General features: G+C 32.6%; 10 protein-coding genes across 10 annotated transcripts in view; 6 read left to right on the top strand and 4 right to left on the bottom strand.

The window, feature by feature from the left end:
* Nucleotides 1-1,277, top strand: part of TRUGW13939_01049 (uncharacterized protein) — a gene marked incomplete at both ends in the record, with an annotated part of 1,932 nt that extends 655 nt beyond the window's left edge. Inside the window, one exon of the mRNA XM_035484255.1 lies at nucleotides 1-1,277. This exon is cut by the window's left edge and continues 655 nt beyond it. Coding sequence (XP_035340148.1) covers nucleotides 1-1,277 — 1,277 coding nt within the window.
* A 1,753-nt stretch (nucleotides 1,278-3,030) lies between these two features.
* TRUGW13939_01048 (uncharacterized protein) lies at nucleotides 3,031-5,313 on the top strand (the record flags this gene model as incomplete). Its single annotated transcript, XM_035484254.1, has 2 exons — nucleotides 3,031-4,850; nucleotides 4,899-5,313. The coding sequence occupies 2 exons, from the start codon at nucleotides 3,031-3,033 to the stop codon at nucleotides 5,311-5,313; spliced, it is 2,235 nt and encodes a 744-aa protein (XP_035340147.1).
* Nucleotides 5,314-9,583: 4,270 nt separating this feature from the next.
* TRUGW13939_01047 (uncharacterized protein) lies at nucleotides 9,584-10,153 on the top strand (the record flags this gene model as incomplete). Its single annotated transcript, XM_035484253.1, has 1 exon — nucleotides 9,584-10,153. One exon carries the CDS (start codon nucleotides 9,584-9,586, stop codon nucleotides 10,151-10,153), a length of 570 nt encoding a protein of 189 aa, XP_035340146.1.
* A 4,243-nt stretch (nucleotides 10,154-14,396) lies between these two features.
* Nucleotides 14,397-15,545, top strand: TRUGW13939_01046 (uncharacterized protein; the record flags this gene model as incomplete). The annotated part of the gene is made up of 2 exons (XM_035484252.1): nucleotides 14,397-14,726; nucleotides 15,300-15,545. The coding sequence occupies 2 exons, from the start codon at nucleotides 14,397-14,399 to the stop codon at nucleotides 15,543-15,545; spliced, it is 576 nt and encodes a 191-aa protein (XP_035340145.1).
* Nucleotides 15,546-27,354: 11,809 nt separating this feature from the next.
* On the bottom strand, nucleotides 27,355-29,067 carry TRUGW13939_01045 (uncharacterized protein; the record flags this gene model as incomplete). Its single annotated transcript, XM_035484251.1, has 1 exon — nucleotides 27,355-29,067. One exon carries the CDS (start codon nucleotides 29,065-29,067, stop codon nucleotides 27,355-27,357), a length of 1,713 nt encoding a protein of 570 aa, XP_035340144.1.
* A 1,590-nt stretch (nucleotides 29,068-30,657) lies between these two features.
* On the bottom strand, nucleotides 30,658-32,204 carry TRUGW13939_01044 (uncharacterized protein; the record flags this gene model as incomplete). The annotated part of the gene is made up of 5 exons (XM_035484250.1): nucleotides 30,658-30,811; nucleotides 30,873-30,970; nucleotides 31,040-31,843; nucleotides 31,896-32,112; nucleotides 32,170-32,204. The coding sequence occupies 5 exons, from the start codon at nucleotides 32,202-32,204 to the stop codon at nucleotides 30,658-30,660; spliced, it is 1,308 nt and encodes a 435-aa protein (XP_035340143.1).
* A 1,699-nt stretch (nucleotides 32,205-33,903) lies between these two features.
* TRUGW13939_01043 (uncharacterized protein) lies at nucleotides 33,904-34,335 on the bottom strand (the record flags this gene model as incomplete). The annotated part of the gene is made up of 1 exon (XM_035484249.1): nucleotides 33,904-34,335. One exon carries the CDS (start codon nucleotides 34,333-34,335, stop codon nucleotides 33,904-33,906), a length of 432 nt encoding a protein of 143 aa, XP_035340142.1.
* Nucleotides 34,336-35,941: 1,606 nt separating this feature from the next.
* On the bottom strand, nucleotides 35,942-38,051 carry TRUGW13939_01042 (uncharacterized protein; the record flags this gene model as incomplete). The annotated part of the gene is made up of 2 exons (XM_035484248.1): nucleotides 35,942-36,455; nucleotides 37,921-38,051. 2 exons carry the CDS (start codon nucleotides 38,049-38,051, stop codon nucleotides 35,942-35,944), a joined length of 645 nt encoding a protein of 214 aa, XP_035340141.1.
* Nucleotides 38,052-44,561: 6,510 nt separating this feature from the next.
* On the top strand, nucleotides 44,562-45,464 carry TRUGW13939_01041 (uncharacterized protein; the record flags this gene model as incomplete). Its single annotated transcript, XM_035484247.1, has 1 exon — nucleotides 44,562-45,464. One exon carries the CDS (start codon nucleotides 44,562-44,564, stop codon nucleotides 45,462-45,464), a length of 903 nt encoding a protein of 300 aa, XP_035340140.1.
* Nucleotides 45,465-48,247: 2,783 nt separating this feature from the next.
* Nucleotides 48,248-50,524, top strand: TRUGW13939_01040 (uncharacterized protein; the record flags this gene model as incomplete). The annotated part of the gene is made up of 1 exon (XM_035484246.1): nucleotides 48,248-50,524. The coding sequence occupies one exon, from the start codon at nucleotides 48,248-48,250 to the stop codon at nucleotides 50,522-50,524; it is 2,277 nt and encodes a 758-aa protein (XP_035340139.1).
* Between the last annotated feature and the right edge of the window lie 21,565 nt (nucleotides 50,525-72,089).

Raw genomic sequence — 72,089 nt, 5'->3', positions numbered from 1 at the left:
CGAATAGGGCCGCTAAGCCCATAGAGCCACGCAGAGCCTCACCCCCGATATCAAAACCACCCCCTGGGGTGAAGCCCGCAGCAGGCCCCCAGTGGGCCGATATAGCGGCCAGCAATGCCCAGGAGTGGCAAATCGTTACAAAAAAACGGGCTTACTCCCCGAACCAGCCCCCAAAAGTCCAAATGGACCCAGGGAGCCTGAAGCCTATTCGCGGAAGCAACAAGGGAGACCGCAGGCTTATATTTAGGCGTGAAAATGGCCGCACCGCCCCTAGAAAGTCTAAAGCCGATGTCATCTTGCAGCTTAACCGCTGCCTAGCCCAGGCAGGCTTCCCGAACTTCGCCAGGGTAATAGACGCCAATTACACCGAATCAGGGGCTATCTCAGCCCTATTGGACCAAGGAAGCACCGTAGGCTCGCTATTACCAGCCTATAAGGACCTATTAGTGGCTGCCTGCCACCGGGTCGACCCCGCAGTCATCTCAGTGGAAGCAGACCAACAGTGGCACAAGATTAAGGTGCATGCGGTGCCGGTAGCCCGCTATAGCGCCTCAGGGCTAGGCCTAGCCAGGGAAGAAATTGAATTAGGGGGCACATGCACCCTAATGAGAAACCCTACCTGGATCAAGCCGATAGCGGCTATCCAGACTAATAAGCAGCGTTTCTCTACTATCGTTATAACAGTAGGAGGCCTAGATGACGCCCGCAGGCTACTCGCCCGGGGCGTACGCTTCGGGGGCAACAGGCACCCTACCAGCCCCTATCACGAAGTGGGTAAAGACACCGTTTGCACCCGATGCTGCGGCATTGGCCACCGAACTTATAGAGGCTGCGGCACCCGACCACCACTCTGCACCGTGTGTGCTGGCGCCCATGAAGCCCAAGAGCACACCTGCAACGTGCTAGACTGCAGGGCCCAAACAGGCCACCCATGCCTGCATGCACCCACTAAATGCGGCAACTGTGGGGGGAAGCACCAGGCTGATTCCCCGGGGTGCCCCAAGCTTCGGGAGGCCCGCCGGCGACTCCATAAGCGCTTCCCTGGCGTAGAGGTCGTTATGCCCCCTCCCCCCCCTGAATGGACCGAATGGGAAGGCGTTGCTGAGGAGGCTTCTCCCCCAACCACTACCCAGGACGCCCCCCAAGCCCCAAAGCTTAGGGAGGTCGATGACGCTATGGAAGATGCCCCAGGGACATCACCCCTACCGTACTCATCCCCGTGTCCAACACCAACGCCTGGAGCTGCAGCCCCTATTAATGTTGATTATTCAACATAATTGCGGCCGTACCTACCCCGCAACCTTAGGGGCTCTAGAAGCGGGGATAGAGCGGCAAATAGGCATTATATGCCTGCAAGAGCCTTATATTGCTTATGACTTCTCCCACCCAGGCTATCTGCTGTACTGGCCAGGGGGGGAGAAGCGGGATCAACGGGTGCTTATGGCCATCCGTAAAGACCTTATAGGGGCGGTTAGGGTCGAGAACCGCACTGATTTAGTAGACCACCCCTATTTACAGGCCCTGGACATATGGGAAGCACCAATAATTAGCGGGCATGCCCCCCGACGCACTAGAATAGTCAACTGCTATGATGTGTGGATTGGGGCCAGTTACCGGTGGCAAGGGGCCTTCCCTAGACGACGCCGGGCCATCGAGGACGCAGACTGGGACCTGCTTATAGTGGGTAGGTGCCTATTAGTGGGTGATTTCAACGCCCATAGCCCTTCGTGGAACCCACTGGCCAAGGGTCGGGTTAACGCTGAGCCCTTGGAACAGCTTATAGAGCGGCACTCACTATATGTTAATAACCCACTGGGGGAGGCCACACGCTATAAGAAGACCGAGGGGGTGTCAATTATTGATTTAGCGTTATCCTCGCCAACCCTAGGGCCTCTGCAAGCCTGGGAGGTGGATAAGGATAAGCCTACAACATCTGACCATGAGCTTATCGTCCTAGCCTGGGAAGCCCTAGAACCCCCCCCAGGAGGAATCTCCGGGGAGATTACTGGGTGGCAGATAGAAGCTCTGCAGGTAAACGAGGAAGCCCTAAAGCTGGCCACAGCAGCTTGGGCCTCAGAGGCTGTAGGCCACCCCCCTCTTAGTGATCAATGCACCGAGGAAGACCTTGCTAGAGAGGCCAATTGGGTGCAGGACACCCTAACCAGCGTACTCGATAGGCATGCCAAAGCAGTACGGCTTTGTGCACGCTCTAAGCGGTGGTGGAAGCCAGAGCTGCGGCAAGCCCGGAGCTTATGGGCTGCAGCCCGCAAGCGGTGGCAGGCCCATGCCTGTACCGACACCGAATTCAAGGCTGCAAGAACCGCTTATTACCATGAAATAAAGGCGGCTAAAAGGACCTGCTGGGAGGTCTTCCTTGCTGAGGGAGGCCCTGGGGGGAAGGAAGAGTGGAAAAAAGATTCGAACCCCACTGGGAACCCTTTTCCCAAAGGCCCTAGGGATGGCCTGGAAAAGCCTTCTCCAGGAGATCCTAATAGGTGTTGGATAGCCCTACAGTACACTAAGCCACGGACTAATCCCACCACCCCAGCACTCCAAGGCCCGGATCTAGGGGCTCCCCCTGCCACTACCATGGCCGATAAAGAAGCCCTAATCAGGGAAATGGCATTTCCTAACGCCCCCCGTAGCTCCCCTCCTGGGGAGCTGCCAGGTGGACAGGCCCACATGCTTATAACGCCAGAGCGGGTGCATCAGGCCCTATTCAGCCAGAGCATTAAGAAAGCTCCGGGGGCCGACAGGCTCAATTTTAAAGCATGCCGGCTACTCTGGGCACTAGACTCACCCCGAATCATAGGGATGGCTAGGCAGTGCTTTCGGCTTGGGGTGCACCCAGGGGCCTGGAAGACCGCTAAAGGCATCCTACTTCGGAAGCCAGGGAAGCCTGATTACACCCAGGTGAAGGCCTGGAGGGTGATAAGCTTGCTTAGCTGCCTGGGCAAGGTTGTTGAGAAGCTGGCTGCAGGCCTTATAGCGGACTGGTGTGAGGCCCAGGGGGCTTTACACCCTGGACAAATGGGGTGCAGGCGGGGCCGTGGGGCTATTGACGCGGTGGCCTGCCTCGTGCAAACAGTGCACGAGGGATGGACTCAAAAGCTTCTCACAGGCACTATCTTTATTGACGTTATGGGGGCCTTCGACCATGTTGACCCCTATAAGCTTAGTGAGGCTATGGAAGCTGCAGGCCTGGATAATGACCTTATAAGGTGGACCTTATCCTTCCTTACAAATAGAAGGGTCAGCCTCGTAATTGACGGTTATAAAGCCCCTGAACAGCCTATTGACTCAGGGCTGCCCCAGGGCTCACCGGTCTCCCCAATCCTCTTTCTTATCTATATCCGGGGTGTGTTTCAGGCTATGGAACAGCAGGTGCCAGGGATCAAGGCCCTGTCCTATGCCGATGACATAGGCCTGGTAGCCCAGGGAAGCTCGGTCTCTGAGATCTGCAGGCAGCTAGAAGCAGCGGCAAAAGCTGCTACTGAGTGGGGACTGGCAAATAGCGTCAAATTCGACCCTAAAAAGACAGAGGCCATCCTATTCTCTAGGGCCACCAGCAGGGAACATAAAAATCAGGTCCAGGAAGCTAGGGTGCAGGTAGGAGACGCTTTAGTGGCATTCTCCCCAACAGCCATCCGGTGGTTAGGGGTCTTACTAGATCCAAAGCTTACCCTCAAAGCCCACTATAAGTACCGCCTGCAAAAAGGTCAAAATACTGAAAGACGAGTGCGGGCACTGTGCAAGGCCCAGGGGCTCCCCCCAGGCCTGGCATGGCGAATCCAAAAGGCCACCGCGCAGTCAGTGGCGCTTTATGGGGCCGAGCTTTGGTGGCATGGGCAAAAGAACTGCCTAGAAGGACTGCAGGGCCTAATTAATAACCAGGCCCGGGCAGTCACAGGCATGCTGAAGTCCACCCCATTAGGACCGCTTATAAGGGAGGCAGCTTTGGAACCAGCAGAGGCCCTATTAGATAGTAAACAGCGGCGGTATGCCCTGAGACTCCTAGGACTTCCCCAGGGGCATCCAGCAGCAGAAATACTCCCCATAACGCTTAGGGAGGGAGACGCCCATGCACAGCCTGGAGAGCAGCCGCTAGAAGACCGAGCTTGGGCAACACCAACCCGCCGAGGCCCCTGGAAGCTGGGCATGGGCCTGGCCCGCAGGCTACGAGAGGCCTTGACCGCCGACCCCTCCCAGGGCTTTGAGCGTACAATAGAGCCTGGTAATAGGTCTATACCACTAGATTTCAGGATAGACTCCCCTGAAACCGCTATGCAATTAGCCTCAGACCCCCTAAGTGGGATAGGGAACACCGACCTTTACTCAGACGGTTCTAGGTTAGACGATCAGCGCGTAGGCGCTGCAGTAGCTTATAAGCCACTTATTGGCCCCTGGAGGTCGCGCCTAGCTCCCCTGGGCGCAGGCTTCGAAGTCTTTGATGCAGAACTAATAGGAGTAGTCGAAGCCCTAGAGTGGGCGCTGGCAGAGAATCTTATAGGGCCAATTAGGGTGTTTTTAGACGCCCAGGCCGCTATAAGCAGGCTCCAGCATACCCGGCCTGGCCCAGGGCAAGCCCTAGCGCTGCGGGCACACGACCTAGCCGGGGAACTACAGGCCACCGGCCGCAGGGTTACCATATGCTGGGTGCCAGGCCATAAAGGGGTCCCAGGCAACGAGGAGGCCGATAAGGCCGCTAAGAAAGCTGCAGGGAGGCCCTGTACAGGCAAGTACTCAGGCATCTCACTGGCCCATGCCCGGCGGGCATGCACCGAGACTTATAGCGCTATCAAGGCCAACTGGCTCACTGCAAAGCTTGCAAGACAAGACGCACCCAACAGGTAGGCCAGGCCTACCAACCCCCCGGGGATGGAAGCTTGACCCAATAGTGGCAAGCACCCCCAAGCACCTGCGGCGTATTACTATTACCAATTCAAGACCGGCCACACCCCAATCGGGGCCTATCTGCACCGAATCAAGGCCCGAGACTCCCCTAATTGCTTGGGGTGCTCTAGGGGGACTGAGACGGTAAGACACCTTCTTACAAACTGTCGACAGTGGTGCCACCAGCGGGAAAAACTATATGCCGGCTTGGCCGAAGCGGGGGTAAAGGCCCCGCAGGATAGCGAGCAGTGCCCCGAAGCACGCCTATTCCAGGACCCAAAGGCCACTACAGCGCTGCTGGCGTTTATAGGGGCCATTAGGGAGCGAGAGGATAACCAACAGGCCTGGGAGCAGGCCTATAAGACTGATAATTGGGGCATTGAGGCCCTGGATGAGGGAGAGCGAGAGGGGGAAGGATAGCGGGCAGGGGCGGCCCGCTATTGTAGGCAACGCCCAAACGTTAGTGGCCATAAGGAGGGGGTAGTGGTTGCCACCCACTATAAGCCCCCGAATCGTCCTGCGCATATAAGCGGCATGGGGTGAGGAAAGTGCAAGATACCTTGAAAGCCTGGATCCAATGGGGGTAGAGGCACCGGCTTATGGGGGGCAACCCCTATAAGCAGGCCTAATCCACACGAATCGCTCTCTGTCATAGCCTAGGGCTCGGTATAGACGTTAAATTTGATTAAATAATAATAATAATAATAACCAATAGATATGACAGCGGACGCTAGTTACATAAGCAAAGGTTATTAGATATTCTTATAGGGTAGAATCTCTGATTGTATCTATAAAGGAGGAAATACCTACACTTATATTCTGTATAAAATAACTCATCAGACAGAAGCCTATATTGTATAAAAAGGCTTTTTATACAAAAAGAGGTTCTATACAAAAGGAGATCCTATACAGAAAGAATCTCCATGCAAAAAGAGTCTCTATATGAAAAGGCCTATCTTATAGAAAACAAAGTATATAACTACATAGTTAATATAGTAAGACTATACTAGAATAGCTATAACTATAATATAGTCAAACAAAGCTTAACTATACTTGCTATATTTAGGACCAGCTATATAAAAACACTTATTTATTATTATATATCTAGCTTATTATGTTTTATTCTCTTAAGTAAATAATATATTACTATTACTCTTTAACATACTTTGCAGTCTATTATTGCGATAGTACTCTACTTATCCTAGAATTGTCTTATACAACCTTCTTATCTTATCTTCTATTAGCAGAATATCTATCCTAATTCATATTTTAGTAACAAATTATTGAACCAGTTGATAATAAAATACCTTTATAATACAAAGTTTTAAGAACTAGATAAGCAATTAAACCTTACTAATAAGCTAATTATAACAGAAAATAACAATACACCAGCAGTAGAACCAGTAACTCTGTATCCACCTATAAGATAAGCAAGACTAATTAATTAAGACAATAATAATGAACCTAATAAACAAACTCAATAAAGATTTACCATATTAGAAAAAGTCATCAATTAAATAAATAAATATATTTAAAAACTGTAAGCTGTAGTCGCTAAAAAAAACAATTATATTAACCAACTTAAGGCTTAAGTCATAACTATATTATCTAATGAAGCTAGAACATTTAATAATAAAGTTAAACTACTAAAACCTATAACCTTTGATGGAACTAGATCTAAGTTAAAGATATTTTTAGTCAATATAGAAATGTATATTGAAGCTAACTAGATCACTAATAATAAAAAGAAAATGATCTTTATAATATTATACTTTATTGATATAGCAGTAGAATAAATATAAATCTATACTAAATAAATTATACACTATTAACAAAAATAGTTAGAGAACTATTATTAAAGAACTATTTTTAAACTATAGCATATTTAAACAGAAACTTAGAAAAGTATTTAGAAATATTAATAAGTTATAGACTATAGAAAGATAACTAAGATATTTATAATAGACTGAATCCGCTCAGCAGTTAGCAACTAAATTCTAATAAATAATAATATTATTATACTATAATAATGCTATTTAAATCATAATCTTTGAGAACATGCTTAAGGAAGAAGTCTAGATAGAATTTATCAAACTTAATCGATCTAATAACATTAACAGATTTATTAAGATAGTGGTCAAGATTAACAATAAACTATTTAAGATCAAACAGAAGCAATAGAAGTTTTAGAGATAGAAGAAAGTTAAAAAATTCCTTTAGTATACCAATATATTAGTAAAGCAAAAAACCTAATATAATAAAAACAGCGATATCAAGATATAGCTTAATAATATAATCAGTAAAGAAGAAATAGCTAAATATAAAGAAAATAAAGCTTGTTATAAGTGCAGATAAAAAAAATACTTTATATAATAGTATTAATTAGGGCAAAATAAACAGAACAGTAACATCAGCCCTTAGAAAATAATAACAGTCTATTAACAAATTATAGCTATACATCAGATAATTATGACCCCCTTAGACAGTGAAGAGAAGAAGTTAGAAAATAAATAGATTAATAAAATCAAGGACTTTTAGGGACTAATATTAGAAAAAGAAATATACAATGCGTTCAAGAATTTTAAGCTAGAAAATAGCCTTAGGTAATCTAAGAGATATCTTAGATAAAGTTTAGAAAAGAAACCACCCTAGAAAAAAGATATTAATCTAGAAGAAGTATAATCTTACCTATAACAAGGTTAAGAGAAAGAACTAATTAGAAAACCTTATAGAGAAGACCAATATAGCAAAACCATTAGATAGTATATTAATAACCTTTTATCAGGAAGTGAAAGCCAATATTTCCTAATATTTTAAGATAGTAGAAAAAACAGAGAAATTAATCACAAAGACTTAGATTAAGAACTAGATACCCTATAATAATCATAGTTAGTAAGAATAACCAATCTTAGAAAATACACTGCAAAAGTGATTAACTAAGTAAATAAAATAATTAAATTATTCTAAAAACGACCACTAATTATAAAAAAGAAATAGAATTTAGTCCTAGGAACCAATACGACAGTTCTAGGAACAAGAATTGAGATTCCAGAAATAAGCAAAGAAGAACTAGAAATAGATAGTGAAGACTCCAAAATAACAAAGGAATTCCTTGAAATTGACTATAAAGAACTAAAACAAGAATATAGTTATAAACCATCTAAACTAGTATATTAAAAAGATTCTATTCAGATATATTAATAATATATCCTTAAATACAAAAAATACCATAAGTAGATATTTTATAAATATAATATACATAGGAAAAAGAACATCGCACTTATAAATAAATTTGAATATATCTTACTCATTAAAGAAATATAGTTATACTATCTAATATTTAGGTATACTAAAAGATATTTATGCATATACTACCTATAATATAGAAAACACTATTATAAGAAAATACACTAAACGTAATGCTATAAATTAAAATATCTGACTTATCTTAAAGAAAAAGAAAAGAATAAATAAAAGCTAATAGCACTAATAATTATCTATTAACCTATCTTAGACTGTCTGAAGAGCTAAAATAAATATTAATGCTATACAGAAGAAATTTAATATCTTTTCTATAATAGTATCAAAACTGACTAATACTATATAAAAAAATGTTTATATTATAAAGAACAAGTCATCTACACTGATAAAGATTAGACTGAAATTGTTTTATTATAGAAATGATATTTTAAAAGATATAGAAAAAAATACTATTTTATTATTACAACTATTAAGATAGAAGAAACTATAATCATTATTAAAAGAATAATTAATAGATATAAAGCTAAACTACTTCTTGACTTAGGAGTATTAATAAATTACATTAGCGAAGCATACATCAGGAAAAACAGGATCTAAATATATAAAATAAATCTATAGTATACTATATAAAATTTTAAAAAATAAATCACTATCAAAGGATTTATATAACAAACTAAAAATATTATAATTAAATTAAGAGAATATAAAGAAGATATCTAACTAGATTTAAGTCTATTCAAATAAAAAGATTTTAATATTATACTTAAAATAACATAGCTACAGAAATATAATCCTATTATTAACTAGAAACACAAGACAGTATCAATAAACCTAAAGATACTACGAATAGAGTAAATAGAGATTAAACTGAATCAACAGTTAAAGATAAAATATGCTAAAGAAATAAACAAAATAAACTAATAAATTGAAATATAAAGAAAATTAAAAGAAATCTATAAAAAAGAACTGAAAGAAGTACTTGATAAGTTATTAAAAAAATATCAAGACTTTACTGAATTATTTATAAAAAAAGAATATCGACTATCACAGTATAAAAAAAAATATAAAGCAGAGATATCTTTTAAAATAAGAGTATAGATATTATAAGTTAAATAATAGTAAATCTTATAAGATGAACTTTAAACTATTAAAGAATTCATTAAGAAATTCTTAGCAGCTGGTTATATTAGAGAATTAAAAGTAAAGGCTTCTATACAGACAATATTTATACTAAAATGTGATAAATTACTATAGATAATCATCGACTACAGAAAACTAAATAATATTATTAAAGATGATATAAATAAAGCACTATATTAAGAATAAAAAAGAGATTTATTGTAAGGTGCAAAAATTATGATAATATTTAACATTAAATAGGGATACTATAACCCGCCGGGAAAATCAAAAATCAACCTTTTGAAATTCAATGCTACTGGAAGGCATCCAGGGCTTCGCTATGGCCCCTGGACTCCCCAATATCGACAACCACCCCCTAGACCCAGGGGGGCAGGCGCTAGGTCTGGTGAACCCCGTAGGGGCCTATATAGGCACCCCAGCGGGGACAGCACCACCAGCGCCCCCCGAGGCAAGTGCAACAGTCCCTCAGAGCGAGGGCTTCTTGCCTAGCCTGGAAATCAACCCTAGGGAGTTGTTTCCCCCCCTAAGCAGCGTGCCAGGCTCCCAGGAAGCACCTAAAACTCTAGGGAAGAGACTACAGGAACACAGCCCTGACGGGGCAGAAAGAGCCCCCATGAAGGCCCTAATCGGCCCAGCCTACAAGGACATAGAACAGGCCTTATTAGGCTACTTTGCAAGCAGCAATAGCGCGCTACACGCGGAGATGGCCACTATAAAGGCCTATATGACCTCTCTGATAGAGGCTATGGAGCAGCGCCTCACAGGCCAATTAGGCGCTCTAGAGCGCCGTTTCTCAACCCTAGAAGCTCAACAGGCCTCCCCGAACGCCCCAAACCACCCCCTAAAGCCCCTATCGTAAGGGGGCGACCGCCAGGGCCCACGACAGCCTCTGCCATCCCAGGGGACGACGTTTGCAGAGGTCGCCCATGGCCCCCAAGCTAACCCGAATAGGGCCGCTAAGCCCATAGAGCCACGCAGAGCCTCACCCCCGATATCAAAACCACCCCCTGGGGTGAAGCCCGCAGCAGGCCCCCAGTAGGCCGATATAGCGGCCAGCAATGCCCAGGAGTGGCAAATCGTTACAAAAAAACGGGCTTACTCCCCGAACCAGCCCCCAAAAGTCCAAATAGACCCAGGGAGCCTGAAGCCTATTCGCGGAAGCAACAAAGGAGACCGCAGACTTATATTTAGGCATGAAAATGGCCGCACCACCTCTAGAAAGTCTAAAGCTGATGTCATCTTACAGCTTAACCGCTGCCTAGCCTAGGCAGGCTTCCCGAACTTCGCCAGGGTAATAGACGCCAATTACACCGAATCAGGGGCTATCTCAGCCCTATTAGACCAAGGAAGCACCATAGACTCGCTATTACCAGCCTATAAGGACCTATTAGTGGCTGCCTGCCACCGGGTCGACCCCACAGTCATCTCAGTGGAAGCAGACCAACAGTGGCACAAAATTAAGGTGCATGCGGTGCCAATAGCCCGCTATAGCGCCTCAGGACTAGGCCTAGCCAGGGAAGAAATTGAATTAGGGGGCACATACACCCTAATGAGAAACCCTACCTGGATCAAGCCGATAGCGGCTATCCAGACTAATAAGCAGCGTTTCTCTACTATCGTTATTACAGTAGGAGGCCTAGATGACGCCCGCAGGCTACTCGCCCGGGGCGTACGCTTCAGGGGCAACAGGCACCCTACCAGCCCCTATCACGAAGTGGGTAAAGACACCGTTTGCACCCAATGCTGCAGCATTGGCCACCGAACTTATAAAGACTGCAGCACCCGACCACCACTCTGCACCGTGTGTGCTGGTGCCCATAAAGCCCAAGAGCACACCTACAACATGCTAGACTGCAGAGCCCAAACAGGCCACCCATGCCTGCATACACCCACTAAATACAGCAACTGTAGGGGGAAGCACCAGGCTGATTCCCCAGGGTGCCCCAAGCTTCAGGAAGCCCACCGGCGACTCCATAAGCGCTTCCCTAGCGTAAAGATCATTATGCCCCCTCCCCCCCCTGAATAGACTGAATGGGAAGGCGTTGCTAAGGAGGCTTCTCCCCCAACCACTACCCAGGACACCCCCCAAGCCCCAAAGCTTAGGGAGGTCGATGACACTATGGAAGATGCCCCAGGGACATCACCCCTACCGTACTCATCCCCATGTCCAACACCAACGCCTGGAGCTGCAGCCCCTATTAATGTTGATTATTCAACATAATTGCGGCCATACCTACCCCACAACCTTAGGGGCTCTAAAAGCAGGGATAGAGCGGCAAATAGGCATTATATACCTGCAAGAGCCTTATATTGCTTATAACTTCTCCCACCCAGGCTATCTGCTGTACTGGCCAGGGAGGGAGAAGCGGGATCAACAGATGCTTATAGCTATCTATAAAGACCTTATAGGGGCGGTTAGGGTTGAGAACTGCACTAATTTAGTAGACCACCCCTATTTACAGGCCCTGGACATATGGGAAGCACTAATAATTAACAGGCATGCCCCCCGACGCACTAGAATAGTCAACTGCTATGATGTGTAGATTAAGGCCAGTTACTGGTGGTAAGGGGCCTTCCCTAGACGACGCCGGGCCATTGAGGACGCAGACTGGGACCTGCTTATAGTGGGTAGATGCCTATTAGTGGGTGATTTCAACGCCCATAGCCCTTCGTGGAACCCACTGGCCAAGGGCCGGGTTAACGCTGAGCCCTTGGAATAGCTTATAGAGCGGCACTCACTATATGTTAATAACCCACTGGGGGAGGCCACACGCTATAAGAAGACCGAGGGGGTGTCAATTATTGATTTAGCGTTATCCTCGCCAACCCTAGGGCCTCTGCAAGCCTGGGAGGTGGATAAGGATAAGCCTACAACATTTGACCATGAGCTTATCGTCCTAGCCTGGGAAGCCCTAGAACCCCCCCCAGGAGGAATCTCCGGGGAGATTACTGGGTGGCAGATAGAAGCTCTGCAGGTAAACGAGGAAGCCCTAAAGCTGGCCACAGCAGCTTGGGCCTCAGAGGCTGTAGGCTACCCTCCTCTTAGTGATTAATGTACCGAGGAAGACCTTGCTAGAGAGGCCAATTGGGTGCAGGACACCCTAACCAGCGTACTCGATAGGTATGCCAAAGCAGTACGGCTTTGTGCACGCTCTAAGCGGTGGTGGAAGCCAGAGCTGCGGCAAGCCTGGAGCTTATGGGCTGTAGCCTGTAAGCGGTGGCAGGCCCATGCCTGTACTGACACCGAATTCAAGGCTGCAAGAACCGCTTATTACTATGAAATAAAGGCGGCTAAAAGGACCTGCTGGGAGGCCTTCCTTGCTGAGGGAGGCCCTGGGGGGAAGGAAGAGTGGAAAAAGGGTTCTAACCCCACTGGGAACCCTTTTCTCAAAGGCCCTAGGGATGATTTGGAAAAGCCTTCTCCAGGAGATTCTAATAGGTGTTGGATAGCTTTATAGTATACTAAGCCATGGACTAATCCCACTACTCCAGCACTCCAAGGCCCGGATCTAGAGGCTTTCCTTACCACTACCATAGCCAATAAAAAAGCTCTAATCAGGGAAACGGCATTTCCTAACGCCCCCCATAGCTCCCCTCCTAGGGAGCTACTAGGTAGACAGGCCCACATATTTATAACGCTAGAGCGGGTGTATCAGGCCCTATTTAGCCAGAACATCAAGAAAGCTCTGGAGACCAATAGGCTCAATTTTAAAGCATGCTGGCTACTCTAGGCACTAGACTCGCCTTGAATCATAGGGATGGCTAGGCAGTGCTTTCGGCTTGGGGTGCACCCAGGGGCCTAGAAGACCGCTAAAGGCATCCTACTTTGGAAGCCAGGGAAGCCCAATTACACCCAGGTGAAGGCCTAGAGGGTGATAAGCTTGCTTAGCTGCCTGGGTAAGGTTATTAAGAAGCTGGCTACAGGCCTTATAACAGACTAGTGTGAGGCCCAGAAGGCTTTACACCCTGGATAAATGGGGTGCAGGCGGGGCTGTAGAGCTATTAACGCGGTGGCCTGCCTTATATAAACAGTGCACGAGGGATGGACTTAAAAGCTTCTCATAGGCACTATCTTTATTGATGTTATAGAGGCCTTCAACCATGTTGACCTCTATAAACTTAATAAGGCTATAGAAGCTGCAGGCCTAGATAATGACCTTATAAGGTAGATCTTATCCTTCCTTACAAATAGAAAGGTCAGCCTCGTAATTGACGGTTATAAAGCCCCTAAACAGCCTATTAACTCAGGGCTGCCCCAGGGCTCACTGGTCTCCCCAATCCTCTTTCTTATCTATATCCAGGGTATGTTTCAGGCTATGGAACAGCAGGTGCCAGGAATCAAGGCCTTGTCCTATGCCGATGACATAGACCTGGTAGCCTAGGGAAGCTCGGTCTCTGAGATCTGTAGGCAGCTAGAAGCAGCGGCAAAAGCTGCTATTAAGTGGGGACTGGCAAATAGCGTCAAATTCGACCCTAAAAAGATAGAGGCCATCCTATTCTCTAGGGCCACCAGCAGGGAACATAAAAATCAGGTCCAGGAAGCTAGGGTGCAGGTAGAAGATGCTTTAGTGACATTCTCCCCAACAGCCATCTGGTGGTTAGGGGTCTTACTAGATCTAAAGCTTACCCTCAAAGCCTACTATAAGTACCGCCTGCAAAAAGGTCAAAATACTGAAAGATGAGTGTGGGCACTGTGTAAGGCCCAGGGGCTTCCTTTAGGCCTGGCATAGTGAATCCAAAAGGCCACCGCGTAGTCAGTGGCGCTTTATGGGGCCGAGTTTTGGTGGCATGGGTAAAAGAACTGTCTAGAAGGACTGCAGGGCCTAATTAATAACTAGGCCTGGGTAGTCACAGGCATGCTAAAGTCTATCCTGTTAGGACCGCTTATAAGGAAGGCAGCTCTGGAACCAGCAGAGGCCTTATTAGATAGTAAATAGCGGCGGTATGCCCTGAGACTCCTAGGACTTTCCTAGGGGCATCCAGCAGTAGAAATACTCCTTATAACGTTTAGGGAGGGAGACGCCCATGCACAGCCTGGAGAGCAGCCACTAGAAGACCGAGCTTGGGTAACACCAACCCGCTGAGGCCCCTGGAAGCTGGGTATGGGCCTGGCCCGCAGGCTACGAGAGGCCTTGACCGCCGACCCCTCCCAGGGCTTTGAGCGTATAATAGAGCCTGGTAATAGGTCTATACCACTAGATTTCAGGATAGACTCCCCTGAAACCGCTATGCAATTAGCCTCAGACCCCCTAAGTGGGATAGGGAATACCGACCTTTACTCAGACGGTTCTAGGTTAGATGATCAGCGCGTAGGCGCTGCAGTAGCTTATAAGCCACTTATTGGTCTCTGGAGGTCGCGCCTAGCTCCCCTGGGCGCAGGCTTCGAAGTCTTTGATGCAGAACTAATAGGAGTAGTCGAAGCCCTAGAGTGGGTGCTGGCAGAGAATTTTATAGGGCCAATTAGGGTGTTTTTAGATGTTTAGGCCGCTATAAGCAGGCTCTAGCATACCTGGCCTGGCCCAGGGCAAGCCCTAGTGCTGTGGGCATATGATCTAGCCGGGGAACTACAGGCCACTGGCCGCAGGGTTACTATATGTTGGGTGCTAGGCCATAAAGGGGTCCTAGGCAATAAGGAGGCCGATAAGGCCGTTAAGAAAGCTGCAGGGAGGCCTTGTACAGGCAAGTACTCAGGCATCTCACTGGCCCATGCCCGGTGGGCATGCACCGAGACTTATAGCGCTATCAAGGCCAACTAGCTCACTGCAAAGCTTACAAGACGCACCCAACAGGTAGGCCAGGCCTACCAACCCCTCTAGGGATGGAAGCTTGACCTAATAGTGGCAAGCACCCCCAAGCACCTAATGCGGCGGTATTACCAATTCAAGACTGGCCACACCCCAATCAGGGCCTATCTGCACCGAATCAAGGCCTGAGACTCCCCTAATTGTTTAGGGTGCTCTAGGGGGACTAAGACGGTAAGACACCTTCTTATAAACTGTCGACAGTGGTGCCACCAGCGGGAAAAACTATATGCCGGCTTGGCCGAAGCGGGGGTAAAGGCCCCGCAGGATAGCGAGCAGTGCCCCGAAGCACGCCTATTCCAGGACCCAAAGGCCACTACAGCGCTGCTGGCGTTTATAGGGGCCATTAGGGAGCGAGAGGATAACCAACAGGCCTGGGAGCAGGCCTATAAGACTGATAATTGGGGCATTGAGGCCCTGGATGAGGGAGAGCGAGAGGGGGAAGGATAGCGGGCAGGGGCGGCCCGCTATTGTAGGCAACGCCCAAACGTTAGTGGCCATAAGGAGGGGGTAGTGGTTGCCACCCACTATAAGCCCCCGAATCGTCCTGCGCATATAAGCGGCATGGGGTGAGGAAAGTGCAAGATACCTTGAAAGCCTGGATCCAATGGGGGTAGAGGCACCGGCTTATGGGGGGCAACCCCTATAAGCAGGCCTAATCCACACGAATCGCTGTCTGTCATAGCCTAGGGCTCGGTATAGACGTTAAATTTGATTAAATAATAATAATAATAATAGGGATACTATAATCTATAGATAAAAAATAATAATATCTAGAAAATAGTATTCTTTATAGATTTGGGACTATATAAATAGCTAGTAGCGCTTATAGGACTTAAAAGGCTACTAGTAGAATTTGCAAGATTTATAATCTATATTTTATAAAAATACTTTAACCTCTTTGTTATAGTATACTTTAATGATATTATAGTCTACTCAAAAAACTTTAAGAAATATAATAATTATGTATAACTAATTATAACAAAACTTATAGAAATAGAATTAACTTTCAAAATTAAGAAATATAAATTCAACACTATATAAGTTAATTATCTAGGAATAATATATATAATAAATAGATTAGAAATACTAAAAGAAAAATTAGATACTATCTTTAAATAGTTAATCTTAATAAATATTTATAATATATAATCTTTTCTTAGAGCCAGCAGATATATTTAATAATATCTTGAGAAATACTTAGACGTTATAATACCAATAATAGAATTACTAAAAAAAGATAAACTATTTAATTAAACAGCAAAAAAACAATAATTTTTTAAAAATATTAAAGAACTTATTAAAATTATATTAATTTTATAACTATTTAATCTAGAATTACAAAGTATTTTATAAATAAATGTATCTAGATATACTCTTAAAGCAATCTATAAATAAATTAATAAAAAGAAAGAAATATAGATTATTGTATTCTACTTAAGAAAGTTTATATTAATAAAAATTAACTATGATATCTATAACTAAGAATTACTTATAATAGTTTAAATATTCTAATAATAGTAATACTATCTCTAAGAAATAAAATATAAAGTAATTATTAAAAGTGATTATTATAATTTAAAATACTTTATAATAATAAAAGAATTATCTGGAAAATAAATATAATAGACTAAAGAATTAGCTAAATTTAATTATAGGATTAAATATATTCCAGGAAAATAAAATATAGCTATAGATATATTAAGTAAACAACTAGATTATATAATCAGAATAGAATTCTCTAAAATAAACATTCTATAAGAAGAATTAGAAGTTCTATGCTATAATTACAATACAATCATTGCAACCGCAATAAAAGTTATTAATAATAATCTATTCTATAAATAGATATATCAGGAAACCAATAAAGATTAAAAAATATAAGAAAAATTACAAGCCAGACAAGTTATAAAGAATATCTAGAAAAGCTTAGCAATATAAAATAAAATGATTAGAGTACTGCAGAATATAACTATAGAAGTTATTCAGTATTATCACAATCCTCCTATAAAAAGACATCAAGGAGTTAAAAAAACAGTTAAAATAATTATATAAATATTCTACTTCTCTTATATCCAAAAAAGGGTTAAAAATTATATTAGAAACTATAATAAATATAATAAAAATAAAGCAGTATACTATAAACCTTTTAAAAAAATACAAATATCAGAAGTACTAAAAGAAGTATAGAAAAGTATCACTATTAACTTTATCTAAGGACTACTGCAGTCTAAGAACCTAGTAACAAGAGTTATCTATATTAATACTATAATAATAGTTAACTAACTTACAAAATATATTATTCTAGAACCAATATCAAAGAATATAATAGTAGAATAATATACAAAACTTATATTATAAAAAATTTTTATATAGACTAGATTACTAAACAAACTTATTATAGACTAAGATAAGTTATTTATATCTAAATATTAGTAGATAATTATAAAAGTATATAGAATATATCATAAACTATCAACTATAAATCACTAATAGACTAATGGCCAGTCTAAAAGAATAATTCAAACAATTAAACAATATTTTTGATACTATTTAGACTAAGAATAAGATAACTAGATAAAACTACTACTATTAGCACAGTTTATATTAAATAATATAGAAAATGCTATAATAAAATAAGTTCTATATTTTATAAATCTTAAATAATATCTAAGAATAACATAGTCTGAAGTACTATAAAAAAAATTATCTAAAGTCATAATAATATAAATTAACAAACTATAGATATTTTATTAAATAATATCAAAAGACATTAAGTAAGCTGAAAACTAAATAAAGATCTATTATAATAAGAAACGCGAGAATACGCTAATCCTAAAAAAAGAGAAGAAAGTTTACTTATTATAATAAATAATTAAATAGAAAAAGTTCAATATTCTAAGTAAGAGACTAAGTAATAAACTTAATACTATTAAATATAGATCTTTTATAATTTAAGAAAAACTTGCTAATAATAATTATAAACTCCAACTACTAGTAAAAATAAAAATATATTTAATATTTTATATCTTATTATTAAAATTAATTAAAAACCTAGAAAATAGTAATAATAAAGCAACTAAAGATAAATATAAAATTAAAAATATTCTAAAAAAAAAATTAGTAAAAGAAAAAATCTTTTACTTAATTAACTAGAAAAAATACAGACCTAAATATAATTTATAGGAACTAGTTAGGTATTTAAACTGTCCTAAAAAGATTTAAATATTTTACTAGAAAGAAACTTAGAAAGGATATAGTTAAACTTATTATTAAATAATATAAGAAACTTTTAGATAATAACTACAATTATTTTATTTAATTTTTATAGTTTAGTTTTTTATTTTTATTTCTTCTCCTTCTTTTTCTCTAAACACTCTAACTTCTCCACATTCTTAATATCTGTTTAAATAAATTAACCGGTATACTTCTAAAGTAGTTTCTACTACTTCTTAAGATAAAGAAGTTTTATTAGAATTATTTTCTTATTTTTTTTAATCTTTTTTTAAGTAGCTAACAACTTTTTCTATACTAAATCTGAAGATGCTATCTTAATATAACAACTACAACCGTTACAAACGCACTCGCTGTAATACTTTGAAATTTCTAATTTAATGTACGACTTCCTAGATAGGGTATACTTATTACAAGGGAAAAAAAGAATAATCCTGGTTTTAACAATATAGGTGAACAAATTGTTTTTATCAATATTCTGCTTTAACGACATGGTTAGAACATCACCACTAAGAATATTAACGAAACCAAAACTAGCTTACCTGTGCGATGGGGGCATGCGATTATTTATGTGACTGTCGGGACGCCAGCCTTCAAAGGAGGGGATTATTATAAGAATCGATAATGCTCAACCAATAGATGTGACAGCGGACGCTAGTTACATAAGTAAAGGTTATTGGATATTCTTATAGGGTAGAATCTTTAATTGTATCTGTAAAAGAAGAAATGCCTATATTTATATTCTATATAGAATAACTCATCAGATAGAAGCCTGTATTGTATAAAAAAGCTTTCTATATAAAAAAAGGTTCCGTATAAAAGAAGATCCTGTATAGAAAGGATCTCTATATAAAAAGAGTCTTTATACGAAAAGGCCTATCTTATAGAAAACAAGATATGTGACTATATAGTCAATATAGTAAGACTATGCTAGAATAACTATAACTACAATATAGTTAAGCAGAGCTTAATTATGCTTGCTATATTTAAGACTAACTATATAAAGATACTTATTTACTATTATATATCTAGCTTATTATGTTTTATTCTTTCAAGTAAATAGTATACTACTATTACTTTTCAACATATTTTGCAGCCTATCATTATGATAGTACTTTACTTATCCTAGGATTGTCTTACACAACCTTCTCATCTTGCCTTCTGTTAGCAGAATACCCACCCCGATTCACATCTTGGTGACGAATTGTTGGACCGGTTGACAGTACACCTTAATAGTGTGACTATATTATTTCTATATAGATATACTCAGTATAGAACTACTTACTTTATATGAGTACACCTAGTGTACATGTATTATACTAGTGAAAGTATATTATAGCATATAACTATATAGTCAATAGAGCGAGACTATGCTAAGGAACTATATTAATAATATAGTTAAGCAAAGCTTAACTATACTTGCTATATTTAAGATTAACTATATAAAGACACTTATTTACTATTATATATCTAGTTTATTATATTTTATTCTTTCAAGTAAATAGTATATTACTATTACTTTTCAACATACTTTACAGCCTATCATTGCGATAGTACTCTACTTATCCTAGGATTGTCTTACACAACGTTCTCATCTTGTCTTCTGTTAGCAGAATACCCACCCCGATTCACATCTTGGTGACGAGTTGTTGAACCGATTGACAATAATAAGTAAATAAATATAGATAGAAAATAGATTTTAGAGTTAGTAACCATGTTTATATTAGTAATAAAAAATAAGATATAGAATAATTAGGTAAAAAGCTAGACTATTAGTCTAAAAGATTATATAAGATATTATATAAGATAGAATATGTTTTTAAATTAAATTTGCTATAAAATATATAAATATACTGTATTTTTTTTTTAAATAAGTTTTATTGTATTATTTTAATTAAATCTTTTATTAGTTAATTAAAGAAGGAATATCCTGAGCTTTAGATTAATAAAAATTTAAAATAGAAAGTTACTAAAATTCTAGACTTCTAAATGTATTAGAAGAAGCTATGTTATTAAATAAGCTAGTTAGATAGAAATTTAAATCTAGTATAGTATTTAGTAGAGTACTTTTTAAATATTTTATTAATACTGAAATCATTTTATGATACTAATTTTAAGAAATTAGATTTACTATATTAGTTAGATATATAGATAAAAGTTATAAAGAAAAATTAATTTATTAAAGAGTATATAGATAATAATAGATTAATAATTAATACTTAAAAGCAAATATTTCTAAAAAAAGAGGTAATATGATAGCTGAATCTAAGGCTATTCTTAAAAATAGAAGCAGTTTTATAGCTGGATAGAAGGCTTTAGATAGGAAGAGTATTGTTAGGGTCCTAGCCCCTGGGATACTCAGGCTTCGCTCTCGTAGAATAACCACACCTGGTCCGCACCTGATCTGCCATAGAAGAACCCCTTAACGCTACATCAGATTCACTAGAGTGCCCTTAAAACCTATACTCACCTGTATTAATAATGCGAACCTCTGCAAACCTTTTCTTTTTCTTTCTTATATTCAAATCTACTTAATTCCTAGACCTATATTAGGCCAGTAAGACGGGACCTAGTTTATAATATTAGATTTAAACATTGTTCACCTTTCCTATTTAAAGGATCAAGAACGTGCTGCTTCTTTTACTTAAAGAATTAAGCCTATATAATTACTTTTTATTTATTTAAGTTAAGCTTTTAAGAATTATACTAACTTTTTTTATTTAAAGGATTGAATTACTATATCACCGCTCTTTAATAACTAAGTTAAGTATTAAGAAAATTCCTTATTATAATAAATAGCCTATCAAGAGACAGTCTGAACTAAATAGATATATTTTTAGAACTGAACTAGCTGTTATTAGAATAAATATAGTGAATAGAACTTCTTCTAATAAATATATCTACTTGCCTATTGTATGTTGAAAGACAGATTAATAATATAACTAAACTATCTATATCTGAGATCCCTACTAATGCTATACCATTAGTAATCTCTATATATAGTATAAATAAATCACACTACTCTTTTAACTATCCTAATAAATATAACAACTATGATTATTTAAAATATATGTAGTTTATAGCAATCCTATATATAAAATTAACGGTCGATGTACCAGTGATTAGAGGACTGTATAAGTAATTGTAGTATATTTATAGATAGTTGGTAGAAAAGGCCTAGATAAAGATCTATCTCTGGATATAGCTTTATAGAAATGTAAATACAGTCACTCCTACTATACTAGAAGCTTTCTTTACATATCTTAATATACTATTTGAAGATTATCAACTTATAGAGAAAACAAATCTTGAACTTAACTGTATATGATAGGGGTGTATCTCTTTCTAGGACTTTATTAGTGAATTTGAATAGATATTACTTCTTATAGAAGGTTAATTATAGACTAATAACGTAAAAATCTTATGGCTGAAAACCGCGATTAACTAAGAAATAAGGCATACAACTGTTGAGAGCGATATGCTGAAGTAATATAAAGCTTTTTATAAATACTTATATTAAGTAGTGAATAACCTTGAAAAACTAAAAAGAATTAACAATCTTCAGTCCTAATACAAACAGAACATTCCCTATCTACTTATAAAAGGAATCTCCTCTAACAAAAGACAGCCCCAAGTTATAGACTAGATATCTGTGGGTCTGCTAATTAATACTATTAGAATAGATAACTGTTTCTAATATAGAAAACTAGGCTATATTGCCTAATACTGCCCTAAATCTGCACTACTCTGTCAGGCACCATCTCTAAGGAACTGTGGCAAGAAAAAACACAACAAGCCTATAAAGATATCTAACACCAAAGTAAAGAAGAATGAGACTAAATCTAATACAGGTTCAGATAGCACACCAGAATTAAAAGAGTAGCTCCTATATAAAGTTGTCTATAAGAGCTAAAATATAAAACAGCTTATAACTTTAAGAATTTTAAAAAGATAGTTAGAAAGTTTGATGGACCCCTATTCAATATAAATGCATGGTTAGACCATAGAACCAATGCCAATGCTTTAATTAATAGCGGGTGTCTTATCTACAGGATTATTAAAGAGACCTTCACTTGAAAAAAAAAGCTGAATTATAGCACTATTAAACCTAGACCTATTAAGGGATATGATAGTTCGGTATCTCAATACATCAAGGAAATTGTATGTGTGACACTAGATATTAGAGGAAATATACAAGAGAAAGCCTACTTCTATATAGTTCTGAAGTGTGAATACGATATGATATTGGGTTTTCTATGGATGGAACACCAACATGTGAAAATTAATACTGCTGGAGGCCGATTAGAATTTAGAAACAGAATATCTGTCAATAAAAAGAACCTGTTACAACCTGAGTACCTCCCCTAATAGATCAGTACAGCTGCGGTAAACGCTTTGAAAAGGATGCGAAGCAGGAAAAAGAAGATTAATATATTTATAGTCTTTATATGGGATATTAAGAAGGCTTTAGCTCTAAAACTATAGGTAGACTTAGGGAACAAACTATCTAAGCATTACTATAATTTCCTGGAATTATTTAATCTAAAAGAAGCTGACAAGCTATCACTATCATGTCCAAATATCGACTATTAGATCAAACTAATTAACATTGACGCGAAGAGGCGCAAGCTAGAGATACTATAGAGTCCTCTCTATAATATATTACAGGAAGAACTGCTAGTTTTATGGAAAACTCTTTATGATTTATTGTTAAAGGACTTTATATGTGTAAGCAACTTGTCTACTATAACACTAATACTGTTTATAAGGAAATCTAGAGGAGGACTGCACTTCTATATAGATTATTAGGCGCTCAACACTATAATAAAAAGGGACTGATATCCACTACTATTAATACATAAGACTCTACAATAAATATCTAAAGTCTAATAATTTATAAAGCTTAACGTTATAATGGCTTTCTATAAGATATATATTGCCAAAGGAGATAAATAGAAAATAGCTTTTTAAATTAGATTTAGACTCTATAAATGGCTAGTAACACCTTTTAGCCTTATTAATACACTAAGTATATTTTAATAATACATTAATTAGACCCTTCACAAGTTCTTAGATGACTTTATATCTATTTATCTAGACGATGTGCTTATCTTTATAAAAGATAGCTATGCATACTATCAGAAATAAATAATAAAGATGCTAGAATATTTATATATTATAGGACTATAACTAAATATTAATAAATACAAGTTTGAGGTACAGACAATAAAATATCTTAGATTTATATTAAAAACTGGAAAAGGGATCCAAATAGACCCTGTAAAAGTCTCTACTATTTTAGAATAGAAAGCCCCAACATATATAAAAAATATGTGATTATTCCTAAGATTCGTAAATTTCTACCAACAGTTTATCTAAGGATATTCCAACATAATCTGCCTGCTGACAGAACTAACTAAAAAAAGAACTATTTTTATTTAGACCAAGGCTGCTAATAAAGCCTTCAAACAATTAAAGCAAATATTTATAAGCAACCCAATACTAGTATAATTTGATCCTGATTAGGATATAATCATAGAAGCTGACTCTTTGAGATATATTATAAGGGGGATATTATCACAATACAATAACGAAGGACTTCTATAAACCTATACCTATTTTTCCTAAAAATATACACCCGCAGAGTACAATTATAAGATCCATAATAAAAAGCTATTGGCGATAATAATATATCTAAAGCAATAAAAACCTAAACTAATTGGTATTAAGGAGTTTACTATCCTAACTAACTATTAGAATCTTAAATACTTTATACAGCTCTAATAGTTAAATGAAAGGTAAATAAGATAGGCTAATATACTCTTATACTTTAACTATAAGCTCTAGTACCGGCCAAGATGACTAGCTGCTAAATCTAATGCACTATTATAACACTCGCAAGATATATCTAATAGGATTAATAATAAACGTCTAGTATACTAAAATAAGTATCTTATTAATCTTAACAAGATATAGAAAGACTATCTAAAATAACTTCCTTAAGGTCGCTTATCGAATATTGTATCTGAATTCTATATCTACGCTATCTATATAGAGCACTCAATATTAATTAAAGAACAATAGCGACTAGCCAAAACTGAGAATAAGAATTATAAATAAATTAAAGAGACTATATGTTAGAAGTTCTTATAGTTTTCTTAAGACTTACAACTTCATATCATAGTATCTAAATATATAATTGATGCAGCGGACTGGTTACTATTTCAAAACCAATAATAGGTACTAAATAGCGAACTACTATGTATTTATATTATACAAGAGATATATGACTCCTATTTTACTAGATACCCAGGTCAAAATATGATCTATACCATTATAGCCTAACAACTATATTGACTGAACCTATCTAATAATATCCGAAGGTTCATAGATAACTATGACAAATGTGGTGCAAACACCGTATAGAGACAACGCTAATAAGGATTATTAAAACCGCTCCCTGTCCCCTCGCGAATATGGCGAGATATTAGTATAGATTTTATAGAGAAACTCTTAATGTCCAACAGAAATACAAATCTCATAGTGATCGTTGACCAACTAGGAAAAAGAATTATATTGATACTATACAAACATATAGATACCGAGACAGTAATATCAATATTTATTGATCAATTCATACACAAACATAGGCTACCTAGCAGTATTATATCAGATTGGGGCATATAATTTATTAATGACCTTTGGAAAGATATATATAAATGTCTAAAGATCACAAGACGATTATTGACCGCATACTATCTCTAAACTGATAAACAGACAGAGCATGCTAACTCTATAATAGAAGAATATCTATAGAACTTCTATATCTATCTCTAAACTAACTAGAGCTTACTAACCATAACTGCATAATTTATAATAAATAGATATAATATTACTATAACTAGTATCAGCTCCTTCTTTCTAATCTATAGATATAATATTAAACTATTTTAGTTAGATAAAGCTACTTTTATATCTAAGCAGTAAAGACCTGCTGCTGAATATATAAATAATATAGTTACTAAGCTATAATAAACCTTTTATATAACATAGACTAAGCTTGTCACAGCGCAGCAGCGAATAGAAAATAGTATAAATTATTACTAAGAGACTTTTTTAAAATATAAAATAGGATAAAAGGTATAATTAGACCTTTAAAATATTTAGACTAAATGATTTTTAAAGAAACTAGATATCTAACATACAAAATATACTATACTAAAAAAAATAGAATCTTATATATACTGACTCAATATCTTTAGAACTATTCATAATATTTTTTATATAATACTTTTTTACCCTATAGACATATATCTATTCTCTTTATAGACCTAACATAATTATCAACCATCAGTATATCTAGTAAAAGGTAATAAAAAGTACCTAGTTAATAGTATACTCAATAAATAGACTATATATTAAGACTATAGACATATAAAGCAATACCTTATCTATTAAACTAGATATATACAATCTACATAGGAATTTACCTAATCTATAGAAAATACTAAAACACTTAATCACTAGCTTTAACACCACAATATCCTTACTAAAAAGAGGAAATAATATTAAGGTCCTAGTCTTTAAGATACTTAGGCTTTACTCTTATAGAATAACCACATCTGATCTATATCTGATCTGTTATAGAAAAATCCTTTAATATTATACCAGATTCACTAGGGTATCTTTAAGACCCACACTCACCTATATCAATAATGCGAACCCCTATGAATCTTTTCCTTCTCTTTCTCATGTTCGAATCTACTCAATTCCTGGACCTACATTAGGCCAGTAAGACGGGACCTAGCCCGTAACAAGTATCAACTTTAATCTATAGTACTAAATCTGGGAATAGTCTTATTCTAGGGCTATAAGAGATTAAGTTAGTTATCTAAGTATATAAGATAAAATCTTTCTATAGGTCCTAGTAGTTAGATTCTTTTCCTATGCTTGTTGTTTTAGAGAATCGCACCTCTAGATAGGAATCGAATATCTTTGGAAAAGGCACGTCACAAATATAGCTAATAAAATAATTATTAAAAAATAACTATACTTACTATATTCAGAATTTATTATATAAAAATATTTAATTATTAATATATATTTAATTTATTTATATTTTATCTTTATATTAATTAGATCTATACTTTATTCTATTTATTAATAAATTATCTTTAAATATTCTCTTATTTATAAGAGATATTTCTCTATCTAACTCTAGTTACTGATATCTTTATCTTATTCAGCAGAATACTACCAACGAACACCTATTCTGGTAAAGAACGGTTGATACGTTTTGACAGCGTTGTTGATTCTTGTGACAAAAGCGTACATATAGTTGGTTTGTAACACGACCCTAAACCGACCCAAATGGGTATGGGCCGGTTCGGGAAACGGTTCACCGGCCCGAAAATGACACCCTAATATAGCTCTTAACTATTGAAATATTATTTTAATTATTAATATAAAATATCAAATTATTATACTAACACTAAAAATTTTTATAATTTATTGGTCACATAGACTTCTACAGTCTATATTATAGCTTTCTTGATTTATTTATATTTATTAGAAGCTATAGTTATGGATAAATAAGTATTATTGTTGAAAAACACGAAAAATTGACGTTAAGCCAAAATTGACATTGAGCCGGTGCGCACCCGAAGCGGGAGCGGTGGGTGCGCAGGTGGCACGATTACTTGAGTATTTTATATAGCCGAACCCAAAGATATGTTGTATTTGGTCTGTGAATTCGCTCTGACCTCAGATGAAATATGATAAATGAATGGTTATCATTGTGGTTCCTGTTCTGTTAATAAATGATATTCTACCCTAGTGCTTACTACTGCTCTGAATGTACAAAACGTCCAGTTCATTAACATGACCTGATTGATCGGAAAATCTTATTTGGAGTGCTCATGAGATATAATTTTGATCTCTGAATATCAGATTGCTCAGAGTTGATAACTTGAGTAATCAATTGATGTTAATTTTACATCGCATATTCATAATAAATCTCCTCGACTTAATGCTTTTCAATGACAGGCAATAGCAAAGTTGATGTAGTAGCCCCGCCGGTATAGATCGTCGTCGTTCCTCCGTATACCTCAGCCGGTCGGTCCTCAGGATTATTATGCAACCACGGACCCGAACCTCTCGATTCCCACTCTGCGACGGGTGCATTAGGCGGGAGAGGTCTCTCAAAATCCTTACCACCTATCTGCAACGAAATCTGGAAACCAGCTGGCAAGATGATATGTGTTGGCCAAATCTCTATATCAAGCTCGTAGATCTGACCAGGTGTAAGAGGCTGGATCTCGTCATGTGTGTGGTATGGTCGATATGGCAAACTGAGTTTAGTATCAAGTTTGCGATGAGATGCGCGAAGCCATCCCTGAGCAAGGGGCGTGTGCGGATCAATAGTGCCTGGGAACTCTACCTCTCTGCCGTCTGGTGAGAAGGCCTGTAATGTTAAGAAGAAATCAGCGTCGATGGTCGAGGACGAGATGAATAGCTTCGCTGCCAGTGGGCCAGTTATCTCAGTCTCCTGAGTGAGCGGAGCTGACATGAACATCACGGGTTCGCCTAGAGCTTCAAACGCGATACTACTCTGCTGAACTGGAAACTGCCATGATAGAGCCTTTTCTGAAACCTCAAAGTAGATGTTTGTCCACCGTGTCGATCGTAAAGGCCACTCGGTCTCTTTACGAAGCTCAAATTTGGTGCTAAATGGCCGTCTTAAATGGAGTAGCACGGGGGACTCTTGGTCCCATCCATTATCAATTCCCTTGAGGAAGTGGTCCAGGAATCGTCTTTGCATTTCTATCTTTTCATCAAGGTAGAACCACTCCTCGTGCCTACCAGGGTGAATCTCTAACCATTTCTTAGTTGATGCGGCTTGAGTGAATGCTTCGTAGTTTCCTCGAGCGTGAAGGCCAAACCCAGCAACATTAGCCGCACTGAGGAAAGGTATTGTAATTTTAGACCAATTGGCGGAGCGTCCACGGTAATATTCACTGTCTAAAGGATGGCTCAAAATGTCCCTCTCAAGATCAGCATAATTTGCAGCTAACTCACCCTCTGAAAGCTGCTCTGGGCCAGTAGCAAGTTCCTTAAGCCATGGATCCAATTGGCCTTTGCTATTTCCATGCTGATTTGAGAGAACTTGACGTCCATACCATTTGCCAATGAATGCAGTAGAAGCAATTCCACCATGTCGGCATATGTCACGGTAGAAATCCCCTGCACCTTCCCACGGGACGATCGCGGCTAAATGAGGTGGTTGCAAGGAAGCCACTAGCCACTGCGAGATGGCGTAGTAGGAAATGCCCAGTAATCCAACTTTACCAGTGCTCCAAGGTTGGCGTGCTGCCCATTCGATAGCCTCATAAAAATCCTTGGTCTCACGCGGTGAATAGACATCGAGGAACCCTGGAGTTCTTCCCGCTCCTCTGGAATCGATACGAATGCAAACATATCCCCAAGTGGTCCAAAGCTCCGGGTCAACAGTCTCCCATGTCATGTATGACTTTGTAGAGTCTGGAAGAATGTTGGGGTGAGTTTCTAGAAGCCAAGCCCATTGACGAGCGTAAGGGCCACTTTTGTATTCCACTCCTTTTCCGTACGGGCCATGTGTCATAATAACCGGTGAAGGCTCTCCACCATCAGGCCTGAATATATCGGCTCGGAGGACAAGTCCATCGTCTGAAGGGATACCCACGTCACGTTCGATGATCATCTTGCGTATGAAGTTCTGAAGCTTCTTTGGTGAAATTGAGCAAGGTATTACAGAGCCTTCTGTGTAATATTTAACAGCGTCAGTGTGTGATCGTGTGAATGGGTGACCTTCATCTCAGTACCAACCTATCTTCGATCACTGACTGCTTATAAGCAGTTTCAATATTTTCAAGACACGAAATTTCCCAGCACTGATAGTCGGATATTTTCGGACTCGAATTCAATGTTCAGTGGCAGTTTCCGTGATATCGTTCAATGTTAGAATTCCGACCCAATTGAATCTATGTAGTGACCGAGGGGGGTGGTTTTCTTGCTTGGTGGTAGCTTGAGGATATGTTATTTATAAAATTTTAGCAGGACCTTTTTAATCCCGAATTAAATAAATCGTTGGTAACTGTGTGACCCCCCAATTGGATGTATTTATTGACCGAGAGCAGTGGATTCTTTCCTGGGGGGTATGAGTTGTGTTTCCAAACCAAGTTTCCTACAACGACTTGAGATAATTAATAATGATAGATTTAGTTAAAGGCTAAACGCCACAGATCTCGGTTGTATAATATATTTAATTGGCCACAATGGGATCCACATTCGCGGAGATAAAGAATACACGGGGATATGAAATATAGTTTGAACTTTAACCAATAGGAAAATAGAAGGTTTATGTAGGCCCACACCTTTTTCACCCCTTCTGCCGCCCGCGTCTTACATGCTTGGCTGGCCGGGCTCAGCGGGGCTCTGGAAGGATTCGTAATTATTATCCTAACAAGGCAATAATCTTCTAATGAAACTTACTATCAAATTTGTCACTAGCCTGCACGCTTAATATCAGGGTAGGTGCGCAGTCACTTTGGGTTGAGGAACAAATTGCCACTTGTGCAAACTTTTTAGGCGTCGTCTCAAATGGCGGCTGTGCCATGGCTGACAAGATGCGTGCGGGCTTTTGTATGGGAAACTCAAATAAAAAATGCACAACGTGACAGCTCCCAGTGGGTTGTTGCCAGAGGGGCTTCCAGCTGATGGAAACTAGGGCGCCGGTGACACTGGAGACTGCCACGTAAACGCCCCCCAAAATACGGTGCGTCGTGTGCACAAGGTCGCCTGGAGGGAAAATGAGCAGGGGTTAATCAACGTATGGGGGTGGGGTATGGAGGCCTAGGCCCTACAACTCCCCCGCAACGCGCCCTAGCAGGCCCGGAGACGAGATACAAGTGAGTTAATAAAGAAATTAGCATGGTGCGAGTATTTTGAAAGCAATACATTTCGAAGAAGTAAATTGAATAACAATACACTGAGCATAGGAGAATAGAGAAACTTGATTTGTTATCCTGACTAGATTTGGCAAAATCCTTAGCTAAAGTCTTCGAATTGAAGCCAGGAGGAAGAACGTGAATACCACATCAATTGATGTGATAATATTCGTGTAATAGAAGTACTTTATGGATAGAGTGTTGTCTAATCAAGAGATAATTCAAATCGCTTGGGGCTGCTTAAAGATTCGCCATAGCGTTGAACTGTTTCTAAAAACGTTGTCTAGACTGAGAATACAACACGCTTCTAAGAAACTAGGTTGCTCTTTTGTCTGGCTTCTCCTTCAAACGACTGCGAATAACTTGCGGTTTTGTGCGATTCGGGCTCCAGTCAATAAAATACCTCCCAGGAGAAAGCTCACACCGGAATAAATCGACAAGGACAAGTAACCGTACTTTCCAGCAAGCTCTCCGCTTATAGGGGTCCCAGCCAGAGAACTAGTTAATTCGTCAGCCTTTGCACTTGTAGTCAACGTAATGCACAGATTCGAGGCCTTACGAGACTGATATGGATGCCATGATAGCTCCGAAGGTCACTCCACGATTATGAGGGGTTGAAAGCGATGTGACACACGCTATCTGAAGGGCAAAAGTGCTCTAAACAAGGTTACTTAACGTCAGCAAACTTCTATTGTGACAACAAGAATCAAAAGAAGGCGCGCATACCCCTTCGAGAAATCCATAAGCGATAGCGAAAATGACCAGCCCGGCTACGGAGTTTACGGTCGTCCAGCATAAAACCAAAATCCCCGCAGCAGCAAGTGTGAATATAAGGGTGTTGAAAGGTCCACAACGATCCGAAACCATTCCCATAGAGATGCGACCAACGAAAGAGAAGGCATTGACGACGGAAACGATATAGAAAGACAAACTGGACGAAAACCCTTTGAAAAGAGAATACGAACTGATGTAAAATAATGGCGAGAGCATGCCAAAGTATACAACAAACAGGGCTAGACAAGTGAGTTGCACCGCTGGCTTCCGGAGTACGGAGAAATCTACTTCCCGTTTATAGCTCACAGGTGCATCAACTTGCTCGCATTCCTCGGCTAATGCCTTCGGTGTCTGTTGGCTCGCAAGGTTCTTAGGATCTCCTTCATTCATGGGTTTGGCATCCATGTTCGGGGGCGGACGAACAAAGACACAGGTAACGGAAAGAAGGGTAAGGATTATGAATCCCACGATTCGCATCGTCCACTCAAACTTCAGATTTGGGTTACTCAACATTTTTTCAATTGCGATGGGCAAGACGGTTCCGGCAACAGCAGCACCAGAGAGGATTATACCCATTGCAGTCCCAGTCTTCTTTTTGAACCATTGACTGGCGTACACAGTCGATGGACAGAATACCAAGGCCATTGAAACCCCGAGAAGAACACCTTGAGCTAGAATGAATTGGTAGAACTTGGTGCACAAAGAGGTTAGCATTAGTGCGAGGACTATGCCCACGGAGCCAATATAGATCATTATCTGTTAAAGGAATTAAACACAGTCACATGAACCCTAAGAGCAGTCGACTTACCTTTCCCCCAAATTTGTCAACAAGCAAGCCGACCACGAATGTTCCACTGTAGACACAGGTAACGCTAATGGCTCCCAGCCAGGAGATGGTGAATTGGGTCTCATTTGATAGCTCGTTTTTTTTATAATATGCCACAAAGACTCCAAACAGGCTATTGACTCCTACAGTAGCGAACTGTGCAAAGAAGCCACCAAGGACGACGAGACAAGCTTGTGGCCTACAAAGTTGTCATCAGTTGGTGTCATTTCAAAAGAATAAAGAAGGGGAAACCTACGTAAATTCTGTTCCCAATCTCCATCTGGACTCCATGTTTTATTCTTTTTACGGCTTGAGGCCTGTTGTATCTGTCGTAATATGGACAAGTTGAAATTTGTTTGTGTTTGTTTTGAGCTCTCGGTGTAGAAGATGAATGACGAACAAACATTCTGTCTCGACTGAAGCGATGCGTTCTTTTTAGCAAGATGATCATGATAGAGAATAATGATAACCCCACAAAGTAAATTTCATCACTTGACCTTTTTGGAACGACTGTTACGGTCAAAGCTTACCCTAAGTGCACAGCCGGGGTATTCTCCGGATCTACGTAGTACGGAGTACAGCTAGGGGATTCGGGGAACCGTTGGTGGAGTTGGAGGAGAGTTCATGCGCGCGCCGGCCAATTACATCCACTTAATGGCCGAGCAATGTGGATTGACAATGACTCAATTCCATGGCTTAGCATTGTTATTCAGCATTAATAATAAATCAAATTTTCATCTTCACCTAGGTGCCATTTTAGTACTGGTGTCATTGTTTTTCGACGAAGAGCCCACTGCTCTCGGTCTTTGGATGTATCCGATTAGGACCGGCACTCTAACAAAACTGTTAGGTTTCGGCTCGGAATTCTGAATCTTGCAAATGAGAGTAACTCAATAATTAAGATTTTAAAACTTCGTGAAGCCACGGTTCTTTGGAGAAGTCACAACAGACACGATAACTATTCGGCTACCACTATTGTAGCGCATAATTGGCAGCCAACAGCTATACTCTAATGTTCAAATTCGTGACTGCCATATTTTTCACTGTTTCGACCTGAAAAAGAACAACTGTTTCTTTCAGCGACTCCCAAAGATGTAAATTGAAATTAAATCCAGATCCTCAGTGCCTTGGTGACATATCGCAGAACTGATCTTTGAATTTAATGAGTTGTTTAGTTATAGCTGTAATCTGCAGCCACGTCTTCTACTATACATATGAAAATTTCAACCCCCTTCTACTAAACGCTTCCAAAAGGTATGCCAAATCTTCTGAGGGCTTTGAACAGAACTGGCGCATAACATACGATGTAAGTGTCGCAACTATTGCTGTTCCAAAACTTTTATGTGCACAATCAAGCATCGAATCAGATATTCTCTGCGCGTAATGGCTGCGTCGGAGCGTAGCGCAGGTAAGCACTGATTGCTGGTTCTCACAATGAGCAAGAGGTAAATCGAAATTGCGGGCCAAGCTATCCTGTGACCCATTGGCATGAGATAGACTGGAATCTAACACGGTAGATTCCTGCATCTGAAAAGAATTCAAATCCATAGCATCTGAAGTCTGCAATGCTGCAGTAACTGTTGTATAGATAATTACCATCCCAAGCCAATAAAGAAGAACCAGAGGTATGATAGACTCATTTCTGAATGTTATTCTTCCATTGGTGGCATTTATTCCATTCGAAACTGGTGTTGCCTGTATCAAAAATAGCGGTTCATTAACCTCATCAGTATCCAATTTCTGGTACCATTGCATCAGTTCTTCTTCGATATTTAACGCTTTAAACAGCAGACTAGAGGCTTGTCTGTGAGATTCTGCTTGGTTAGAAGACTTGAACCGTTCAAATTCGTCGACTAGGCTGGGTATTTTAAATAAGATATCGAGAAGTTGATGATACATATTTGAGGACATTTCTGTACCTGGTCGTACCGTTTCTGAGAGTGAAACGTCACAGCGACCCGCACAAGCGGCCAAAAACTAGATTCTACTATCAGAGCTTGACATACAACAGAAGAAGAGAGGGAATGGATAACGATGAGAAACTCACAGCAACGGTACGAAGTCGATAGAGATCATGGCCTGTAAGTGATAGATCTGATGAGCGGCACTGGTTGGCAAATTTACAAGCCGCGCTAACGTGGATAATCCACGATTGTATATCACCAGGTACACAAGTGTAAAGCTCATACATAGCCAAGATCATAGCAACATGGATAAAATCATGAGGATTTATGACACGATCATAAGCGCACACTTTTTGGATAGCCGTAGTATAGTATTGTCTACTAGTGGCAAGGAGATAGCTGTCCTGTTGTGACATAGCGACGTGTGTGAGAGTTAAAGCGAACACCGAGGCATCAATGATCGTAGATTTTGACTCTAGTAATGTTGGGAGAATCTCGGCCCAGGAGACCGACGTCATATATGTTTGTATACCTGACCATTTTGGCGGCAGATAATCTCTCAAAAAGGACGAGAGAAGTTGATCTTGATACTGCCGTGCCGTGAGGCGTTGTTCATCAGGAATAGATCTATTTTGGGTCCCCGGAATCGTACTAGGACAAATCACTATTTATGCATACAATAGATGGGTACAAAAATGAGCAAGAAGGAACTTACTACTGTGGATACCCCTTACAGCGTACTGTTGACATATGACACCGAATGCATTCGGGCCTCGTTTTATCGCACTGGAAACAATGTTAGCAATCGGCAGCATACCAAACGCCTAGCCCTATCTCTTCAAGCACTGACTTTGACTTTCCTCATAAGGCATGTTCGACAACTTTGGGATTTCCATGAACTTCTCCCCATGCTTTGTAAGTGCCACTACCTGCACTTGGTGAGATTATATTTCTGTTGCGTGGTTATAATCTTGCTAACCGACAACTCAACTTGATTACTAGCCCAATGAATCTTCAAGAGCGTACGTATATCGTGGTATAATATGGTTTTCGACTTCGGTCTTTGTCCCGATTTTTACTCGGGCCCGATCGGAATCGGAATTTCTCATACACCGCCCCAACCAATCATTATCCATGGCTATGCGGGTACAGACTGGCTGCCTTCTCAACAGTCAGTCCCCTTGGCAAAAAGTATCAACCGTTCTGTCAATCGGTTCAACAACTCGCCACTAAGATGTGAATTGGGGTGGATATTCTATTAACAGAAGATAAGAGAGAATATTATATAAAATAATTTTAAAGTAAAGTAAAATACTGTTATAGTAATAATAATATTATTGTTATTTTTTAATCAAATTTAATGTCTATACTTGTCATGGGACCACAGGGCCAGGCTGAGTTAGCTCTGTTGCCATATGAAGCCATATTAGTAGAGCTATATTCGTTATCTTTATATCTTTTTACTACCTATTAACTAGTATTAAATAATATAAAGTTATAATAATAAATAATCTTTTATTATTAGAAATTTTTAGATTTTTTAGTATTTATAGATTATTATAAATAAAAATCTATTTTTTTTTATAATTTAGTTTTTTAATTAATTATTATTCTAATTAAATTTATAACTAAACCTTTTATTTATTTTTTTATTTTTATATTATAATATTATTGTTGGTGCGCACCCTTTCTGCTGTCACGAGAATCGGCAATGCTCAGCTAATTGATAGAAGTAGTAGATGCTACTTATATAAGTCAGGCTACTCTAAATCTATAATAGACTTATATAAATAGTTATAGAAAAATAAGAAAAAGTTATATAATAATAAAGATAGAATATTATTATTATTATTATTTAATCAAATTTAACGTCTATACCGAGCCCTAGGCTATGACAGACAGCGATTCGTGTGGATTAGGCCTGCTTATAGGGGTTGCCCCCCATAAGCCGGTGCCTCTACCCCCATTGGATCCAGGCTTTCAAGGTATCTTGCACTTTCCTCACCCCATGCCGCTTATATGCGCAGGACGATTCGGGGGCTTATAGTGGGTGGCAACCACTACCCCCTCCTTATGGCCACTAACGTTTGGGCGTTGCCTACAATAGCGGGCCGCCCCTGCCCGCTATCCTTCCCCCTCTCGCTCTCCCTCATCCAGGGCCTCAATGCCCCAATTATCAGTCTTATAGGCCTGCTCCCAGGCCTGTTGGTTATCCTCTCGCTCCCTAATGGCCCCTATAAACGCCAGCAGCGCTGTAGTGGCCTTTGGGTCCTGGAATAGGCGTGCTTCGGGGCACTGCTCGCTATCCTGCGGGGCCTTTACCCCCGCTTCGGCCAAGCCGGCATATAGTTTTTCCCGCTGGTGGCACCACTGTCGACAGTTTGTAAGAAGGTGTCTTACCGTCTCAGTCCCCCTAGAGCACCCCAAGCAATTAGGGGAGTCTCGGGCCTTGATTCGGTGCAGATAGGCCCCGATTGGGGTGTGGCCGGTCTTGAATTGGTAATACCGCCGCGCCAGGTGCTTGGGGGTGCTTGCCACTATTGGGTCAAGCTTCCATCCCCGGGGGGGTTGGTAGGCCTGGCCTACCTGTTGGGTGCGTCTTGCAAGCTTTGCAGTGAGCCAGTTGGCCTTGATAGCGCTATAAGTCTCGGTGCATGCCCGCCGGGCATGGGCCAGTGAATAAAGATAGAATATAATTATAATATTATTAATTATTATAGATGAAAGAGTATTACTGTTATAGAAATAGTAAATAATAGTAGTAATAAATATTACTTTATAGTAGAAATCTATTATTAGATAATATTTTAAAATAATGTAGTAAGATTATGGTATTGCAGTGGGGGAAACCCACTGCATTGGCACCTTCGGGAGGGTGGTTTCCCCGGTGGCCGAAGGAGATGTATTTATATCTAAGCATTAAGCAGATAAATAGTAAAAAAGACAGCGAATAGATATTTAGCATAGCTAGTGTAGAGAAAAATTAATTTAATTATTATTTAAAAGTGTTTTATTAGTCTATTTATATATATCTTATCTATATAAAAGAAATGATAGTTTAATATACACTTTACTATATCTTATATTAGTCCTTTTATTAAAATATTTATATCTTCTATTATATTATTAAAGCTTGATACAGAGAGATTTTATATAATCTATATATTAAATATAGTAAAAGTTTATTAATTATCTAATAACAGGATTAGAGATATCAATTTAATCCTAAAAAAATTAGAAAAGAAAGAAAAAAAATATTTTTAGATTGCTAGTCTAAATTCTTTGCTGAATTAAGAAAGAATTAGCTTAGAGCTGAAGCTATTAATAGATTACATAGTTATTAATCTTAAAAAAAAAATGTTATTACTGGTTAAAAATGATAATAAAGAAGTCTTATCTAATAAAATTAAAAAATAAATAGAAATCTAGTATATCTTGATAAAAGGAGCTAAAACACTAGATTTATAATATTTACTAAAAGACTTAATTATAGAAAATAAAATAGTTAATTTATCTACTAAAATAGACAGTAATTATATTTTTATAGTAGTAGTAGTTATTATTATTAATTTTATTATTAAAGAATTTTTTTAAGATGTCTTCTATAAAAAAAAAATAGACTGTTATTTATAAAGATTTTAATTATTATTATATTTATAGAGATTATAAATTTGATTTATAGTATACAGTAAGAGTTTTATTAATATAAATAAAGAGTATTAAAAATATCTTTATTTCTAAAATATTATTTTAAAAATTAGACTCTATTAATATATTATTATTTAAAAAACTACTACCTATTTTAGAAGAGATGATTTAGTATTTTTTTATAACTATATCTCTAGATAAGCTAGTAAAAAGACTATTATTATCTTTAAATTAATATCTAAAATATATTTAATTAGTATTACTAAGAAGAAAAAGAATAAGAAAATATAAATTTAAAAAAAGAAATTTAATAAGTACTAATTAACTTTTTACGGGGGTAAAGGCCCCGCAGGATAGCGAGCAGTGCCCCGAAGCACGCCTATTCCAGGACCCAAAGGCCACTACAGCGCTGCTGGCGTTTATAGGGGCCATTAGAGAGCGAGAGGATAACTAACAAGCCTGGGAGCAGGCCTATAAGACTGATAATTGGGGCATTAAGGCCCTGGATGAGGGAGAGCGAGAGGGGGAAGGATAACGGGCAGAAGCGGCCCACTATTATAGGCAACGCCCAAACGTTAGTAGCCATAAGGAGGGGGTAGTGGTTGCCACCCATTATAAGTCCCCGAATCGTCCTGCGTATATAAGTGGCATGAGGTGAGGAAAGTGCAAGATACCTTGAAAGCCTGGATCCAATGGGGGTAGAGGCACCGGCTTATAGAGGACAACCCCTATAAGCAGGCCTAATCCACACGAATCGCTGTCTGTTATAGCCTAGGGCTCGGTATAGACGTTAAATTTGATTAAATAATAATAATAATAATACTAATTAACTTTAAAGTAGAAGCTATTATAATATATTTATATTTAACACATCTAAGAATCCTAAGATAGATATAAAGCTAGAATAATAAGTTTTAGAGATAAATAGATCTTGTAAAGTGTTTGGTGTCTGAAAGACTTATATATGAGGGAGTTGGAACCTACTGGGATCCGAGGGGGTTCCTACTAGGAGTCGAGGCAGTATATAAAGTAAATAGATATGGGTTATATTGATATAGAATAAACCGCTTGAGCTCCTTCGTCTGGGGAAAAAAATTCTCAAGTTTATAAGCCTGATCTAAATAAGATCTTACTTCCTAATAGGGTTATATTCCACGAGTATAAGGGGTAGATACATCCTTTTTAATGTATCATTTATAATATATCAACTTAATCTTCAGAGGAAATATAGGCCTTTGTAAGCTAGATCAAGCATTTCTAAGCCTAGCACTTTACAATCCATCCTTTCTGGAAGAGATTGTCCTCAAGACCTTGTATATATAGGTTAGGAATAACCCTATTATCTGATATAGTGGTTGCTACAGTAGCTGGCTAATTAAAATAAAAAACATTATAGTTTCCTGATTTAAAAGATGGTTTAATATAGTAGTAGATAGGTCTATCTATGTATATATTAATATATAGAAACTTTAAAATTAAATATAGAATATTCTTTATCTATATATAGCAATATCTTGGTATATGCTCTTTATTGATTTTCTTATTAATTAGTTTCAAGTTAAAAGCTATTATAGATATTTTATTAATCTAAAATTATAGTATTTCTTAGAATTAAGCTTTTTTTTTTATCTTATTCTGCTTCTATATCTGCTAGTAATAGCTCTCTACACTTTTAAGCCTATTTATCTCCCAGTTCAGGTATATATTAACCTATCCTGACGTTATTATAGAAAATCTTAATCTATTATAGGCCCTCAGGCTTTACTTATCATAGCTACAGTACTTGCTGCCCTGCTTTAGTAAATACTTCCTTAAGAGACTTCTAGTTAGCTTTAAGTCAGTTCCTAGTAGAATAGTATATGTGACGGCTGAGCCTGAGGCTATCCCCAAGGGTAGGAGCGGCCTCGTGGCCGGATGGGAGGCCTCAGGCAGGAAGGGCATCAACCCTAACCCGCGGTGCCAGATCTGGGGATAGCCTCACCCCGGGGCCATAAGGGGTCAAGCTGGTTACCTAAGCACACAAGATAAAACCTTCCCGCAGGTCCTGGTAGTTAGATTCCTTTCCCATGCTTGTTGTTTTAGAGAATCGCACCCCTAGATAGGAATCGAATATCTTTGGAAAAGGCACGTCACAGTATAATGCTTTAATATTCTAAGTTACTATAGTTATCTTTAAGACTTCTTATAATAGATATCCAGTAGTTATTAAATTATTAGCTAATAGATTTAAATAATAAAAGAATGTTTTTACTCTTCTTACTATTACTACTAAAAAGCTTAACATACTCTTTATTATTATAAATAGTTTGATATAGGCTTTTTTAAATCAACCTTAGTTTCCTTCTTCTAGTAGGCTCTATCTTAAAGTCTAGATAGATAGTATATATAATAGATATTAATAAATATATCTAATTTTTAAGAAGATTTAGATTTGTTATTTCTTAAGTCTAATACTGATATAATTAATTATCTTAAATCTAGCTTTGCTAAAAATGTTACTTCAGTTTCTTTAACTAAAAATATAGTAAAGGATACTGATAAAACTTTTTATTATATACAGGCTATCTTTAAAATATCTATATTAGTAGCTTTTACCCTAGATATCTTTAATATTCTTCTGTCTGGCGACTAGCTAGATTTTTTAGAATATTATAATCTTTAATCTAGGGCTTCTTTGTATATACTCAGAGTATATAGTCTATATCAATTAACCAGTCAGAAGTTAGCTTAATTAATAAGGGTCCTTTCTATATACTTTAATACTATTCTTATAGTAGATAAACATTTAGTACTTTAGTAAAGCCATCTCTATTTATATTATATAAAATTAATAGACTGCTATTAGAATTTCTATATACAGTGTCTACTAATAGAAAAATATTATTATTATTTCTATTTAAAAGTAAAATATAATTCTATATTAAATTTATAATTAGCCTTATTCTATATTATATAAATAATATTCTGTTTAGATATATCTCTAGAAGCTATCTAAACAGCCACTGATTAGATTTAGATTATCAAAGAAACGCTCTATAAAGAGCTATCTTTATTACTCTTTCAATTATAGATTCACTTATTAGGACTATCTAAGTCAGACTGAGTCGCAGCATTAGAAACCCATCTTAACCAGATTAAAGATATTATAAGCCAGATTCTTTAAATCTTGAATTAGTAAGTAAGTATAATCCCTTTTTAATATTTATTTTTAATAGGGCTTTTGCCTAGTCTAGTACTAATAGTAATAGAATGAATATTTTGGTATTACATCTACTACTGTCTCTGCTGCTCCTGCTTTCTCTACCGTTTACCACTATGGTGATGTTTTGTGAAGTTCTTCTATATAGAGTGGTCCTTCAGGATAATAGTTTAATTTTAGTGATTAGTTTTCTTTTATTTTTTTTTTTTTAAATAATAAAATCTTCTTTCTTATTATGCAACTTTCTCGTAAAATCCTCATTAAACCTAAAACCCAGTCGGAAAAATAGGAAAAGTGATTCTAAAGCATAGCTAGCTCCCTCTTATAGTCAAGTAATAATCTTTATTGATGATGCTAAAGGGTATAGTAAAGATGAAAAGATCATTTTTATATACTAAGACAGTTCTGAGTCGGAGCCTTTGTAGCTTCTAGTTAGCTTTAGATAGAAAGCCTTAAAATAATGAAAACTAAAAAACCTATTCTTAGGAAAAGGGTCTATCTTCTTTTTACTTTATAGATTACTAACTGGTAATATTCTTTAAGAAGTTCTTTTACATTGCTAAAGTCTTCTTTATCTAACTATTTATTTTTATAAGAAGGATATTTAAGCTATTTTACTAAGTACTTAGTTTATCCATAATAGATGTAATAATTAATAATAACTTTGATTTCTTATTCTTCTTTGTTATTTATAATAATTATTTATAGTTCTTATTCACTTTCTTCTTCTTTCTGTGGATAATATGGTTCTAATAAAGAGACATAGAAAACAGAATAAATTTGATATTAATTCACCAGTAGTCAGAGCTAATAAGCTTATTTTTCTATTTTTTCAATAATCTTAAAGCTTTTTTTATATAGAAAGTCAAGCTTCTTATTTAGTTTAAAGGATTTAAGGTTTTTCATAGATAACAGCACTTAGTTATCTACAATATATTCTTTTAGTTGATAACGTTTATTATAATAGATAGCTTATATCTAGGTTGCTTCTTTAAAATAAAGCTTTACCTATTTCCTAATTTCTTTTAATTTCTTAACGCGCTCTTACGTCAATTAAACTATAGAAGATTCAATATAGTTATCAAAAGAAGGCTTTAAGTTGAAGCTAACTAGACTCCTAAATAAGGTCATTCTAGTACTTACATATTTCAAGTTATTATAAACAAATTAAACTATTAATAAATATTATACTTAATTATCTTGTTACTGGTTTATATAGTAGTATAGATAATATTCTATAACCTAGTTTAATCTCTCTATCTAGCTATCTGTCTACAGGTAGAAAACAGTACTTAATTATTGCTTAATTCCAAACTAATATATTAATTCAGACCAGAATCTACTAGTAAAAAACAATTTTTAGTTAATAATAATGCTATCCAGATAGCTATAGATATTAAAAACTCTCTTAGTTATTATATCTACAAGTTTTTTAACATTAATACTCTTCTTATAAGGAATATAGATACCCAGTTTAGTAAAGCAGTTAATAACAACCAATATAGAGTTATAAACTTTTTTCTAAAGTCTACTCAAAGACAGGTCTATAATAAAATCTATAGACAAGCTTTTACTCAGTCCTGATAGAACTAGTAATAATTATAATTAATTATAAGGTCAGTGCTTTTATATCTTTATAAACTGATATATCTTATAAATATAAATATACTTATCTATATTTTAGTTCATCCTAAGCCAATAATACTTTTAATTTATTAAATTAAAAATTCTTTAACACTAAAATAACCTATATATAGATAATTATAATATAACTTTATGAATTTATTCTATAGAGCTATATCCTCTGGTATATATATCCTTTTATAGTAATATAGAAGACTATTTTTAGTATTCTAAACTATCTTTAAGTTTTTAACTTAGTTTCTAGTTGTCTTTAAGTTGTTTTCAACTTAGTTTCTAAATAGATTCCTAATTACTTTTAAATTGTTTTCAACTCGGTTCCTAGATAAATCTATTAATTTAGATTTAGAAATCCTATCTACTAAAACTATTTTCTATTAAAAAAAGGTATCTTTTTTCTATAGTTTCTATACTAGGTCTATAGTTAATAATATTAAAAAGCTAAAAATATCCTTAGCTTGTATTATTCTAAGTATAAGTCTTCTCTAACAATAATAAGCTCTAGAAACCTAACTATCTATATATAAATCTGTACTAGGACTCTTTTTTTAGAATAAACTTATCCTACTAAGACTATTTTTTAAAGATATTAAGCTTATTAATCTTATACCAGACTTTAATATATTTAATTTTAATTTATATTATAAAGTTAGTAATAATCTAATATTTTCTTCTCCTTTTCTATCTTTAAAAAAGTCTAGATGTTAGGATAGAGTATTTAAAGAATTCTTTATTCCAAGCTTATATTTAATCTTAAAATCATAAACTGCTAAAAGCTAAGCTTATCTAGCCTATTTTACATTTAACTTCTTCGCAGTAAAGAAATAAGTTAAATTATTATAGTCTATCTATATCCTAATAAAGTGCTTGCTATCTTCAAGATAGTAATATTATTTCTAGAAAATAAATATAATTATTTCTAATTCTTAGTTATATACCAGCTAATAACATTTTATCTTACTATACTTTTAGTTTAAGAAAACAACTAGATGCCAGTATATTCAGTTTCTAATTAGTTCTAAATCAGAGCTGATCTAAATCTTAATAAGATCTGTATTAGAGCCTAGTTATAAAAATATAGCTTCTTTTCTAATCTTTAAGGTATCTGTAATAATTTTAATTTTTTTCTTTAGATCAAAGTATCTTATTACTAAAAATTTTTTAAAAATATTATAAAGCTTTTTAAAAGCTTTCTTTATTTCTAGAGTTAGTTTAAATCTATAAGTCCCTATTTTAAGATCTTCTTTAAATATCTTAAACAGCAGTGCTGTTATAATTAAAAAACTTCTTATAAATTTTCTAAAGAATCTAATAAAGTCTAAGAAAATTTAGATCTTCTTTATAGACTTTGGTTTAGGCTAGTTCTAAATAACTTTAGTTCATTCAGTATTCATCGAGATTCCTTGCTTATTAATAACATAATTTAAGAATTTTATTCTTTATTAATAAAAACTACATTTTAAAGCTTTTATATATAGCTAATAGTCTTTAAGTCTCTATAGAATCTATTTAATATACTTTATATATTCTTCTTCTAATTATAAATAAATTAGGATATTATTAAAATAAATAATTACAAAATTATTAATAAAGTCTTTTAAGACATCATAAATATAAAATTAAAAGGTTATAAGAATATTAGTTAATCTAAATAACATAACTAAATACTTATAGTGCCCATACTGAGTTTAGAAAGCTATTTTCCACTTATCTCTATGCTTAATTTTTATCTAGTAATATACATCCTAAAAATTAATTTTAATAAAATATTTAGATCTTATTAATTGGTCTAGCATCTCATCTATCTTTAGTAATAGATAATGGTTTTTAACTATAATCTTATTAAGATTATAATAATCTATATAGATATATAAAGAGCTGTTTATTTTCTTTATAAATAAAATAGATACATCAGCTAGATTTGTTAATTCTTAGATCTAATCTTTTTACTATATCTCTTCTAGATATATATATAGATGTTCTAATTCTTTTACTAAATATAGATAAAGAGGTCTATAAGAAGGACTCTTTATATCTAGTTATAAAATAATCTTATGATTGATATTCTTAGAAAGTAGAGTTGCTGCTTTCTTTTCTAAAAATATATTAATATACTTGTTATAAATATCTAGAAGTTTTTTTTCTTTTAGTTCAACTATTTCTATAGATAGAAAGAATATAGTTATTATTTTTACTAGTAGTTTAAAGTATTAAAAGACCCGCCGGGAAAATCAAAAATCAACCTTTTGAAATTCAATGCTACTGGAAGGCATCCAGGGCTTCGCTATGGCCCCTGGACTCCCCAATATCGACAACCACCCCCTAGACCCAGGGGGGCAGGCGCTAGGTCTGGTGAACCCCGTAGGGGCCTATATAGGCACCCCAGCGGGGACAGCACCACCAGCGCCCCCCGAGGCAAGTGCAACAGTCCCTCAGAGCGAGGGCTTCTTGCCTAGCCTGGAAATCAACCCTAGGGAGTTGTTTCCCCCCCTAAGCAGCGTGCCAGGCTCCCAGGAAGCACCTAAAACTCTAGGGAAGAGACTACAGGAACACAGCCCTGACGGGGCAGAAAGAGCCCCCATGAAGGCCCTAATCGGCCCAGCCTACAAGGACATGGAACAGGCCTTATTAGGCCACTTTACAAGCAGCAATAGCGCGCTGCACGCGGAGATGGCCGCTATGAAGGCCTATATGACCTCTCTGGTAGAGGCTATGGAGCAGCGCCTCACAGGCCAATTGGGCGCTCTGGAGCGCCGTTTCTCAACCCTAGAAGCTCAACAGGCCTCCCCGAACGCCCCAAACCACCCCCTAAAGCCCCTATCGTCAGGGGGCGACCGCCAGGGCCCACGACAGCCTCTGCCATCCCAGGGGACGACGTTTGCAGAGGTCGCCCATGGCCCCCAAGCTAACCCGAATAGGGCCGCTAAGCCCATAGAGCCACGCAGAGCCTCACCCCCGATATCAAAACCACCCCCTGGGGTGAAGCCCGCAGCAGGCCCCCAGTGGGCCGATATAGCGGCCAGCAATGCCCAGGAGTGGCAAATCGTTACAAAAAAAACGGGCTTACTCCCCGAACCAGCCCCCAAAAGTCCAAATGGACCCAGGGAGCCTGAAGCCTATTCGCGGAAGCAACAAGGGAGACCGCAGGCTTATATTTAGGCGTGAAAATGGCCGCACCGCCCCTAGAAAGTCTAAAGCCGATGTCATCTTGCAGCTTAACCGCTGCCTAGCCCAGGCAGGCTTCCCGAACTTCGCCAGGGTAATAGACGCCAATTACACCGAATCAGGGGCTATCTCAGCCCTATTGGACCAAGGAAGCACCGTAGGCTCGCTATTACCAGCCTATAAGGACCTATTGGTGGCTGCCTGCCACCGGGTCGACCCCGCAGTCATCTCAGTGGAAGCAGACCAACAGTGGCACAAGATTAAGGTGCATGCGGTGCCGGTAGCCCGCTATAGCGCCTCAGGGCTAGGCCTAGCCAGGGAAGAAATTGAATTAGGGGGCACATGCACCCTAATGAGAAACCCTACCTGGATCAAGCCGATAGCGGCTATCCAGACTAATAAGCAGCGTTTCTCTACTATCGTTATAACAGTAGGAGGCCTAGATGACGCCCGCAGGCTACTCGCCCGGGGCGTACGCTTCGGGGGCAACAGGCACCCTACCAGCCCCTATCACGAAGTGGGTAAAGACACCGTTTGCACCCGATGCTGCGGCATTGGCCACCGAACTTATAGAGGCTGCGGCACCCGACCACCACTCTGCACCGTGTGTGCTGGCGCCCATGAAGCCCAAGAGCACACCTGCAACGTGCTAGACTGCAGGGCCCAAACAGGCCACCCATGCCTGCATGCACCCACTAAATGCGGCAACTGTGGGGGGAAGCACCAGGCTGATTCCCCGGGGTGCCCCAAGCTTCGGGAGGCCCGCCGGCGACTCCATAAGCGCTTCCCTGGCGTAGAGGTCGTTATGCCCCCTCCCCCCCCTGAATGGACTGAATGGGAAGGCGTTGCTGAGGAGGCTTCTCCCCCAACCACTACCCAGGACGCCCCCCAAGCCCCAAAGCTTAGGGAGGTCGATGACGCTATGGAAGATGCCCCAGGGACATCACCCCTACCGTACTCATCCCCGTGTCCAACACCAACGCCTGGAGCTGCAGCCCCTATTAATGTTGATTATTCAACATAATTGCGGCCGTACCTACCCCGCAACCTTAGGGGCTCTAGAAGCGGGGATAGAGCGGCAAATAGGCATTATATGCCTGCAAGAGCCTTATATTGCTTATGACTTCTCTCACCCAGGCTATCTGCTGTACTGGCCAGGGGGGGAGAAGCGGGATCAACGGGTGCTTATGGCCATCCGTAAAGACCTTATAGGGGCGGTTAGGGTCGAGAACCGCACTGATTTAGTAGACCACCCCTATTTACAGGCCCTGGACATATGGGAAGCACCAATAATTAGCGGGCATGCCCCCCGACGCACTAGAATAGTCAACTGCTATGATGTGTGGATTGGGGCCAGTTACCGGTGGCAAGGGGCCTTCCCTAGACGACGCCGGGCCATCGAGGACGCAGACTGGGACCTGCTTATAGTGGGTAGGTGCCTATTAGTGGGTGATTTCAACGCCCATAGCCCTTCGTGGAACCCACTGGCCAAGGGCCGGGTTAACGCTGAGCCCTTGGAACAGCTTATAGAGCGGCACTCACTATATGTTAATAACCCACTGGGGGAGGCCACACGCTATAAGAAGACCGAGGGGGTGTCAATTATTGATTTAGCGTTATCCTCGCCAACCCTAGGGCCTCTGCAAGCCTGGGAGGTGGATAAGGATAAGCCTACAACATCTGACCATGAGCTTATCGTCCTAGCCTGGGAAGCCCTAGAACCCCCCCCAGGAGGAATCTCCGGGGAGATTACTGGGTGGCAGATAGAAGCTCTGCAGGTAAACGAGGAAGCCCTAAAGCTGGCCACAGCAGCTTGGGCCTCAGAGGCTGTAGGCCACCCCCCTCTTAGTGATCAATGCACCGAGGAAGACCTTGCTAGAGAGGCCAATTGGGTGCAGGACACCCTAACCAGCGTACTCGATAGGCATGCCAAAGCAGTACGGCTTTGTGCACGCTCTAAGCGGTGGTGGAAGCCAGAGCTGCGGCAAGCCCGGAGCTTATGGGCTGCAGCCCGCAAGCGGTGGCAGGCCCATGCCTGTACCGACACCGAATTCAAGGCTGCAAGAACCGCTTATTACCATGAAATAAAGGCGGCTAAAAGGACCTGCTGGGAGGTCTTCCTTGCTGAGGGAGGCCCTGGGGGGAAGGAAGAGTGGAAAAAAGGTTCGAACCCCACTGGGAACCCTTTTCCCAAAGGCCCTAGGGATGGCCTGGAAAAGCCTTCTCCAGGAGATCCTAATAGGTGTTGGATAGCCCTACAGTACACTAAGCCACGGACTAATCCCACCACCCCAGCACTCCAAGGCCCGGATCTAGGGGCTCCCCCTGCCACTACCATGGCCGATAAAGAAGCCCTAATCAGGGAAATGGCATTTCCTAACGCCCCCCGTAGCTCCCCTCCTGGGGAGCTGCCAGGTGGACAGGCCCACATGCTTATAACGCCAGAGCGGGTGCATCAGGCCCTATTCAGCCAGAGCATTAAGAAAGCTCCGGGGGCCGACAGGCTCAATTTTAAAGCATGCCGGCTACTCTGGGCACTAGACTCACCCCGAATCATAGGGATGGCTAGGCAGTGCTTTCGGCTTGGGGTGCACCCAGGGGCCTGGAAGACCGCTAAAGGCATCCTACTTCGGAAGCCAGGGAAGCCTGATTACACCCAGGTGAAGGCCTGGAGGGTGATAAGCTTGCTTAGCTGCCTGGGCAAGGTTGTTGAGAAGCTGGCTGCAGGCCTTATAGCGGACTGGTGTGAGGCCCAGGGGGCTTTACACCCTGGACAAATGGGGTGCAGGCGGGGCCGTGGGGCTATTGACGCGGTGGCCTGCCTCGTGCAAACAGTGCACGAGGGATGGACTCAAAAGCTTCTCACAGGCACTATCTTTATTGACGTTATGGGGGCCTTCGACCATGTTGACCCCTATAAGCTTAGTGAGGCTATGGAAGCTGCAGGCCTGGATAATGACCTTATAAGGTGGACCTTATCCTTCCTTACAAATAGAAGGGTCAGCCTCGTAATTGACGGTTATAAAGCCCCTGAACAGCCTATTGACTCAGGGCTGCCCCAGGGCTCACCGGTCTCCCCAATCCTCTTTCTTATCTATATCCGGGGTGTGTTTCAGGCTATGGAACAGCAGGTGCCAGGGATCAAGGCCCTGTCCTATGCCGATGACATAGGCCTGGTAGCCCAGGGAAGCTCGGTCTCTGAGATCTGCAGGCAGCTAGAAGCAGCGGCAAAAGCTGCTACTGAGTGGGGACTGGCAAATAGCGTCAAATTCGACCCTAAAAAGACAGAGGCCATCCTATTCTCTAGGGCCACCAGCAGGGAACATAAAAATCAGGTCCAGGAAGCTAGGGTGCAGGTAGGAGACGCTTTAGTGGCATTCTCCCCAACAGCCATCCGGTGGTTAGGGGTCTTACTAGATCCAAAGCTTACCCTCAAAGCCCACTATAAGTACCGCCTGCAAAAAGGTCAAAATACTGAAAGACGAGTGCGGGCACTGTGCAAGGCCCAGGGGCTCCCCCCAGGCCTGGCATGGCGAATCCAAAAGGCCACCGCGCAGTCAGTGGCGCTTTATGGGGCCGAGCTTTGGTGGCATGGGCAAAAGAACTGCCTAGAAGGACTGCAGGGCCTAATTAATAACCAGGCCCGGGCAGTCACAGGCATGCTGAAGTCCACCCCATTAGGACCGCTTATAAGGGAGGCAGCTTTGGAACCAGCAGAGGCCCTATTAGATAGTAAACAGCGGCGGTATGCCCTGAGACTCCTAGGACTTCCCCAGGGGCATCCAGCAGCAGAAATACTCCCCATAACGCTTAGGGAGGGAGACGCCCATGCACAGCCTGGAGAGCAGCCGCTAGAAGACCGAGCTTGGGCAACACCAACCCGCCGAGGCCCCTGGAAGCTGGGCATGGGCCTGGCCCGCAGGCTACGAGAGGCCTTGACCGCCGACCCCTCCCAGGGCTTTGAGCGTACAATAGAGCCTAGTAATAGGTCTATACCACTAGATTTCAGGATAGACTCCCCTGAAACCGCTATGCAATTAGCCTCAGACCCCCTAAGTGGGATAGGGAACACTGACCTTTACTCAGACGGTTCCAGGTTAGACGATCAGCGCGTAGGCGCTGCGGTAGCTTATAAGCCACTTATTAGCCCCTGGAGGTCGCGCCTAGCTCCCCTGGGCGCAGGCTTCGAAGTCTTTGATGCAGAACTAATAGGAGTAGTCGAAGCCCTAGAGTGGGCGCTGGCAGAGAATCTTAGAGGGCCAATTAGGGTGTTTCTCGATGCTCAAGCCGCTATAGGCAGGCTTCAGCATACCCAGCCAGGCCCTGGCCAAGCCCTGGCGCTGCGGGCACATGATCTAGCCAAGGAACTGCAGGCCACCGGCCGCAGGGTTACTATATGCTGGGTGCCAGGCCATAAGGGGGTCCCAGGCAACGAAGAGGCCGATAAAGCCGCCAAGAAAGCTGCGGGGAAGCCCCGAACAGGCAAATACTCGGGCATCTCACTGGCACATGCTCAACGGGCCTGTACCGAAGCTTATAGAGCTGCCAGGGCCAACTGGCTTGCTGCAAAGCTTGCAAAGCGTGCCCAGCGGGCAAGCCAGGCCTACTATCCCCCCCGGGGATGGAAGCTTGACCCAATGTTGGCGAACACCCCCAAGCACCTAGCGCGGCGATATTACCAGTTCAAGACTGGCCACGCACCAATTGGGGCCTATTTGCACCGAATTAAGGCCCGAGACTTCCCTAATTGCTTGGGGTGCTCTAGGGGGACTGAGACGGTAAGACACCTTCTTACAAACTGTCGACAGTGGTGCCACCAGCGGGAAAAACTATATGCCGGCTTGGCCGAAGCGGGGGTAAAGGCCCTGCAGGATAGCGAGCAGTGCCCCGAGGCACGCCTATTCCAGGACCCAAAGGCCACTACAGCGCTGCTGGCGTTTATAGGGGCCATTAGGGAGCGAGAGGATAACCAACAGGCCTGGGAGCAGGCCTATAAGACTGATAATTGGGGCATTGAGGCCCTGGATGAGGGAGAGCGAGAGGGGGAAGGATAGCGGGCAGGGGCGGCCCGCTATTGTAGGCAACGCCCAAACGTTAGTGGCCATAAGGAGGGGGTAGTGGTTGCCACCCACTATAAGCCCCCGAATCGTCCTGCGCATATAAGTGGCTTGGGGCGAGGAAAGTGCAAGATACCTTGAAAGCATGGATCCAATGGGGGTAGAGGCACCGGTTTATAGGGGGCAACCCCTATAAGCAGGCCTAATCCACACGAATCGCTGTCTGTCATAGCCTAGGGCTCGGTATAGACGTTAAATTTGATTAAATAAATAAATAATAAATAAAGTATTAAAATATTTTAATTTTAATTTTAATAGATAATTCTTTACTTTTTTAAAATTACCACTTTTGTCTGTATTAGATAAGGATTATAAGATCTTTATTCTAAAGCTAAGTCTTTTTTAGAATAGCTTTAAATCTAGTTATATTGATTATATAGAATTATAGAGAATAGATTTTTTCTTTTTTCTTTATATTAATAATTATAGTATTAAGATTAAGAATAGCAAAGCAAATAATAACCTATCTATTAATAAATTTAATAAATTATTCTAGATTCTAAATTAGCTTCCAGCTAGCTTTAAGTAGAAATCTATATAATATAAAATTCCTATTTACTCTAGTATTAAGTATAGTAATTATCTTAGATCTTACTTTAGAAAGATTCAATTTTATATAAATTAATATAATAAAGTTCTTTAAGTCTTTTTCTTTCTTTAAACTAATAACTATAGATAGTCTTTATTAAATTTACTCTTTATTAGACTATTTCTTAGTCTCTTTTTCTTTTTTTATATAGGTAGCATTTAGTTTTAAGAGTAAAATTAGATTTTTTTTAATAATTTTAGTAGCTTTATACTTAATAGTATAATAGCTAGTATAATTATAATAATAGTAAATTATTATTAACTTATTTTTATTTTTTAAAAAAGATTTCTACTTCTTCTAAGATTTTTTTTAATTATTATAATCTAATCTATATTTTCGCTTCTAAGTTGGCTTTAAATTAGAACCTTCTTGGTTCTAAGTCGGACCTTAGCCTCTAAAATAATTATTATTCTTATTTTTAGCTTTTTTTTCTAATCTCTGCTTTTACTTCTTGATTTAATATAATTATTAAACAGTAATAATTAGATCTAAAAGCTTTACTAGAAGAATATCTATTCTTATAATATCTAAATAGATCTTTAACAACAGCTTTACTAGGAAGATTTAATATTTAAAAAGATCTTTAATTAGTAAAAACCCGCCACTTTCTTCTCTCACTTTCTCATAGAGAATTGAGAATTTAGAATAAAAAGCCTTAAGATCTTATTTATTTAACTATATTAAACTTAATAAAGCTATAATACTATTAATTTTTTAATTTTAAAGAGATTTAATCTAATTCTTTAACCAGATTTAGAAATTATTAAAGATAAAAAATTATAAATTAATTAAATTTTTCTTCTTTTTCTATTAAATACAATAATCTCTATCAAGCTAAGCAGTAATATATTAAACTTTACTTACTTCATCAAAATAGAACTAAAGACAACTTAAGATATTATTTTCCACATCCTCAATCCATTCTTTAAATTCCTTGATTGATTTTAAAGCAAAGCGCTTAAGGTCTAGAATCTTAGTATTATAATATTTACTAGTAGTCGCGTGCAACAGTCTAGTGATTCTAAGTTTTTATATAAAGATCTACAGTATCTCTATAGTTATATTAACCTATAGAATAGCTTATAGAGGTAATTCTTCAGAAGTTATATCCTATGCTAATTCAGTACTGATATAGTCCTAAATCTCTTCTTCTTTATATATAAATCCTAGATTAGAAACTAGAACAGTTCCTGGTTTATCTAGTATTAGAGAAGTCATGTCTTGTGTAATTACCATTATCTTAGAATCAATTTAGATCTTCGTGGAAACAGTTTATAATGTAAAGTATTTAGTATCTAAAAGACTTATATATAAGAGAATTAGAATCTACTAAGATCCGAGAAGATTCCTATTAGGAGTTGAGGCAGTATATAAAGTAAATAGATATAGATTATATTAATATAGAATAAACCGCTTGAGCTCCTTCGTCTAGAGAAAAGAGTTCTCAAGCTTATAAGCCTAATCTAAATAAGATCCTACTTCCTAATAGGATTATATTCCACGAGCATGAGGGGTAGATGCATCCTTTCTAATGCATTATTTGTGATATATCAACTCAACCCTCAGAGGAGATGCAGGCCTTTGTAAGCCGGATCAGGCATTCCCGAGCCTGGCACTTCACAGATCTATAATTTCTTTTATATAGTATATATCTACTAAAATACTAATAAATATAGTATATATACTAATACTGATATTTTAGATAATAGATATACTATATTTTTTTAAAAAAGAAATGTTATATTTTTTAATAAAATTTAAACTAATATATAAAAGCTATAGTATATTATAGAAAGATCTTATAATAAACTTGTTATTAGACTATTATAGTCTTTCTATTAATTAATAGATTAAAACTCTAAGTAAATATAAATTTAAAAGATAGAAAGTATTATATATATAGTTAAAAAAAAATTTTTATTAAAATAATATCAAGTAAATTATTTATTTTTAAAAAATTTTAAACAGCTATTCTAATAAATAGAAATCTTAGAATATAAATATAGTATTATATCTATATAAGTATATATTAATCTCTAAATAGATTCTAGATCAAGATTTTATTGATAGGTTAATATATTATAATTAATTTTTATATAGACTTCCTAAAATGCTACATGAGAAGATATTAGATAAAACTAATATAGATACTGATAACCTCTATGATATCTTATTTGACTAATTATAGAAAATAGCTTAGAAATTTAAAAAAAAAAAAAATTATTAGAAGGACCACTACAGACATAATATTAGTTAAAAATTATTATAATTTTATTAAATAGATGAACTAACACTAAAATTATAATCTCACTAAAGCTATATAACCTTTGAATTAATTACTAAGAAAGCTATTTCTAAGAATCTCTCTTAAAAGATTCCTATAAGTAGGGCTATCTATAAGGAGTAATTGAATATAGAAAAAAGATTCAATATTCTAATTAAGCAAATATTAGTATTAATATTAGTTTTTACCGTAAAGACTAGAAATACTAGTAGTTTATTTATAGAAAATTAGAAAGATTAGAGTCTTAATTTTAATAATGGGCTATAAGTAACTAGAGGAATTCTAAAAAAAAAACTTTATACTAAATATAGACTAAGATAGCTATTACTACTATAGGAAATTAGGATATATATAGTTTAGTTATAAACTTTTTAAAGATAATATTAAGATTAGATATTACTATTAAAATTAAAATAGATAGTTATATATTAAATTAATTAATAATACTAAACTAATAATTTAGATTAATTATAGAAAGCTAAAATATAAATATATATAAAAAGACTATAATATATTCTAGAAAGCCAAGCAAGTGTCATAAGAATTGTGAATGCTCAGCCAATCGATAAGTAGTGGACGCTACTTACATAAGCAAGCTGTCTAAAACTCCTATAGAGTAGAATTGCTAATTATAGAAATAAAGATAGAAGTGACTATATAGAAACTCATATAATCTAAATAATATAGATATATTAATCTAATAAAGATACACTAAGTAAATATATACTCTAATAATATAGCTATACCATTTTTATATAGATATACTTAGTATAGAACTATCTACTCTATATGAATATATCTAGTATAAATATATTCTAACAATACACATGTACTATACTAATGAAAATGTATTATAATATATAACTATATAGTCAATAGAGCGAGACTATGCTAAGGAACTATATTAATAATATAGTTAAATAGAGTTTAACTATACTTATTATATTTAGGATTAACTATATAAAGATACTTATTTACTATTATATATCTAGCTTATTATATTTTATTCTCTTAAGCAAATAGTATATTATTATTACTTTTCAATATACTTTGTAGTCTATTATTGCGATAGTACTTTACTTATCCCAGGATTGTTTTACGCAATGTTCTCATCTTGCCTTCTGTTAGTAGAATACCCACCCTGATTCACATCTTGGTGACGAGTTGTTGAACCGATTGACAGATCTAATTTAGTATAAGAGTAAAACACAATCAAACTAAATATATATTAGTAAATAAGTGTCTTTATATAATAAATCCTAAATATAATAAATATATCTATCTCTATAGTAGTTACTCTATTAGCTATATTTATTAAAATATATCTAATATATCCTTAGCTTAATAACAGCTCTATTAGCTATATTATCTGTATGATCACATAACTCTATCATGTTAATCTTTTTATAACTACCCATGTAAGTACCTGTGATAGCTTTACTTAGATAAGTAGCGTCCGTAGACCTATCGATTGGCTGTAGTTAATTGAATCTTCTGACAATATAAAGCTATTAAAACTATTAAAAAGAATCTAATTTCATCTTTAAAACTAAATACTACCCATATAAAAAAGAAAAAAAAGACTAAGAAATAGTCTAATAAAGAGTAAATCTAATAAAGATTACCTATAGTTGCTAATTTAAGAAAAAAGAAAGATTTAAAAAACTTTACTATATTAATTTATATAAAATTAAATCTTTTTAAAGTAAAATCTAAAATAACTATTATACTCAATACTAAAGTAGATAAGAATTTTATATTATATAAATTTCTACTCAAAGCTAGCTAGAAGCTGATTTAGAACCTAAAATAATCTATTAAATTTATTAATAGATAAGTCACTACTTACTTTACTATCCTCAACCTTAACACTATAATTATTAATATAAAGAAGAGAGAAAAGAACTATTCTCTATAATTCTATATAATTAATATAACTAGATTTAAAGCTATTCTAAGAAAGATCTAGCTTTAGAATAAAAATCCTATAATCTTTATTTAATATAGATAAAGATAATAATTTCAAAAAAATAAAGAATTATTTATTAAAATTAAAATTAAAATATTTTAATATTTTAAACTATTAATAAGAATAATAACCATATTCTTTCTATCTATAAAAGCAGTTAAACTAAAAAAAAAAAAAAATTCTAAACACTTATAATAAATATATTAATATATTCTTAAAAAAAAAAACAGTAATTCTATCTTCTAAGAATATTAATTATAAGATTATTTTGCAATTAAATATAAAGAATCCTTCTTATAAATCTCTTTATCTATATTTAGTAAAAGAATTAAAACATCTATATATATATCTAAAAAAAATATAGTAAAAGAGTTAGATCTAAAAATTAATAAACCTAGTCAGTATATCTATTTTATTTATAAAAAAAATAGATAGTTTTTTATATATCTATATAAATTACTATAGTTTTAATAAGATTATAGTTAAAAACTATTATTCTCTATTAAAAATAAATAAGATATTAAATTAATTAATAAAATCTAAATATTTTACTAAAATTAATCTCCGGGATATATATTACCAGATAAAAATTAAGTATAAAAATAAATAGAAAATAGCTTTCTAAACTTAGTATAGATATTATAAATATTTAGTTATATTATTTAGATTAACTAATATCTTTATAATCTTTTAATCTTATATTTATAATACCTTAAAAGGCTTTATTAATAATTTTATAATTATTTATTTTAATAATATTCTAATTTATTTATAATTAAAAAAAGAATATGTAAAATATATTAAATAGATTTTATAAAAATTTAAAAACTATTAACTATATATAAAAATTTTAAAATATAATTTTTATTAGTAAAAAATAAAATTCCTAAACTATATTATTAATAAATAAAAAACCTTAATAGATACTAAATAAACTAAAGTTATTTAGAACTAGCCTAAACTAAAGTCTATAAAGAAGATCTAAGTTTTCTTAAACTTTACTAAATTCTTTAAAAAATTTATAAGAAACTTTTTAACTATAATAGCACTATTATCTAAGATACTTAAAAAAAGATCTTAAAATAAGGACTTATAGATTTAAACTAACTCTAAAAGTAAAAAAAACTTTTAAAAAGTTTTATAATACTTTTAAAAGTCCTTCAGTAATAAGATATTTTATTTAAAAAAAAAAATCAAGATTATTATAGATATCTTAAAGATTAAAAAAAAAACTATACTTTTATAACTAGGCTCTAATACAGATCTTATTAAATCTAAATTAGTTTTAACTTAGAACTAATAAAAAACTAAGTATACTAGTATCTAGTTACTTTCTTAAACTAAAAATATAATAAAATAAAATATTATTAGCTAATATATAACTAGAAATTAAGAATAATTATATTTATTTTTTAGAAATAATATTATTACTTTAAAAATAATAAGTATTTTATTAAAATATAAATAAACTATAATAATAATTTAACTTACTTCTTTACTATAAAGAAGTTAAATATAAAATAAACTAAATAAGCTTAGCTTTTAATAGTTTATAATTTCAAAATTAAATATAAATTTAGAATAAAGAATTTTTTAAATACTTTATCTTAATATTTAAACTTTTTTAAAGATAAAAAGAGAGAAAAAGATATTAGATTATTACTAATTTTATAATATAAATTGAAATTAAATATATTAAAATCTAATATAAGATTAGCAAGCTTAATATCTTTAGAGAATAATCCTAGTAAAGTAAATTTATCTTAAAAAAAAAACTTTAATACAGATTTGTATATAGATAATTAAATTTCTAGAATTTATTATTACTAGAGAAGATTTATACTTAAAATAATACAAACTAAAAATATTTTTAGCTCTTTAATACTATTAACTATAGATCTAATATAGAAGCTATAGAAAAAAGATATCTTTTTTTAGTAGAAAATAGTTCCAGTAAATAAAATTTCTAAATCTAAATTAATAGACTTATTTAAAAACCAAGTTGAAGATAACTTAAAAATAACTAGAAACTAAGTTAAAAACTTAAAAATAGTTTAGAATACTAAAAATAGTCTTCTATATTATCATAAAAAAATATATATACTAAAAGATATAGTTTTATAGAATAAATTTATAAAGTTATATTATAACTATCTATATATAGATTATTTTAATATTATAAAAACTCTTAACTTAATAAATCAAAAGTATTATTAGTCTAAAATAAACTAAAATATAGATAAATATATTTATACTTATAAGATATATTAACTTATAAAAATATAAAAATATCAACTTTATAATTAATTATAATTATTACTGGTCTTATTAGAACTAAATAAAAACTTATCTATAGATTTTATTATAAATCTATCTCTAAGTAGACTTTAAAAAGAAGTTTATAACTTTATATTAATTATTATTAACCACTTTATTAAGCTAGGTATCTATATTCTTTATAAAAAAAATATTAATATTAAAAAACTTATAGATATAATAATTAAAAAAATTTTTAATATCTATAATTATCTAGATAGTATTATTATTAACTAAAGATTATTTTTTATTAGTAGATTTTAGTTTAAACTAATATATTAATTTAGAATTAAGTAATAATTAAATACTGTTTTTTTATCTATAAATAGATAGCCAAATAGAGAGATTAAATTAAATTATAAAATATTATCTATATTATTATATAAACTAATAATAAGATAACTAGATATAATATTTATCAGTAGCTTAATTTATTTATAATAACTTAAAATATATAAGCACTAAGACGACTCTATTTAGAAATCTAGTTAGTTTTGATCTAAAGCTTTCTTTTAATAACTATATTAAATCTTCTATAATTCAATTAACGCAAAAGCGCATTAAGAAATTAAAAAAAATCAAAGAATAAATAAAGCTTTATCTTAAAGAAATAACTAAAATATAAGCTATTTATTATAATAAACATTATCAATCAAAAAAGTATACTGTGGGTAACTAAATATTATTATCTATAAAAAATCTTAAATCCTTTAGGCCAAATAAGAAGCTTAACTTTCTATATAAAAAAAACTTTAAGATTATTAAAAGAATAGAAAAGTAAACTTATTAGCTCTAACTATTAATAAATTAATATTAAATTTATTCTATTTTCTATATCTTCTTATTAGAACTATATTATCTATAAAAAAAAAATAATAAATAGAAATTATAGATAATTATTATAAATAATAAAAAAGAATAAGAAATTAAAGCTATTATTAACTATTATATCTATTATAAATAAATTAAGTACTTAGTAAAATAGCTTAAATATCTTTTTTATAAAAATAAATAGTTAGATAAAAAAGACTTCAATAATATAAGAAAACTTTTTAAAGAATATTATTAATTGATAGTCTATAAAGCAAAAAAAAGATAGACTTTTTTTTTAAAAATAAATTTTTTTAATTTTTATTATTTTAAGACCTTTTATCTAAAGCTAATTAGAAGCTATAAAAGCTCTAATTCAGAATCAACTTAGAACTATCCTAATATATAAATACAATCTTTTTATTTTTTATTATACTCTTTAGCATCACTAATAAAGATTATTACTTAGTTATAAAAAAGAACTAATTATATTCTAAAATTATTTTTTTTATTTTTTCTATCAAGTTTCAGATTTAATAAAAATTTTATAAAGAAATTATACAATAAAAAAAAATTTTCATTATTTAAAAAATAAAAAAAACCAATTACTAAAACTAAACTATTATCTTAAAGAACTATTTTATATAAAAAGACTCTATAAAATACTATTATAGCAGCAGATAATAAGAAAAGTAGAAGTAATAAAGATAGCAATAGATATAATATTAAAATATTTATTCTATTACTATTAGTACTAGACTAGATAAAAATCTTATTAAAAGTAATACTAAAAAAAGATTATACTTATTTACTGATTTAAGATTTAAAGAATCTAGTTTATAATATCTTTAATTTAGTTAAAACAGGTTTCTAATACTATAACTTAGTTTAATTTAGATAATCTTAGTAAATCTATAATTAAAAAAATAATAAAAATAGTTCTTTATAGAGTATTCTCTTAATAATCTAAATCTAATTAATAGCTATCTAAATAGCTTCTAAAGATATATCTAAATGGAATATTATTTATATAATATAAAATAAGGCTAACTATAAGTTTAGTATAGAATTATATTTTATTTCTAAATAGAAATAGTGATAATATTTTTTTATTAATAAATACTATATATAAAAATTCTAATAGCAGTCTATTAGTTTTATATAATATAAATAGAAATAACTTTATTAAAGTACCAAGTGTTTATTTATTTTAAAGACAGTATCAAAGTATATAAAAAAGATTTTTATTAATTAAACTAATTTCTGATTAGTTAATTAATATAAACTATATATTTTAAATATATATAAAAAAGCCTTAGATTAAGAGTTATAATATCTTAAAAAATCTAACTAGTCACTAGACAAAAGGATATTAGAAATATTTAAAATAAAAGCTACTAATATAGATATCTTAAAAATAGTCTATGTATAATAAAGAGTCTTATTAATATTTTTTATTATATTTTTAGCTAAGGAAGCTAAAGTAATATCTTTAATAAAGCTAAATTTAAGATAATTAACTATATTAGTATCAGACTTAAGGAATAATAAGTCTGAATCTTTCTAAAAATTAGATATACTTATTAGTATCTATTATATATATTATCTATCTAGGCCTTAAAACAGAGCCTACTAAGAGGAAGAAATTAAAATTAATTTAAAAAAATTTATATTAAATTATTTATAATAATAAGAAGTGTATTAAGTTCTTTAATAATAATAATAAAAAAAGTAAAAATATTCTTTTATTATTTAAATCTATTAATTAATAATCTAATAACTATTAAATATTTATTATAAGAAGTTTTAAAGATAATTATAATAACTTAAAATATTAAAGCACTATACCATTCTACTAAAAACTAACTCAAAGCTGACTAAGAGTTTCTTAAAAAAGCACTTACTAGAGTAAAATAGTAAGTATTATAATCATAATAAATAGAATCTAAGGACCTATAACAGGTTAAGATATTCTATAATAATATCAAGATAGATTAATATACACCTAAATTAAGAAATAAACAGGTTTAAAGATATAGAGAGCTATTATTAATAAATATAAAAATAGAATAAAATAAAGAAAAAAGCTTAATTTTAAAAACCATTATAATTTAAATTAGTAATATGTTTATAATAGCTTTAAACTTAAATCAATTAATAAAGAAATTAACTAAAGACATATATCAAGATATTACTATATATAGATAAAAAATATTCTATATTTATTTTTAGAGTTTCTATATATTAATATATATATAGATAGATCTATCTACTACTATATTAAACTATCTTCTAAATTAGGAAACCATAATATCTTTTATTTTAATTAGCTGGTTACTACAGCAACTACCATATTAAATATAAAATTATTTTTAATCTATATATATAAGATCTTAAGGACAATCTTTTCTAGGAAGAATAGATTATAAAATACTAAACTTAAAAATATCTAATTTAGTTTATAAAAATCTATATCTCTTTTAAGGATTAAGTTGATATGTTATAAATAATATATTAAAAAAGATGCATCTACTTTTTATATTTATAGAATATAATCTTATTAGAAAGTAAGATCTTATTTAGATTAGATTTATAAGCTTAAGAATCCTTTCTCCCAGATAAAGAGGCTTAAACAGTTTATTTTATATCAATATAACCTATCTCTATTTACTTTATATACTGTCTTAATTCCTAGTAGGAACCTCCTCAGAGCCCAGTAGATTCCAACTCCCTCATATATAAGTCTTTCAGACACCACCCACTTTACATTATTAACTAAAAAAAAAGAATTTAAGATATATAAATCACTTAAAATAATTACTTAAACCAATAAGAAAATAGATTATAGAATAAAGCTGAAATTAAAAAAAAATTATATAAAAAAGAATTTATAAAAATTATAAAGAAATTACTAGAAAAATATTATAACTATATTAAATTATTTATAAAAAAATAATACTAAATTCTAATATATCTATCAGAATACAAAATAATAATTAAACTAAAGCCTAAGACTTAATTTAAATAAGTTAAATAGAAATAAAAATCAAAAAATAAATAAAAAGCTAAAAATAAATTTATTAATATTTTTTATCTAGCTAGATATTTACAAGAATCTAGCTTAGTAAATTTAACATAAAATCTTTATATACTTAAGAAAAACAGAATAAAGAGAGTAGTATATAACTATTAATAACTAAATAATCAGATAATTAATAATATAAATAAGGTATTATATTAAAAATAAAAAAAAAAGATTTATTATAAGGAGTAAAAATTATAATAATATTTAATATTAAATAGAGTTACTATAACCTATAAATAAAAAAAAAGATATTTTAAAAACAGTTATCTTTATAGATAAAAGATTATATAAATAAATAGTCGCACTTATAGGATTAAAAAATTTATTTATATAATTTATATAATATATAATATATCTATTAAAAAACTATCTAAACAAATTTATAACGATATATTTTGATAATATTATAGTTTTTTTTTAAGACTCTAAACTATATAATAGCTATATACAAAATATTATAAATAAGCTAATAAAGATAGGAATCATATTAAAAATTAAAAAGTATAAATTTGATATAACTATTATTAAATATCTAGAAATAATTTATTTAATAGAAGGACTATAGATTTTACTAAAAAAAGTTGATATAATTATTAATTAGTCTATACTAATAGATATTACTAGAATATAAAGATTTTTAGAAGCAAGTGGTTATATATAAAGATACTTAGAATAATATACTAATATTACAAAACTAATAACTAAACTATTAAGAAAAAAAGAATAATTTAAATAGAAAAATAAACAACAATAAGTATTCGACAAAATTAAGGAACTTATTAAAGAAACACCAATCTTATAGCTATATAATTTAGAACTCTAAAGTATAATATGATCAGATACTTTAGAATTTGCTCTAGGACTTGTATATAAATAGATTAAAGAAAATAATAAATAAGTCATTATTATATTCCATTTATGACAGTTTATAAAATATAGAATGAAACTATAATATCTATAATTAGGAACTATTAGTAATTATTAAAGTATTTAAATATTAAAAACATTATCTCTAAGGAATAAGATATAAAGTTATTATGAAAAGTGATTATTACAACCTGATCTACTTTATAATAATAAAAGAATTCTCAGGACAATAAGCTAGATAGGCTGAATATTTAGTATGGTTTAATTTTAGGATTAAATATATTAAAGAAACTTAATAGATAACTTGATTATTCTATTAGTATTAAACAACTAAAAATAAATATATTATAAAAAGATCTAGATAGGATCAGATATAATAAAAAAGTAATTCTAGCTATAACTATTATAGTTAATAAATCAGAATTTGAATAAAGATTTAGAGAAGTGACAAGAAATAATAATAGAATTTAGAAGGAATTAGAAACTGGAACTCTATCACTGAATAAAGGATTTATATTATGGAACAACTAAGTTATGATTCTAGTAAGAATAGTTATAAAATTATTAAAAAAAATTATGATCTGCTAAATAGAGGACACTAAAGAGCTAAAAAAATATTTAAAGAAATATAATAAGTATACTATTATTCTAATATTATTAAAAAAGTGGTTGAATATATCTGTAGATATAATAAATATAATTAAAATAAATTATTATAATATAAGCTATATAGAAAAATAAATATTATAAATATATTAATATAAGTATAAGAAAATATTATAGTTAATTTTATTTAAAGATTATTATAATCTAAAAATTTAGTTACTAGAGTCATCTATACTGATATAATTATTATTATAGATTGACTTATAAAATATATTATTCTTAGTCTAATATTAAAAGATATAACTATAGAGTAATATATAATATTAATATTTAGAATAGTATTTAATTAGACTAGGTTATTAATAGAAATAACTTTAGACTAAGATAAATTATTTATATTAAAATATTAACAGACTATTACAAAGATATATAAAATAATATATAAATTATTAACTACTAATTATTAATAGATTAATAGTTAGTCTAAAAGAATAATTTAGATAGTATAGTAATATCTAAAATACTATTTAGATTAAAACTAAGTAAATTAAATAGAATTATTATTAATTACATAATTTATTCTAAATAATATAAAAAATATAATAATAAAATAAGTACTATATTATATTAATCTTAGATAATATTTATAAATATTATAGATAGATATTTTAAAAAAAAGATTATTAGAATAAATAATAATTAAAGAATAATATATATAAATATTATACTAAAATATATTAAAAAATATCTAATAGATAGAACTAAAAATAAAGATATATTATAATAAGAAGTATAAGAATATATTTATTCTTAAAAAGAGAAAAAAAGTTTATTTATTATAATAAATAATAAAGAATAAAAAATTTAATATTCTAAGTAAAAAACCTAGCAATAAACTTGATATTATTAAATATAGATTATTTATAATTAAGAAAAAACTTATAAATAATAATTATAAACTCTAACTACTAAATAAAATAAAGATATATTTAATATTCTATATTTTATTACTAGAACCAATAATAAGTTAGTATAAAAATTATAATAAAATAAAAGAAAAAGAATATAAAGTTGACTAGATAATATAATAAAAAATAGAAAAAAAAAAAATTATATCTTATTAAGTAAAAAAAATATTCTAAAAAATATAATTTATAAGAATTAATTAGATATCTAAATTACTTAGATAAAATTTAGGAATATTATTAATAAATTAGTTAAAAAAGATTAGATTAAAAAGATCTATATTATTAAGATTAAAAGAAAACTTTTTAAAGATAGCTATAATAGCTTTATTAGTTTTTTATTATTTAGCTTTTTTCTTAAGTTTTTTTTTATATTTTCTTTTTTTTTTCTTTTTTAATTACTTTAACTCTTCCATATCTTTTATATTAGTTTAAATAAATTCTCTAGTTAACTTTATATTCTTTTTTCTTTATTTTATTATAATTTTTGTACTAATTTACTATTGATTCTAGTAATAAGATATAGAATATTAGATATATTTTTATTCTATTTAGTAGTTAATAATTAGATTAAATTACTTTAACTAACCTATTTTAATAATTATATTATAATATTTTAAGTTAAGAGATATAATATTGAAAATAATCTTTATATAGTAGTTATTTAATTTAATTATTATATTATTAATTTTTTATTAATATTTTTTAATAATAATTTTTTTATTAGCTTTAATAATCTTTATTTATTTATTAGTCTGCTTAAATAATAGATTATATTATTTTATAAAATTTTAGTTAATATAATTTCTGGTTATTTCTGAATCTACTAAGATTCTAGTTTTATATTTATTAATTATTGTTTTTAATATTATTAAGTTTCTATAATATTCTATAGTAATAGAAATCTAATATTATTATTAGTATTATTTTTTATATTATTAAATATTTTTAAAATAGGTTTTCTATTATTCTTTTGTTTTTATATAGATTTTTTTATATATTAAATATTCTATTGATTTATATTGTATATTGGTAAGATTATAATAGAATAGATATCTAATTTCAGTTTTTATATAGTTGTATTGATTATAATCTAGTAGATATCTAAAATATAATATATATAAGATTTTTAATATTATTAGAATCTATTTCTATTAATTTTTAATTTTTTAATATTTTTTATAGTTTAGATTAAAATATAATACCTAGTCTATTCTAATATAGATATTTTTTCTATAGTTTAGATAATATTTATATATATAGTTCTGAATATATTTTTAAGCTTTATTATATAGACTTGTTTCTTTTAATTATAATAATTATTTATATTCTTCTGCTATTTCTATATTGCTTTTTCTATATATTAGATATTTATTATATATCTATTTATAGTATTTTAGATAGTTTTAAATGTGTTATTACTATATCTATATAGATTTTTTTTAGTATATTATTTTTAATACTTAATAATTATATTTACTAATTTTTTTCTATTTTTTTTTTTATAGTTGTATTTTTATTTCTAAGCTAGTTTTTTTTTTAAACTCTATTATAAGTGTTTTTTTAATAATTTAAAATAAAACTATTCTTTTATAAAAATTTTTATAAATCACTTTTTTAATAATTTTTTAATATCTTTTTTTATTTAATAGTTTATTTTAATTATCTTTTATTTTTAATAATACTATTTTTAGATATTTATAGATTTTTTATAATTATTATAATTTTTTTTATTAAGTTTTAGTTTTTTTATTATTTAAGCTTTATCTATATTATTTTTTAAAATAATTTTTTTTTTATATCTATAGTATACTTTTTTTTTTTTTTTTCTTTTTTTTTTAGTAATAATAATATTAAGTTATATTTTAATATCTCTATTTTTATTATACTAAGAATGTTTAAATTAAAAAGTATTTAATTAATATTTTTTTTAATAACAATTTTTTTTTTTAGTTATTTATTATATTATTATAAATTAATATAGAATACTATTTTTATTATATTATAGAATATTTTTAGTTAAGACTATATTATTATAATTATATTTTTAATACTTTTCTTAAGATCTCTATAAAACTAGTTTTAATATCCTTAATTACTATATTTTAGATTATTAGATATCTAAAGATATTTTAATATATATTTTTTAACTAATCTAACTTATTAAATATTTTATATTTTATAAATAATAATTAGTTTTTTATTAATAGTTCTATATAGTTACTTAAGTTTATTTTTAGAGTATTTATAAATAATTAAATTATTTTTAATAAAGCTTATTTAATATTGTTATTTAATTAGCTTTCTATATATAGAATAAACTATTTTATAATATCTTTAGTTAAGAAATTAGAGACTATTAAACTTTATTAAATTCTTCTTTAATATATATAAAATTATTTATAAAGTAGATTTTTAGTTATATAAAAAATTAATTAAAGATTCTAAGCTCTTTTAAAAAAAATTTAATGTTTCTAATTTATAGAGTTTTATTATTTATAATAATTTATTGGATAATTAACTATTTAAGCTGCTTAATTCTTTTCTATAACTATTATTGGGTATTTCAGTAGAAGTTATTTTAGTATTTCTATTTAAAGTAATAGTATTTTTTATTATTATTAATATATTCTTAAGAAATAACTATATCTTTTTTTAATATTTTAATTATTAAGATATTTTATTATTAAAATATATTAACTATTCTTTACTAAAATAAATATTTATTAGTAATATTCTATTAAATAAGATAAAGATTATAATAACTATAGTTTAAATAAAGAAATATCTCTTATAAATAAAAATATATTTAAAAATAACTTATTAATAAATTAGATAAAGTATAGATCTAATTTAGTATAAAAATAAAATATAATTAACTAAATATATATTAATAAATAAGTATCTTTATATAATAAAATCTTTATTATAGCTATTAAAGTCTTTACTTAGATAGTTATAATATCTTTATTATATTTATTATATTTATTATATTAATTACTATAATTACTTTAATAGTTATATGACTCTATAGCCTTAATCTATCTATAACTATCTATGTAAGTTCTATAATAGCCTTGCTTAGGTAAGTAGCATCCGTAGGCCTATCGATTGGCTGTAGTTAATCGAATCTTCTGACAAGTTCTATATAAAATCTATGTCAGGGCTTTGGCGTAGTGGAAAGCGTCAAGGGACCCCTCCTGTTTAGTATCAATACTATTAATCAGTTATATAGATTCAATTCCTATCTCTAATATTTCTTTTATTTTCTACATTTAGCACTAGTCTATTTAGAGACTAACTTATTATATAACTAAAAATTAACTTTAAACTCTAAATTAAAAGTACTTTTAATAGGATTTTTTTATTAATTAATCTAAATAGGTGAATCTTAATATATAAATTTATTAGATAATAGATAAATAATTAATAAGAATAATAAACCTTATAATCTATTAATTACTATTTTAAAACTAGTTTTTATAATATTATTAGCTATAAAAAAAATATTTAAGTCTCTATATAAATTCTACTAAATTAGTTCTAAATTATTCTAACCTATATAAATATATATTAAAAAAAAGAAAATATAGTCTCTAAGTAGAGTAAGAATCTCTATAATATATTAATTTTAAATGTATTAGGTAATAACCTAATTAGAAAAAATCTAATCTTTTTAGAGTTAGCATCCGTCATATTCCTCATGCGATCAGTATGGACGTTAAGTCTGATTAAATAAATAAATATAAAATCTATTAATTAAAAACTAGATTAATATTAAATCTCTAAAATATTTTATTAAATAATATTTACTATATATAAATAATCTATTAAAAGAAATTATATATTATAAAAAAACTAAAAAGATATTAATTCTTAATTTAATATTATTATTATTAATTTTAAAATTACTATAAGTCTAAAAAATTAATAAAAATAAATTTATAATATTAGACTATAAATTTATTATTTTAGATTAAAAAGCTCTAAGAGAATTTTTTTTAGAAAAAATCTCTAAAAAAACTATTAGATAGTAAATAAAAATTCTATAAATAAATAAAAAAGTTTTAAAGCTAGCTATAATAGCTTAGATTTTAAAAATTATATATATATATTTTTTTTGAAAGATTAATATACTAAAAAAGATCTTATTAAAAAAGCTAATTAAATATAGAATATCTTAACTAATATATTTAATAGATATATTAAAATAATCTAGCTTTATATATACTTTAAAAAGTAATAAAAATTAAAGCTATAATAAGTTTAAAATTTATAGATTATAGTCTATAAATAATAATAAGTTTATATTTATATTGATACTAAATTTAAAATAATAACTATTTATTATTAAAAAATAAAAACTATAAAAAGATATATTAAAAGATTTTTCTTATTAAAAAACATATTTAAAAAAAATTCTAATTTTATTAAAAATCTTTTTTGAAAAAAATATAATCTAAGAAATTTATTTAATAAAATAACTTCTATAGATAATATTACTAAAAAAAATCTAAAAAAGCTTTTTTTAAAAGATTTTAATAGATATTAGATAATTTTATAATATATTAAACTACTAAGTAATCATATTATCTTAATTTTTTAAAATCTAAAACTAGAGATTTTTTTTATTATTATAATAATTAATGAAAAAACTTTAATTAAAAAGATAGTCTTCTTAATAGTTTTTTAAAGTTTTTTTAAAGAGTTATTAAAAAGATAGATCTATACATTTATAATAGTAGAATAAATATATTAGATCTTATTTAGCTTTCTAGAATATTAAGAAAATCTTAAAAACTAATAAGTTTAATTTTAAAATATATTAATTATTCTAAATAATTGATTTATTTTAAATTATAGAAATAACTAGATAATATTTTTAATTTAAAATATATTTAAAAACTTCAAAAATTATTAAAAATATTTTATTTTAAAAGTTAGATAAGCTTAATTGTATCTAGATAAAAATCTAAAAAATAATAATTTTATTTAATTATCTAAATAAGATTATTAAAAAACTAATTATAGACTTTATAATAGATTAATATAAAATTTAAAGAATATTATATTCTAAATGAATAAAATATAGATATAGTTATAAAATTATAAATATAATTATCTATTTTATATAAATAATATATAAAAAATAAACTAAGAAACTGTTTATAGATATTATATTTATTAATATTATAGAGATTTTTAATTATATTAATCTTTATAAGCTTAGAAAAGCTATAGAAACTATAGACTTTAATAATAATTTTATAAAATAAATCTTATTTTTTTTTTAAAAATAAAAAGATTAATTTAATAATTAATAATTATAAATTTTATAAATAGTTTATTAATTTAGATTTTTTTAAAGATTTAATAGTCTTTTTAATCCTATTTTTTATTTATATCTAGAATATATTCTAGACTATAGAATAATAAATATTAAAAATTAAACTTTTATTTTATACTAATAATATAAATTTTATAGTCTAGGAAAACTTAATCTTAGAAATCTATACATAGCTAGAAATAGTAATAAAGACTACTCTTAAATAAATATTAATAAATAATATTAAGTTTAACTAAAAAAATTAAGATTATTCTATTTTTTAGAACTATTAGTAGAAAGTATAAAGATTAAATCTAAAAAATTAAAATATAAATAGAAAATATTTTAATATTTTTTATTTTTTATTTTTATAGTGACTATTTAATAGTTTAAGGTTTTACTAGATTTAAAGTTTACTATAAGTATTAAAAATATAACCCGCCAGGAAAATCAAAATCTAACTTTTTGAAATTCAATACTTTTTAATAATATCTAGAGATTTACTATACCCTTTAGAAGCCTTAAATCGGATAAAAGCCTTCTAGATCTTAAAAGACAGGAACTAGATTAGATAATCTTTTTAAATATCTCTATAGATTGTCTAGATAAAATAACTCTATCTATATTTTTTAAAATTATTATAATAATTCTTTAAACTAAAAATCTTTTTTTTAATTTAAAAATTATTTTTAAAAGCTTTTACTCTATATTAAAAAATATTCTTTAAACTAAAAAACCTAAAAAGGTCTTAAAAAAAATTATAAAATTATAATCTTAAAAACTTATAATAAATTCTAAGTCTTTATTTAATAAAATATAAAAAAATATAAAAAAAGTATTATTAGAATATTTTATAAATATAAATAAAATTATATTTATAAAATTTAAAAATATAAAGACTTATATAATTTTTTTAATATAAAATATAGAATATTATATTATAATATATCTAGATATTATTAAAAAATATTTAAAGATTTAATTAACTTTATAAATATTTTTAAATATTTTAAACTAAATCTTAAAGCTTTTATTAAAAAAGAAAAATTATTAAAGCTAATAATAATTTTAATAATTTTATAAAATAATATTTATTAGCTTAATTTAAAATACTAAACCTATAGAATTATATAAATTCTTATCTATAATAATAATTCTAAGCTCTTTACTCTAGACTGCTTTAAAGTATTCTAAATCTTTTTAATAAATAAAAATAGCTATAGTTAATATCTATAAATAATAAATAATTATTAAGAAGTGCTAGATTACTTTTAAAAAAAATTTTAAGACATAAATCACGTTAAAAAGCTTAAAATCTATCTATAAAAATAATAAGAAAGACTATAGACTAGGGTGACCGCTGGGATGGGAGAGTCCCGTCTCAAGAATTTAGTCTTATTTAGGAAAGTAAGGCCCCCAGTAGGACTCCTAAATAGAAAGGCCTTAGAACGGGATTCTCTAAATTAAGACTTAGAAATCTTAGTAAAAATATTAAATAAAAAAACTATAAAATAAAATTTCTTAAATTAAGACTTAAAAATTCCTAATAAAAGTTTTAATTAAAAAGATAAATAATATAAGATTCTTAATTTAAAAAAATAGATAAAATAGAAGTTTTAATTTAAAATAAATTAAAATAAAAATTTTATAAAACTATTTTACTTTTAATTTTAAATTAATTTCTTAATTAAATTAATAAATTGTATAAATGTTATATAATATAAAATTACTAATTAATTATTTTTTAAACTAAACTTAATTAAAATAAAATTTATTTATTTTAAAATCTTTATAATAAATTTATTTTTTAATATTTTTAATTAAAAATTTATTATTATATTTTTTTATATGTATTTTTTATAATATAAAAATTTTATATTTATATATTAAAAATAAAATTTAATAATAAGATTTTTAGTATTTTTTTATTATTTAAAAAAATTTAAAAAAATTATATATTTTTATATTAATCTATATTAAAATTTTAATTAAATCTTTTTAAATTTATTATAAAAATAAAAATTTTTAAAATTTTTGATTTTTAATTTAATATAATATAAGAATATATAATAGAATAAAATATATAATTTTTAATAAAAAATATTAAGATTTAAAGCTATTATATACTTTTTAATAATTTATATAATAATTTTTAAGACTTTTTTATTTATAACTCTTCTATTTCTTATTTAAAATAATTCTAAATTTTAAAATAGTTCTACTAGATTTTACTTAGAAGTTTTATATTTTAAATAAAAAAATTTTAAATTCTAAGATAGTTTTATTAAGTTCTATTTAAAAGTTTTATAGCTTAATTAGAAAAGTTTTAAATCTTAAAGTAGTTCTACTAGACTCTATTTAAAAGTTATAAGTCCTAAGACAGTCCTGCTAGGCCTTTTTAGGAGTCCTGTGGGTCCCGCCAAGACTCCCGGGGGACCCGGCGGGACTCCCAACGATCACCCTACTATAGACTTATATTTAAATATAAAAATAACTATATTATCTTTTAAAAATTTAAAGTTAATATTATTTTATAGCTTAATTATAATTTAATATAGATAGATTTTCTGAACTTTATTAAAGTAATAAATATTAATTATAATAAATTTAAAACTATTTTAATGTTATTAAATTAAGAAAGTACTATAAACTTATTATTATTAATTTATAAAGATCTATTAATAA

The sequence above is a fragment of the Talaromyces rugulosus genome, chromosome I (genome assembly GCF_013368755.1).
Source record: "Talaromyces rugulosus chromosome I, complete sequence".
Lineage (NCBI taxonomy): Eukaryota > Fungi > Ascomycota > Eurotiomycetes > Eurotiales > Trichocomaceae > Talaromyces > Talaromyces rugulosus.
Note: the sequence above shows the minus strand (reverse complement) of the source record. Positions and strands in the feature narration are given on the sequence as shown.